Raw genomic sequence first — 64,775 nt, 5'->3', positions numbered from 1 at the left:
TAGAGATTGTTTTTCTTAACTTTTATTCTAGCATAAAACTGCTGTTATTGTCACTTTTCGGGGGTGTTTTAACAGGATAAAAAAAAACGTGTGTTAACAGGGAGATTCTCGCGCTCACGTGCTGTTATAACACCTTTTTTATATATGCGCGTTCTGTGGCAAAGTAGTACGGCCCCAAAACAGATAATTCAAAAGGAAATGACGTCAACGTGAAAAACAACGTAGACTTTACCGCGCATTTCATGAAAATTTAATGACGTTGAGGGACAATATATTCATTTACCTGGTTTTACGCGTTTTATGCTAGAATAGCGTTAGCGCATGTTTTTTCGTGTTTCGTGTATCGAAAAAAACATGCCTTATCCCTACATTATCACTAATTGCGATAACGTTTCGGTTCAGGGCTTTTATCAAGTCATATGCACAATTTGCAGATTACATATTGTGCAATTATTCTGGCTAACAAATACTTAACTTAAAAAAAACATGCGCCACTTATAGAAAGTTATAGGTTTCCACAAGAAATCTCCTTTTTAGAAATTAAGAAAAAATAATAAAGCGATCAAGGATGTATCTGAATTACTTATTGAAAAGAAATATATCTATTTATTTTAATAGTCTTGGATCTTCATTAAATATAATTATAATAATAAGACAATGAAAATAAACAGGAAAAAAATAAGATAAAGGAGACTTGTGTTTTTGTAATTTGATTAACCGGTATAAAATCTAGTACTTCAGCCGTACAACGGAAAGTTCGCAAGATTTGCTCTATACATACAACACACTGGATAACCGGCTATCTTGACGCCCGCTGGAAATGTAACGCAGCTGGAAATGTAACGCAGCTGTAAATAGGTAGGTAAAGTTTTTCATTTATTTCTATTAAAACGAAGCCAATTCTTGCAAATCAACTTGACAGTTTTATCAAGGAATGACCATTGCTTACATTTACAATTTCTGGGCCAAAAACGATCGTTATGTTTTGAGATATTCGCTAACAATTTCTTCACTTTGAAAAATCGAGCAAAAATCCAAAGTTTTGCGCAAATTGTTTTGTTTATGAACAACCTGTGAACAAATTTATCATCTGGTTGAACAGATGTGTCCTTTCGGAACACCTGTGTGAAGTTTCCGGGTTCTACGTTATTCCTGAAAAAGTATATTAGCCGTTAAATATGCATGGTCGAAAAAAAAAGACTGTCGAAAACGGCCGCCGTATTTGCAAAGGCAGTCGTTGAAGTCAGCTGTCGGCTATCGAGAATACAGCTGTATCAAAGTTAAAAAAAATGTCTTGTAGACATGTAATATGCCCCGTAGAGTCTCTTCTTTATGTATATTTTGGATCTGTTTTGTCTGTCTGTGTTTTTGCGACTTCTTTCGTCTTTAATTTGTGTAAAATGTGTATACTTGCAGTCCGTAAACAGTTTGAATATACTTATGTATGGTCCTTATTGCCTTGTCGAGTAATTCTGGTTGATTTCATTATCATTGTCCGTTTGGTTTAGGGTCTAAAAGTTGCTTAGTTCCTTTCGTCTGCCCCGTTCGTCCGCCGCAGTGTCTTGTCCGGAATCTGATTCTACATGCATGGACTGATTTTTAACAAAGACCTATAATACTTCTTTGTTTTTAAGTATTAATTTTTAAACTTCAAACATGTGTTACCAATGATACAAGTTTGCTGAGGCCCATTCATTAATGGCCACCTCCAATGTCAGTATAACAAAAAAAAATAACACAGACCTATATATAAGTATTTGTGTCAGACTGGCAATTTCTACATGCATAGACAAAATTTCAAATATATGGTATTAATTCCATTTTTTCCATAGGTTTATAAAGCAACATTTTGTTTTGTCTGGCGTATGACTTTATCATTCATCGAGAGATTTTGAAATATGTTACGCAAATGTTTACTACAGCCAAATTATCTTAGACATGCAAGACACAGGCACCAGTATCGGACCTGGGACAAATATGTTGTTTTCATCCTAAATGAGTTAAAAATAAAAAATATGTAGTGAAATATGAGCCCCCATCAAAATATACATAATGTCTACTGAAGGCCAGAATCTCGAGAATCGAGCCTGCGAGCAATGGGTTCACTTCCCGGGCCGTTGTGAAATAAATTCTCTAGACAATTAAACAAACTACCTTCAATATTTCACGTGTACATTTAGCTACAAAATGAGACCGACCCCAAGTCTCTAGCCCTTCCCGTTCATGAAATATCTATCAGAAAACGAGTGCCTATCTGTTGAAAGTTCCAGTAGATAGAAATGTGGCACAACGGAACGGTACGTTATCACGGACTAAAAGATGTTTGTCAGCCTAGCAAGGGTCAAATTCATTTGACATTAATAACAAGTATTACTAAATATGCAAATTATGGCCACTCACCACCGTCAGTATTATCTGCTACACGCGATATTTACTTTTTTATTTTTCCGTCGGTCTTTCAATTGTATTATCCGCCATTGAAACCGATACGATAATATCAGAGTAATTTTGTGCGAAACGATGCGGTTCTGTCGGAGGTGTGTCGCTATTGGCCAATCAGAAATTGCGTTTAAAAATACCTTACGAATTCTGTTCAATGGCGTAGCATTCAATTGAAAGACCGTGGAAAATTTGAAACGCCAATATCGCGTGTTTGAGATGCTACTGACGATTGTGAGTGGCCCTAGTTTATGTATTTATTTATACTATTTAGTATTTTTTATTTAATTTGACCCTTGCTTGGCTGACAAACATATTTTAGTCCGTGATTTCGTACCGTTTCGTTGTGCCACATTTCTGTCTACCTGGAACTTGCAGCAGAAAGGCACTCGTTTTCTGATAGATATTTCATGAATGGGTAGGGCTAGAGACTTGGGTCGGTCTCATTTTGTAGCTAAATGTACACGTGAAATGGTGATAGGTAGTTTGTTTAATTATCTAGAGAAATTATTTCACAACGGCCCGGGAAGTGAACCCATTGCTCGCAGGCTCGATTCTCGAGATTCTGGCCTTCAGTAGACATATGTTATTTTGAAGGGGGCTCATATTTCACTACATATTTTCATTTTTAACTCATTTAGGATGAAAACAAACATATTTTTGTCCCAGGTCCGATACTGCTGCCTGTGATGCAAGAGTCGTCGTCCTTCCTTGAAAATTAAGGTCGCAGTTTCGAGTCTGGTCTCCAAGCAACAATTCGTGTCCGGAGCATAACTTTGTTACTCAGTGTGGTATTTTGAATTAATTTTATATTATTAATTACACAGTGAAACTCAGGAAGGTCAAGGTTGCATTTTTGATTAATGTTTGTACTATAGTGTCGTATAGTAAAACTTTTATTTGCATGTGGTTTTATTTGATTGCAACTATGTTATTGCAGGGCAATTTAACTTGTTTCAATATGAGATTTTCCTACCTTTTTTTCAATAGAAAAATATGCTGGATGAAGTAGCTGATTTACAGTTGGTCTGCAATGATATAATGGGTTTATTTCTTTTTTTCACGTAATACATGATTTATAATTTCAAAATTCAATTCAATTCATTGTTATATTGTTTATGGATCATGCATGTACTTATTTATTAAGTTGCCAGTCGTTTCTCGATAATGTATATAGTTTACATTTGATTTCAGAATGATGTACATCTGTTACTATTGTTCAGCGGTGTATGAGGTGTACAGAGACATTATACACATATACTGTGTATGCGTAAAACTTTTATTTTTAAACAAAAGACATTATGTATGTGAAACAATATACAATACTTAGCGTTGTACAAAATAACAGTGTAAGACAGAAAGAGCAAATGCGTAAACTGCACAAAAGGGGATAACTCTTGTGACATAAATTCTGGGATCCGTTATCGTAAGATCGTAAACAAGCAAAGAACAGTTCCGATCTACCTTGTTATATGTTGATTAAAGCTACATGTGGCTGCCATGCTAAGAAATAACTAATTAACATTCATGTGAGATTTTGCAAAGTACTGCTTATTTAGATTTGAAACAATCGTTTTCAATCGTTTGCCTCTATACATCAACAACTTGCAGTTTTAGACCATGAATAAACTGGTATTTGTTGAAAGGGTATTTATGAATAAAACAAAATAGCAGATTTACATTAGGAGCAATTAAATAATTATGTATGAGCAAATAAAATTATACACCATCTAGCACCATCAAGGACTGACGGCCAGAAGCAATCATTTGCACTTGCAAAACCCGAGGTGAAATTACTTTCTGTAGTAGCCCGGAGGCACCTGTAGTGGTTTTCCCTCCACCATCAAAAGCTGGCAAAATTGCATATGTACTATATTGCTTCGGTGTAACTGCAAAAAAATATATGGTTGGCTTTCGCATGCTGGAAAAATGGCAAGAACGCGTGAACTACGTTTAAATTCAGCCCGGGTGTGAAGGAATATAGTCCTAAAGCCTCTTGAAATGAAAGTGCCAATTTTAAAAAATAATTACGTTTCCGTCAAATCACTGCCAGTAATACTTTTTACTTTACAAAAGTATTCAAAATCATCGGAGTTAATGGATAGTCTATAAATGCTAACATCTGAGTTCAACGACAGCACTAGCGGCCGTTTTCGACAGTCTTTTTTTTCCGACCATGCCTATTTAACGGCTAATATACTTTTTCAGGAATAACGTAGAACCCGGAAACTTCACACAGGTGTTCCGAAAGGACACATCTGTTCAACCAGATGATAAATTTGTTCACAGGTTGTTCATAAACAAAACAATTTGCGCAAAACTTTGGATTTTTGCTCGATTTTTCAAAGTGAAGAAATTGTTAGCGAATATCTCAAAACATAACGATCGTTTTTGGCCCAGAAATTGTAAATGTAAGCAATGGTCATTCCTTGATAAAACTGTCAAGTTGATTTGCAGAATTGGCTTCGTTTTTAATAGAAATAAATGAAAAACTTAACCTACCTATTTACAGCTGCGTTACATTTCCAGCTGTGTTACATTTCCAGCGGGCGTCAAGATAGCCGGTTATCCAGTGTGATACAAGAGTTGAAACAGTGTAACATTAAAATGCGTATTATTCTTTGATATAACAAGAATAAATAATATCATCGATATTTAACAACAACAGAATGTTAGTATGGTATGTTATTAACAACTATAATATTTAACCTCATAGTTATTACCATATCATCAGCATTTAATGAACACAATATATTTGAAATCTGAGTGGGAAAATGCACATATTATCCATAGGGATTTTATTTTGTTTAAACATACCACAATCAACACCAGCCTTATTACACAAACATTCATCAACAGTGTCTTATATTTTTAGTTTTATATTTTGATTATTGTTTAAGTTAAGTATTTATGTGTTTAATGTTTGATATGCATAATCATGTTTCTGACAAAATAAAAGGATTTTCGACAAAACAATTAAGAGCAACGTGCATATCTCTTTAAGAAGACGGCCTTCGTCTTTGTTTCATGAAATTCCATCAAGTAATTAGAAAGTAATCTTTAAAATTTTACCTGAGCTGAAGGGTTTTTTCATATAAATTTGCTCACTAACAAAGTATTTGGTCACGTGGTATCGCCAATTATAGTCAAACCTTTTACAAATGTCACCTAAAAATATAAGAAAAACTTTTTCTCTGACACTGTCCCGTTTCATTTGAAATTGTCAAGAAATCTAAATGCATGAAAAATACAAGGTTTTAGCTTGATATCAACAGTTTCTAGGTTTAATGGCTTTTTCAGTACCAGAAGACAAAGCGTCAGATTTTGTCAAAAAATAGCTGTCGCGAAAATAATTTTGAAGCAGTTACCTAATGCAGCCTTATTTTGCCCTGTTTTGACATTTTTACTCTGTTCTGCATACAAATTACACTTTTAAACTGTTAAATATGTTCACTTTTACCTCTGATGGCCATAAAATTAGCAATCATCAGACTAAAAATCTGCAGTTTTTGAAAAAAAATTTACGCTCAAAACAGTGAAAATGTGACATTTTTGGGGTTTATCCTCATTTTCAACAAAATTGCAATAAATTTGTCATTTTCTATCAAATTCTAATCAAAGTAGCCCATTTCCAACATCATCTGGCCAGATTTCAATTTTCACCAACGTCATCTTATAGGTTATAACACACTAAATAGTTGTTGTTCTTTATTCTATATAAAACTGACCTATTTCCACTGGCCGCAGCACACATCAGGACCAATTTTAAATGTCTGTAACCTACATTTTCTTGAAGAATATTGTTAGTGCTAAATAAAAATCAAAAGAAAAGTGGGGGTCATGTTTGATGCAAGAAAAATAATTTCAATCAAACACACAAACTGCAAAATCAGCTAAAAAATGAGATCCCAAATTGTACTGGTGGTGTGTGATCTAAGTTTCCGTGAACATTTATGTCATGTTGTTATTTCATTATGAAAATGCTACCTACATGTCAAGCATAGATCTGTCATGTGATTTTAGCAAAAACATTGCAAAGAAAATAAGGAAAATAGCTCTGCAGAGCAAACAAACCGAGGACTGTTTGTATCCGCCATTATGCGACTACCATTTTTTTCGCGCCATTTTTCTATTTAGTGTCTGTATGCCATAAGGCAAAAGACTGGCATTTGAACCTAGGTGACTTGCATTTTAAAGTATCCTTGCTCTTTTTTCTCAATGTAGGATTTTTAGCAATATTAGAACAATGGTCTTTCTTGAGAGGTGTCTGATTGCACAACATTGACCGTTTGTCCTTCCAAAATACCAATTGATCAGTATATGACTGTATAAAGTGTAAGTCAATATTCATTGCTGCGTATTCAGAAGCTTTTTTCCCTATGGGGAGCTGAAGAAACAACAACAACAGCAATACCCTCTAAGTAAATACACCGACTTATCGTCAAATGTAACCCTTGGGTTCCTTTCAAACTGGTTTCACGGCCTGGGTGGGAAAAAATGGTGTTGGTTGTTTCATTCATTGTATATTTTAGTTCTTCTCATCATTTAACTTGAAAGTTTCATATAGAGTCCACATTCCAAAATTAGACATTTATCAGAATAATGGTCTTGATAACATCCGGCTAAGTTTAAAACTCAGTCATTTCGGATGAACAACTATGTAAGTCTAAATTTTAAACCCCACAATCCTTTGTATTACAATACATTTCATTTCACATACCAAAACTTAGAAGTCATTTTCGCATATGGGTCATAATCAGTCAATAATTAGGTCACTAAGTACAACAATAAAAATCCTGCTCACTCTATAAAGACAATATTTTTTCTCCAACATTCATGAAACCCCATCAGAATGTCTGTTTGCTTATGGTCCACAACAAAGACACAAGTATTGTTATATCATCTCTTGTTCTGTCAGTACTACATACACTGCTTTGTTTGGCGCGAAATTTCCTTTTGCTGCATTTTGCAGAAAATTTCGTACTTGTCGGTAATATTATCCCCCTTATCCGTTGCCATTAAACTACACCTTTTTCTACCGAGATTGCCCACATCACAAACGGCTAAAGTCATAAAGTGTCCTATTTCCGCTGAAAGCATATAATTAAAGGTGCCCCCGATCGGTTAATTTCATCAAAATCTGAAAAATTCTGAAAAGGGTTTTTATGTTTCGTTTGACCTAACTAGAGAAATGTTTTCCAAATATTTTGCCAAATTGCTCACCAAAAACTGATTTTTTTTATTCGAACAAACGGCCACAAATTCGATGAGAGTTTTTTGATTTAACTTTGGGAAGATGCCCCAATCTGTAGATGATTAGTTCATTAATAAGCATCCAAGATGTGTAACTGGGTTAAAAACTTTATTTCTGACCGTATCTGCAGAGTCGGGGTTTATTGCCGATGAATAATTATGTATCTTATGCTCGTGGCGCGTCGAATGTATAACTAAACGTTCATTACTTAAAGTTCCGAGAAAAATACAGAAATTTTAAATTTTTCATCTGTAGGTTTAATAGGCATATTGCATAAGATTATTAGGATCAGTTTTCAACGTTGAAATATGACTTGACTATAGTTGATCACTTTTCAACGAGGGTCAAATTTTTACGCGTGGGTTGGTCATTAAATAACAGGAAGGGTCAATTTTCAACGTTGAAATATGACCTGACTATAGTTGATCACTTTTAAACGAGGGTCAAATTTTTACGCGTGGGTTGGTAATTAAATAACGGGAAGGGTCAATTTTCAACGTTGAAATATGACCTGACAATAGTTGATCACTTTTCAACGAGGGTCAAATTTTTACGCGTGGGTTGGTCATTAAATAACGGGAAGGGTCAATTTTCAACGTTGAAATATGACCTGACTTTAGTTGATCACTTTCAACGAGGGTCGAATTTTTACGCGTAGGTGGGTCATTAAATAACGGGAAGGGTCAATTTTCAACGTTGAAAATTGATCAGTAATCCGTTACCACCTAAACAGTTACCCTCATGCTGGATATTCCCATCTTTCCCCGCAACCAGTGAATGATTCTTATAACCCCTAGACCATTTCATAGAACGCAATCCCTTACAACAGTAAATGTATGGGTGAACATACAACGGCTATGGACGCAAAAAATACATAGACAATGTAAACCATTGAAACAACCGAGGACAAAACGTAAACATAAAAGAACAAAGTTGGACACGTGTTCAAACTGACAGTAAAGGTAAAAGTAAAATGAAGTTTAACGTTGTTATTCGGCGAAAGTGCCAATCTGGAATGGACGGAGCAACTTTTTTCAAGTAAAGCCCAGGTTGGCGTCATATTTACCTCCCTTAGTATCCGGTCTAGGCTGATACTGCTGGAAACAGTACCAATGTAAGTAAATCACCCAGCACTGAACACTAATCAGCCGCGACTGGGATTAATTACCACAATTATTTTGGAAATTTTATAGACTTTCTCCCGCCAGATGAACCCTTAACATGTAATGTATTAGAAAGAAAGGGCACAATATGTAAGAATCCAGAAAGAACATGTTAAAAAAAAAAACAACCTTAAAACGAAATCTTTCATAAGTGTATTTATTGATGTATGTATTTCGGTTATGTGTAGAAATACAAAACATGTTTACTTTGCAATGACAAGAATTGTGCATGTTGCCTGACTACATTTGTTAAATTATATTCATGACCTGACACAGTTCTGCAAATAGCTTAAAAACCAACTCTTCTCCATTTCTTGAAGATTTCAGTCGAAAAAAAAAAACACAGCAAAAACTAGAAACAAAAGACTTTATGAAGATATATAGTTAAAAGGTCATTATAATAATACCAAGTTTTAGGATGTTAGGATATTGCTTTGTGCTTGCGATATAATGAAAAACAAAACTTAAATAAAATGATACACCAACAATGTGTTTTTGCCAATCTAGAGGAGACAAAAGTAAAACAGCAAAATTATAGATCACGGAAACCTAATAACAAATTGCCAGCGTAACAGGTAACACATCCATAAATTCAGGGGCTAACAGGTCGAGTTATGTAAACTGACACTTAAAAAATTTAATTTCGAGAAAATCTGCAAGGTTTATGCTTGAATTATTTCATCCAAACTTCTATATATGCTTTGATATAATGTTGTACACGTAATTTTTAGATACAAATGTTTAAAACAAAGTTATATATTTTTCAGTATTTTTCACGTTTATTTATATTTTTATGTTGTAATGTCCCCCAAACCTAAACTCCTTGTACGTCACTTCTACTTTGAACGATCTGGTATACCGGTATATTTGTGCCACTTCAAAGAAATACTACTATACTAGGTAAACATAAACAAAACAAACAAATGAATAAATAAACAATACAAAAATAAACGAAATTCAATGATACAGACCAAATAATATAGTTCGTCATTGCCCTCTGTGCCTAACCTTCCGATGTGTTAGTCATATGTTCAGACAGATTTTATCATACTAGTACGATACGGGGACTCGAAATCATGACCGTTGGTTTCGTCATAAGACAGTGTAACCACTGGATCTCTGCCTTTACTCTAACGACCTAATAACCAACAGGATTCTATTTTAAAAAGCAGACATGGCTTTATACAAAGTGACGAACTATAGTGCAGTGTATTATATAACATAATGGAAAACCACAGCTAGCACGACTGCCATCCAAGTGATATCATACAGCTGTTTACATCCTGAAATAAAATAAAATGTACCAATGCATTGTATTCCGGCAGAATATTAACGTTTTACATAATTTAATACATAATTCAATTTACAGAATATAAGATTTTTTAAATTTTCTAGTGAAAATTTGTTACGATTATTGTAAGTATATTGATGCATAAAAAATAAACACAGCTTCAGAATATTCAATTTTCGAGCTTCAGAATATTCAATCTTCGATGAACTGCAAAGACTTAAAGTCCAAATCAAGGGATTTCTTTTTGTTAGTCATTGAAGGTGCAAATTACCTGATGTTGGTTCTTGTGTTCTCCCAGGAACATCTTAAATATAAAAGTAGTGTCTATGTTAATCATATGCTATTTACATGTCATCTTCTATAGAAAATGCGTATCTTTTTGATCAGCGATTTAATTTAAAGAAAAGAGCAGAATAGAAATCGAACTAAACTTGGCGTTTTAAAGGTATCCAATTATTTTTGGAGCTGGGCACTCAGTTTTACTATAGTCTGTACGTCCGCCCTTACAAATGTCCATCAATCTGAATTTTGTCGAGTACATCTCAAAAACGTTTAACCTAGACAGGATTCCTTGTTATTGTGCATATGAAGCCGTGAACCTGGGCGGAATTTCCCTCTGCCAGGGTAAGGGTCATTGACTTTCGCATGTATCTAAAGAACTATTTGACCTATAGTCATTAAAAATTATAGAAATACTATTTAGCATGTACATTTGTGTTACAGTCCTTGACTTAGTCAGAAATACGCATTTAGCACCTTGACGTTTGTGTCGCACGTTTCTCAGATAAAAGTTTGTTGAGTCATGAAATCATATAGGAATATTATTAACCCTTACCCTGCTAAATTTCTATAACGAACTTCCCCATCTTTCAAATTGGATAGTACCATTAACTGTTGAAAGGGGTGCTTACCAAATAAATACTGACTGAACGACGAACAGTGCAAGATCATCATACTGATACGGATGTACAGGTGATAATGATCTACACTATCAATTGTGCCAAGGATGATAAGGTTTAAGCATGTGAAGTTATACATCTGGGGTCTTGTCTGACAATTCAGTGTGTATGTGTGGGTGTGCGTGCGCGCGCGTGTGTGTGAGCGTCTTCTTCAGTCATAAAAACGACGGTGTCTATTTTAGCAGGGCGACAGTGACTACAATGACCAACTTTATAGTGCTGTCTCACTAGAAACACACGCCGTTGACACGCGACATGATACCCCACGCAGTCACATTATACTGACATAAGGCTGACCAGTCCTCGTACTATTATCTTAATGCTGAGTGTCAAGCAAGGAAGCAACTAGTACCATTTTTCACGTCTTTGGTATGACGCGGCCAGGGATCGAACCCACGACCTCCTGCAAGTGAAGCGGGCGCTCTACTACTAGGCTTCCGAGGCAGCTGTTGCGGATTTTAAGCAGCATGACCAATGTAATGGCCCCTGACTAAGTCACCAATATGCAAAAAGGGCCTAAATGTTTGTGAAGCATTTATCTCAAGACTGATTTGACCATTTGTCATTGACATTATTGGTACTTTATTTAACATGTTGATTTGCGCACCTAGGTTTGTTTGTGATTTCACTCAGCCAGACCAGAAGTATGGTTCTTTACATAGTGAAATATGCATAAAGGACAGGCCTGAAGCTTTTGTCACAGGTATCTCAAAATATTTAAACTAGATCCATGAAACTTGAAAGGTTTGTTACATAACATCTAAAGCTGTACAACTGGTGATTTGTTTGGAATCTCACTGACTTGAATATGTCTCTTGACTTAGTAAAACAATTGCAAACATGGGCTTAAAAGTTCGTGTCGCGTATATCTAAAACCTAAAACTTAAACTACACGTGTGACACAGCCCTCATTCCCTCCCCCGCCCCGCCACCACACACACACACACACACACACACACACACACACTTGTCACTGGTTTCATGACTAAGATTTTTATATACATTTTTTTACTAAGTCAAGGACCCTAACTTTGGCCTAGCTGAATGAAACTTGAAGGGAACACTAGGTGCGCAACTTCAATTGCTATAAAAGAATCCTCTCTATTGTTTTATGACACATGGCCAAGTACATTTTAAGATACATGGGATACATACTTTTATTTTTTACTAAGACATTTCCCTGGTCTTGTAAAGTGAAATAAAGAAACTTATGTGCACAAATTCACATATTATATAATATTCCTACATGGTTTCATGACTTTAAGTGAAATATTTCTTATGATACATGCAACACAAACTAAAGCACTTAATGTTTATGTTTCACTAAATTAAGGACCATAACTCTAGTGTGATTGAGAGAAATCCCAAACACAACACCACGTGTCTTCACATGTCATAAAACAATCCCCTAATGTTTTATGACTCTAAGTCAAATACTCTTTGAGAAACATGCGACACAAACTTGTATCTGATTTATTCATTTTTCATCAATGGCCATAACTCTGGTTTGACTGAAAGAAATCCTGATCAAAATCCCAAGTGCATAACTTCAAATGCTGAATCATATTTCTATGATGTTTCATGAACCTTGGTCAAATACTTTCTGAGATATATGCGACACTACTTTTATGCCTTTTTATGCATATTTTTGTCCAAGTCAAAGGCAATAACTTTGGTCTGGCTGAGATATCTTTAACAAAACTCAGGTGCACAACTTCACTTGCTAAATACAGTTCCTGTAATGTTTCATATACAAGGTCAAATATTTTTTAAGATACATGCGGCATAAACTTCTTTTATGCATATTTTTGACTAAGTCAAGGACCATAACTCAGGTCTGGCTGTATGAGATCCTAGCTGAAACCCCTGATACATAATTTCTTGTGCTGAATAACAATCCTTTGAGGTTTGATGTCTCTGGGTCAAATAATTTTTGAGATATGAACGACACAAATTCGGACAGACAAATTCCATAAATGCAAGCTCGAAGAAAGTATTTGACCTAGAGTCATGAAATCACTACATGTGCAGTTGTTCACCTGGAGATTTGTTTGTGATTTCATTCTGCGAGACTAGAGTAACGACTCTTACTGCATATGTAGTAAGGGCCTAAAAGTTTTTGTTAGACTTATCTCAAAAAGTATTTGATCTGGTGTCCTTACACTTTATTAGAATGTTATGCTCAGGGAGCATTTGAAAGCGTGCAGTTGAGGTTTTAACTGGGATTTATGATCATTTATCCCACTACAAAAACTTCAGTCTCCGACCCCATCCACTTCATAACCATACCCATACCGTTGATGACTCACACCTAAATTCAAGGCAGTATGCATGTACACTAAGCCTTGTATCGTCAACAAGTAGCACATAGCTCATTCTCATCCATCAGAGGTTCGTCAAAATCCCGAGACGAACCTCTGACTTATTTATATCGTTTATTTTGTGCGCAAGCGCACTCGTAATTATAACCGGGAGTAGTTTCAGCCAATCATTATTCGCCGCTATTGGTGGATGCCGAATCAAAACTTCAAACAACATGTAGGCAATGTACTTGCTAACGACAGATACAGGCGATAATCCATGATTGCGATTAATGAAGATTATTCCTGTAATTCGATATAAAGAAATTCTCCTTAAAGGTATACTAGACCCAAATTTCATATTTGAAAACATGAAAAAAGTACTACCAGTAGTTTATGTAAACATAAAATAAACAAATTTATGTGTATTAACACTGATGAATTTGGTTAATAATAGTACACACTGTATACATGTACAGCTGAAAGCAGTATAACTGTGTACTATCATAAAAAAACTGGAAGTTTTTTTACACACTCGGCTGTTACTACATGACATTTGATTATGAATGTAGCTCAATATAGACAATTTATTTATATACTTAGTGAAGTTGAATATATCTGATGAGGATTATTTGCATTTGAAGTAAATTTCTTAGTATGAAAATATTTCAATGAAAGATGAGCAGAATACATCTTTAATAAATAATAATACGATCTAAGGGACTTATATAAGGATCTGTTGGAGATCTCAGATGGAAATAATGTAGCTCTAGAATTAATAGAAAACTGTGGAAAATGCAGAATATGCTAAGACGGCAAGCCACTAATACGGCAATCCATTTTTTATTTAATCGTCCGGTGAGTCACACTTCTCAGTAAACAGTCATCCGATGCTCTCCGAAAGCAGATTGCTCTACTTCTTACATAACCACATCGATTTTCAAAAACTATAGATAAGAATAATTTTTTTGTAGTTTTTTTTATCAGTCCATCATCAGCTCTAAGCAAGACAAACACAACAGTCAATATGTCTACATATAGCCCCATAATAACGTTCAGGATAAGTGAAAAACAGATACATGTTGAAAGCTGCAGAAAATTCCCGCTCTTTTTCTCAGAAATGGCCGCCTTGCAAGCGTTATTTTAGTTTCAAGAAGGATTTGTTTCAGTGTCACATGCAGACAGCAGCAAGAATATATAGTCAACCTTGGATGGAAACTACTGTATGATGCAGACATTTGCAAAACAAGAGTGCCCATACCACGTGATTTTGACGTCACTTTTTGTCTCAAACGGCAAGCTAAATTGACAACAACTTCGTCGATTCGAAACTTTAAAGCAATGTAAGTTCTTTACTCTTAGGTCAAATTTGGCCAAATATAGAGCAAGCAAAGGCAAAAAATGGAATACTTCGCATACAAATAAATGGTTTTATAGACAGATGAACACTTTTAGCCTGAAAACAGGAAACCGATATCTGAACAGAAATTTAGCATGCTAAAACGGCAAGTAATTGTCCCTTTTGACATTATAACAGATAACTGGGGCATGAAGGGTATCGGGCGTATTGTAACCTATTTATAGGAATTCGATGAGATCCTTGTTAGAAATAATAAAGCAGGATCATCAAAAACTGTGGAAAATGCAAAATATGCTAAGGCGACAAGCCCGCTAATACGGCAAACCTTTTTTAAAAGACAAAATAACTGTCTGTTGAGTCCCACTTCTCATAAAGCTGTCGTCGGATGTCCACCAAGAAATAATCTCTCTACTTCTTAGCAAAACCACATCATATTTACATCGAAAGTGAAACAAGTTTCATGAACACGCTCGACAGCTCCTTTCTGAGTTTCTTACCAGTATTAGCGCCAATTTAGGAAAAAAAGAGCGACAGTGGCAGAAATTTCGCTTCTGGGGGATCGAACTGATGACCACTGGGTCCATATTACGGTGCTTTCACCCCAGAACATGTCACCTCTAAATTATAAATGTATTAAATGCTATAGACTTCACGATAAAATAATATTTAATCATTTCATTAAATCCTTATACTGTGGTACTTAAAAAACACAAAACTTTATCAAAGGACAAAATTAAAAACCTCGTTTTATTTGATAGTGACGGTAGCGGAAAATGCATCACCCCAGTTAGCACCGATTTAGACGGTATTATTAGTCATGTGTGATATAACCTCGTTAGATTTAAATAAACATACCACTGTTTCTTTTAAGGTCGTTTAGTACAAAAACTTTAAAAAAAAGGTTTAACAATCTTATTGGGCGGGTGCACTTCCTCACAGACACCAAAAAGGGACGTCCGTGACACTGAAAAATCTCCATTTGAGGATAACGTCTCACGCAATAGAAGGTATGCATGTTTTATTTTTGAAAGATTTATAAAGACATTAGCATCATCCAAACGTTAAAAGCGTATAGTTTTACATACATTATCATGTATATTGTCAGCAATAAATACCGTCTATTGTGTGCAATACCCACTTGCATTAAATTCATCCGTGTGATAAATGCTATAATTACGGGCGAAATAGTACCCTGAAGTTAAATAGAGAATATATTAGGCATAGAAGGAAATATATAGGGCGAAGCTATGTCAAGCATTATGTTTTTTTAACAGATCTACACATGGTCGTCATATAACAGCATGTTAATGTGTTTTCAGGGATCACGAAAGTGGCGGCAAAAAATCAAAAAGGCCGAGATGGAATCTGACAGAAACACTATAGCATGTGATGCGATGAATTTGAGATGAGTAAACGGCAGGAGAAACAAAAGCAACATATTGCCCACACACAGCGTTGGCAGTGACATAATGGAACTCGACTAAACTACGGTGGTCTTTTAAACTGGCAATGCAGAACACCTGTTCTTTAGAGATTCTGTCAAAATAGCATTGTTCATGTATTTCATAGGCCACCATAATTTTCTGGTTCTCGGAATATAGGAACGAACTTTCTGGACACCTTTATAATTCGTATTTGCATCAAAACTCTGTAACCGCTCTTTTTATTCGTTTTTATCAAATTTATCAATTACAAACTAAACTGATAAAGGCATGCGTTCTTCATGATTTGTGTCAATTAAATCAACACACATACAAGTCATTCATTGAACGTTAAGGCAGGAAGACTAGGTGGAAACTTGATATTGCAAAATCTATATAAATACAATGTTTAATTCGAAAATATGGACCATTCTAGAACTGTCTTCAGCATTTAAGAGACCAAATAATGGTTGGCATGCGGAATTCTTAAACTTCATAGATCATTTCTACAATAGCCTTATTACATTAATCATTTTAAATAGCACTGTGTGGTTATGTGGTAGTTTCAATGTTATACTTTTTGTATTAACCAATCTGTAAATATGTCCTGTATCCACGACTTTAATCTATTTAGGTTCAATTTAAACATCCTTAGCACGACTCGAAATTTGTCCAGTACAATTACAAAATTTCCGAACATTACAGGAATTCTAAAATAGCCTTATTGCATTGATCAAAAATAGTTTTGTGTGGTTATGTGGTAGTTTCAATGTTATACTTTTTGTATTATACTTGTCAATGACCAAATGTTTTCAAACTTAACACACATACTCGGTATCCTGAGATGACATCACACCATGGTCAAGTTACATGCTGTGAAACACCATTCGCACAAGCACAGATGGCCCAAGCACCAAGACTAACTTTACAATTCTCTAGTCCTTATGTTGTAAACATTATTAAATGTCCATACTTAAGTTAGAAATTTTGGGTAAGTTTTGCATGTAAGAATTTTCTAAAAATAATACACAGCACAATTCTTTTAAACTTCACACATGTTTTAAGCATTATGACGGGTGAAGTCTTAGATTATGTTAAATCTAGCTTCCATATATTTCTGTAAACCTCTGAACATCTTTCTGATTATTTCTGAATTGACGTCAGAGATTTTCTGAATGGCTGGAGCCTCAGGGCGTTGAATTCTTTATGTGAGAAAGCCGTCCAGCTGGCTTACTGAAGGTTGGTGCTTCTTCTCGTGATGAAATAATACTCAAAAGGACATCTCGGTTCTTCCTCCATCATTAAAGCTGGAATGTCACCAACTGACCTATAATTGTGCCCATGCGACGTAAACACAAATAAATAAATACAGACATAAATTTCTGAAGGGCTTAATATTTCTGCATCATTGTGTGAGATTTTCTAAATGTGACTGAACTGATGTCAGAATAATTCTGAATTCATGTCTGAACATTTCTGTACCCATGTGTTTTGACATTTTCTGAATTGATCTGAATATTTCTAAATCACGTCTGACTATTTCTTAAGTTTTGTCTGAACATTTCTGAATTTTGTCTGAACATTTCTGATTTTTTCTGAATCGTGTATGTCAGAACATTTCTGAAATTTTCTAAATTAAGATTTCAGAAATTAGCAAAAAAGGGATTTTCAGACAAATTCAGAAATGTTCAGCAATGATTCAGATAAAGATACAGAAATATTAAGGGTTTCTTCATGAGAGATAAGACAAGTTTATACTATCTTAGACAGGGTTTCCACAAAACGGAAAATAAGATTCCATGACTTTTTCTTGACCAAATAACAACTTTCCCTGACAAAACATTCGCGTTCTGAGACGCTAATCTGGTTATGTATTGATAAATGTTGGCCTCCATTTTCCTAATCAGCCAACCCGTACAATGTTTCTTGTCATAGTGATAACTACATGGTTTAAGGAAAGTTTGGTCCAATTTAAAAGACCGCTATATCATTCATATTCTTTAACAGACAATTAGAAAGGTCCAGCCTACTAAAATACTACTACGATCGATCAAGTTTTCGAATTTTTTACTGTGTCTGTTCAGACAAATCGTCTGTTGAAAGCCAGAAGGAGATATCCACATATGTACAAAGAATGCTGATAGCCCCTTCTGGCTTTTAACGGACGAAATGTACAACATTCTATGAAAATTTGTCCTTATTCATACATATTCATTATTGTTTTACAGAAAATAGTATTTTTACATAATTTATAGGGGTAGTCTACTTATAGACTTAAAAGCATACGAATGTTGTAATATATTTAGATGTGTATTGTTTCTTATTACATTGCAGTAGCTGAGTTTGCATTGTACAGATAATGATTAAATTAAAGATCTGACATAGACTCATTTGAAGCAGAGATGCCTGTTTCTTTCCAAAAGTTGAAAATTCAATACAATAAATAGTATTCAGCTTAAACGCCTCAACATAACAGTATTAAATGACTCAACATACCAGTATTAAATGCCTCAACATACCAGTATTAAATGCCTCAACATACCAGTATTAAATGCCTCAACATACCAGTATTAAATGCCTCAACATACCAGTATTAAATGCCTCAACATATCAGTATTAAATGACTCAACATACCAGTATTAAATGACTCAACATATCAGTATTAAGGGGGAATGGTACTTTGTCAAAATTTAAGATTTGCTGATTGTCTTATATACCAAAATAAACTTGAAGATATTTCCAATTGATATCATCATCTTTTAGAGCAATGAACATGCGTATGACGTTACCATGACGTCGCAAACATGACCCGTTTTCGCGCTTTTTACGTCCGTTAATGGTAGCACTAAAATAGTATAAAACTCGATACTACAAGCGTATTGTTGGCGTCAATGCATTAGATTATATATCAAACGACAGAATAAAGCAATTTCTTAGTGATCATTAACATGAACAGGTATTTTCTATCTGAATTTTCGAAGGAGGTTCGAAAACAGACATTTGGTTGTTTAAGAAAATTCAGGAAGAAAATCGATTCTGATCCATTTTGCAAAAAATTGGCCCGTGGAATTTTTGCCAAATTTTTGTATGTGAAAATTCATTATGTTGTTAATATCTATGCCAAAATAGAAAAAAGTTCACCGAAGCGTTTTTGTAGTAAAACCGTTTGAACTGACTACTGCAGCGTCGTTAAAAGACATGTAATCGTTATGTAACGTTGCATGTGTTTATTTTAAATGGCTTGTCATAATTCTACCTGGAAACCTATAAACAAGCAGTTATGAGACAAATGATTAAATATTTCAATCTAATCGTAAAAATATTACACATTCATAACATGCAGTATTCCAAAATATTTCTATTGAAAGTGCGTATCTTTTAAATTACTAGAAGTTCTTGATGTTCATTTCAATAGCCACTTCATGCACCTTTTCAAACTCAGCTGCTCTCTAAATAAGTCGCGATAAATACGGACAGTTCAGAAGGCTAAAAAAGTTAAGTTTTGGAAGAAAGGGAGTGTCGGGAGTGATAATAAAAACGGAGAAAAGCAAAATAGAAGAATCGTCGATTATGCATATTTTGGTAATGTATTTGACAAATGGTTGCAAAATATGCGGAAAAAAGACTTTACTGAAGCCGCCGCTTAGCTCAATAGGTAAGAGCGTTGGTCTACGGATCTCGGGGTCGCTGGTTCGATCCTCGGACGGGGCGTATGTTCTCCGTGGCTATTTGATGAACGACACTGTGTCTGATATCATTAGTCCTCCACCTCTGATTCATGTGGGGAAGTTGGCAGTTACTTGCGGAGAACAGGTTTGTACTGGTACAGAATCCAGGAAATGGTTAGGTTAACAGCCCGCCGTTATATGACTGAAAAACTGTTGAGAAAATGGCGTTAAACTCAAACAAAGACTTAACTGGAAAAAAAACCTATTTCCCGAAACTAAGTATGGTCTATATAGTGTACTACATTTTAAAATGTAAAATCTAAAATGCTACGGCATTTTACGGAACCCCTATTTAATAAACGTTGCAGCTGCATTAGGTAAGCATGGGGTAATTAAATACAAACATTTCCGCACAGTTCTATCGAATGTGAATTTCTTTTTAAATTGTATTAAATGATACAATTAAAGGCAGATTTATAGAAACGGTAATAAAGACTGTTAAAAAAGTTGATTAATTTCTGAATCAAGTTTTTACGCTCGTTTCAACAGTATGTCGGGTAGTTTCCTTAAACATTGTTCCTGGGAACGACCAGTACTAAACCCCTAACCTCCGACACAAACTACAAAGTGTTCTCACATAAAGAGCCATGTTCGGTAGCGGGGCTCGAACTTACAGTCCTCCATCAGTGAGATATCTCAGTGAATCAGACCACGTAGGCAGTCCTAAAAGTTTACAGTTTATATTATTATATACTTTATTTTTTCTTTTGCAAGCAGTACAACGGAATTTAAATTCGAATGTTACGTATGAATTTTAAGATTCCGCGTGTACTGTTTGCAAAGGTTACACGTCAAAACATTTACATAAATGGATACCGTTCTACCTGTTTTAACATATGTTATTTGAGCTGCGCCATGAAAAAACCAACATAGTGGCTTTGCGACTAGCTTTGGTCCAGACCAGCTTGCGCAGTCTTGTCAGGATCTATGTTGTTCGCTTTTAAAGCCTATTGCAATTTAGGAAACCGTTAGCGAACAGCATGGATCCTGACCAGACTGCAAAGCCACCGTATGTTGGTTTTCACAAGGCGCGGCTATTTCATTTAAATATTTCTGTTATTTGTTATTTGTTGCACAGGACGGGGAAAAAAGCTGAATAGAAACGACTAAATTATGAATTTTAAAACATGCCATCACGGACATGCCCCTTCCGTTTACATGACGACATAACGATATAGAATGATGAATGTTCGTCCATATGCCGTCGCGGCTTGTTTCACAATATTGTCTTTCCTAAAATTCAAAAAAAATATATTAAAGTTTGCAATGTTGGTCCAAATAGAAACTAGCAGTATAGACTAGAGAACGATCACTCAAAAAGATGCTAAATCCGTTCCCGATCCTGATTATGTACTGAGCTTTTATTTATACACGTATTTTAGAAAGAATAAGTTTGAATAGAATGGCTGTATATTAGGTCTTAATAAATTAAGAATGCTTATATTTTAATAAAAAAAACAGCCAATGAGCGGCAGTAAGCTTGTCTACTGCCTGACATAAACTGAAATACTGAAAGGCCGTAAAACAGGATTCTATCAATCAAAACAAACAATAATATGAATTCATTTGGAATTTCCATATAAGCCGACAATCTCGCATGTTATGCGCCCCTTTCCGAGGTCACCGTACCGTGCTACTGATAATTTCCTGACAAGTCAACACGATGCTGGTACAAATCTATACTTTAGGTTGTGTTTCTGTAATAAGAATGTATATAACAGCCGTACTAATCAGTATCTGTTTGTCTCCCTTGGCTATATTTTGCATGAAGACAAAAATGGGATAATCTCGTAAATATTAGTACTAAAGAAATATTATCAATAAATCTATCTATAAATTAAATTTGCCATCAAAATATTATGTTTTTTCAAAGCAACTTATTACATAAAATAAATACACATACAAAAATAATATATATGTAAATTTAACACACCCGTGTGAGTGATAATATCTATGACTGCTATATAAGTTTAATAATTTTCTAAAAGTTAGGGTGAAAAAGAGCTATATTTTTATTGAGTTTTTTGTCAATTATTTATGTTAATTTCGTTTTGAAAATATATTATTATTGACCTTGAGCCATTGGATAGCTATGGTATTCACTGGAAGAGTCAATATTGTCCTCCTCCGTTGAATATCACATCATATCCGATGGCTTAACTGTCAATAACTGTTTTATTATATGGGTTTCAAGTTATAAATAAGTAACAAATGTTGTTGCAACATATGTAATGTTTGAAAGTAACAATAACTGTGTGAAAACTTATCAAAGTTTACACGAAAACAATTAAATATGGTCAACTTCACAGATGCCAAAAAAATGGAGCAATTCTGTAAAAGCTATGGAGCCCGATATTCGTGCTCAATTGCATAAAGAGGCAAGCAATTCTGGACTGATGTACAAACAATATTTTTACTCTACATTTTAATTGTCCTGAATATTTTTTTTTAAAGAACAATTAACAATAGAAAATAATTTCCATTGCAAGCTTGTTTTTCCAGTGCAAAGTGAGTTTCAATAAATCTTGAAGAAAAAGGAGAAGCTGAATTAATACAGGCGCTAGAAAGCATAGTTTCCACATATGTATGGAGAGCACCATCTTTGCAGCCACTTGTGTAAAAATAAGGCTAATAATGTAAATATTCACGTGCTTACGTCATGTCTTAAGCGACGTTGTTTATTGCGTCACAATGCTCTAATTCAAACGGTTGAACTAGAAAAACGCTTCGGTGAACTTTTTCTATTTTGGCCAGCCATTAACAACATAACGAATTTTTACATACAAAAATTGGCAAAAAATTCCACGGGCCATTTTTTTTGCAAAATGGATCAGAATCGATTTTTCCCTGAATTTTCTTAAACAACCAAATGTCTGTTTTCGAACCTCCTTCGAAAATTCGGATAGAAAATACCTTTTCATGTTAATGATCACTAAGAAATTGCTTTATTCTGTCGTTTGATATATAATCTAATGCATTGACGCCAACAATACGTTTGTAGTATCGAGTTTTATACCATTTTAGTGCTACCATTAACGGACGTAAAAAGCGCGAAAACGGGTCATGTTTGCGACGTCATGGTAACGTCATACGCATGTTTATCGCTCTAAAAGATGATGATACAAATTTGAAATATCTTCAAGTTTATTTTGGTATATACGACTATTAGCAAATCTTAAATTTTGACAAAGTACCATTCCCCCTTAAAAAATTAAATGACTTAACAAGTGTAAATAAAAAATCTTAACTTACACGTTTTTGTCATGCTGATTTACTTTTACAGCTGTAGCAAACTTTACTTACACCCTTTATATGTAGAATGATTATGGTATTAGTGTTTTGATTTCTTTTTTAACTTTCCATTTTTAATTGCTTATCATTGATGCCAAATATGTCTTTATACCCACCCTAAGTATGTAATTTGTTTGCATCTGTTCTACCTCGCTTAATTTTTCTATACATGTTAGCTGAATTCTAAAAATTTACAGGGTAAAATTAAGATGCTGCAAAGAATCCTATTAAAATACCGTAAAAGTTGAAATTTCCTCGATGGTTTAATTTTCGTTATACTTGCAAGGCCATATATCTCACGAAAATTAATCCTCGCGTAAATATTAAACCATTAGTATAATTCAAATTCAAGTAGGATGCCATTTTGTATTATTTCGCGAATATAAAACCTCGCGAACATACTCAAAATTTTTAATTTGCGAATTTATGACCCAGTGAAAATATGTGCTTTTACACTAGTCTTTTACTTTTAACATAATCCATCACTAGTAACTATTCAAACTAATTAAACACTGAACTTCCAAAAACACTGATCATCTTTGGCACTTGAAAACTAGTTTAAGAGTTGACCAAAGACTAAGGTCTATCTAAATAATAAATAAATCAAAATCATACTCTACAGTCTAACACAGTATTAACAATCTTTGCACATTACAATCTGTAAGTAATAAAAATATACTGTAGATTCAGTAGTATTTACAATATTTTTATTTTTGTTATTTAGTCCGAACAGAGCGATATGCAGATTCAAAATACTTGCGAATAATAAGCTGCATTATATATCAAAGTAAACCTAAATCTAAACCGTAAATTCCTGACAATGAATATTAAATCACGAAATTTATAGGACGCCAAAATCATCCTTTTGAATCTTAAGTAATATGTAAACGCTATTGCCGCTATTACACTTACCACAAACTGGTTTTGTTCCAGTCCAGCTGCCGTCAGAAGCGCAGGTTCTCAACATATCTCCTGTCTTTACAGTTAAGCCATTCAAGCAAGAATACGTTGCAGTTGAACCTTTCGTGGTAGATGATAAATTTACAGTTCCATTTGCTGGAGAGTTCAGGGGCCCACAGTCTGAAATCGGCATGTGGACGGGTTAAATGAACTCAAAGTTAACTGCAATTCATCAGCTATTTCCGTCTTTCTATGAAAAGGCATCAGGTTATATACGACTGAAAGGGGAACAAAAGTCAGAAAGGATATTACACGAGTGTCTTTTCATATTGAATTTATTTAACGAGTTGATGAAATGAAAAAATGCAAGGCTCTGCCGAGCATTTCATCATTTTTTTCAACTGGTTTAATAATTCAAAGTGGAAAATCACAAATGTAATATTCTTTTTATCACATGTTAGCTTTTCCTGTCGAAATATCAAAAATTCTACTTTTTAGCTATTATAAACAAGTCAATTTGACCAACATCTCCGATATTGTAAACAACGTCGACGTCAAATCTTTATTACACCAGTGTATTATCAATTTTATGTAATGGCTTAATTACACTCTCGCGACGTCATACATGTGATAAATACCTATATCACATACTGGCGCAGTTCCATTCCAGGTTCCGCCGCCGAAGAACACATTCTTAATTAATTTCCAGAACTTATAGCAAAACCAGTCAAACAAGCATATATGTCGCGATGGACCTTTCCAGAGTAAACGTTGAGTTTACAGTTCCTTTTGCTGAAGACTCAAGGCGGTAGTAATTTGTGATTTTATCTGTTATCAATATGTGTACACGAACTCTTGATCCCACATGCAGCTTACAAATGTAAAAGCTCGAATAGTTTTATAATTTGTCATAGATCTGTTTTATGTGTTTTATCATCCATATAATTCAATGCAACCATAGTAAAATGGGCACGTATAACGTTTTAAGGGTTTTCTTCTGATTGCCTTTTACGTTACTTTCAATTCGGTGATATTTATGACACAATTTGCTGCAGTCTTGTTATAGAACATATTTTGATTAGATATATTGCTGCAAAAGGAGGACAAACTAATAAAGCTGTAAATACATTTTTTTCGGTACCTACCGAATTATCAATGTGTAATTGATCAAGAGTCGGCTATTGTTTCGTTTGGTTTACAGTACAATTTACAGTAGATTCCTTTTACCTTAAAAAGAAGTCAAAGCGAGAAGCGGCTATACAAAGGCTACATGTATTAAAACTCGTTCTATACATTTGCATAATACATTTCCACAAAAGTGCATACATTGTTGCATGAGGGGTGTTACACATTCCATGACCTCTCAAGAGTAGATTCAATCAAACCGAGTCTGCCATTATTCTGCTTGGTTGTATTCAATGCTTCCAAAGGATAAGCAAAGTATGCTACATTGATTTTTTTACAGTTATTTTCATTCGAAGGATTATCATATATATGTTATGTTTAAAGTTTTTATAGCATCCTTGATATGAAAAACGTAACTGTTCATTTGTTGAAAAGACACATGGTATCCGTAATTTGTCAAAGCAATATAAAGTTCAATTTCCTAGGCATCCGTTAGCAAAAGAAGAAAATGATATAGAATTTTGTAAGTTACTTGCGGAGAACAGCTTATTACTAGTACTGAACCTAAAACAAGAGGACCATGATGGTCCTGAATCGCTCACCTCTTCCCACAGCCCCCAGTTTTGAGTAGACGTCATTTTTACTATTATTTGACAAGTGAGCTAGTTTTGACTCATGTGATCCAGTTTTGAATTTGACCTAGATATTATCAAGATAAAAATTCTGACCAATTTTCATGAAGATCCATTGAAAAATATGGTCTCTAGAGGGTCAAAAGGGTTTTACTATTATTTGACCTATTGACCTAGTTTTCGAAGGTACGTACCCGTTTTGAACTTTTCCTAGATATCTCAAGGTGAACATTCTCACAATTTTTCATAAAGATCTCATGAAAAATATGGCCTCTAGAGGTCACAAGGTTTTTCTATTTTTATACCAAACTGGCCTAGTTTTTGACCGCATGTGACCCAGTTTCGAAACTGACCTAGATTTTAATCAAGGTGAACATTCAGATCAATTTTCATAAAGATCCATTGAAAATATGGCCTCTAGAGAGGTCAAAAGTTTTTTAATAATTTTAGATCTACTGACCTATTTTTTGACCGCAGTTGACCCATTTCAAACTTGATTTAGATATCATCAAGATAAACATTCAGACCAACTTTCATACAGATCCCATGAAAAGTATGGCCTCTAGAGAGGTCACAAGTTTTTTTATTATTTGACCTACTGACCTAGTTTTTTAGGGGCACTAACCCAGTTCAAAACTGACCTAGATTCATCAAGGTGAACATTCTGACCAAATTTTTTCATGGAGATCCATTAAAGGGGTATGGCCTCTAGAGAGGTCACAAGGTTTTTCTATTTCAAAAAACTACTGACCTAGTTTTGATCGCAGTTGACCCAGTTTCAAACTTGACCTATAAAATCATCAAGATGAACATTCAGACCAACTTTCATACAGATCCCATGAAAAATAGGGCCCTCTAGAGAGGTCACAACGTTTTTCATTATTTGACCTACTGACCTACTTTTTGATGGACGTGACCCACTTTCAAACTTGACCTAGATATCATCAATATGAACATTCTGACCAATTTTTATGGAGATCCATTCACAAGTATGGCCTCTAGAGAGGTCACAAGGTTTTTCTATTTTTAGACTTACTGACCTAGTTTTTGATCGCACATGACCCTATTTTGAACCTGACCTAGATATCATCAAGATGAATATTCAGACCAACTTTCATACAGATCCCATGAAAAATATGGCCTTTAGAGAGGTCACAAGGTTTTTATATTATTTGACCTACTACCTAGTTTTTGAAGGCACGTGACCCACTTTCGAACTTGACCTAGATATCATCAAGATAAAACATTCAGACAAACTTTCATACAGATCCCATGAAAATATGGCCTCTAGAGAGGTCACAAGGTTTTTTATTTATTTGACCTACTGACCTAGTTTTTGACGGCACGTGACCCACTTTCAAACTTGACCTAGATATCATCAAGGTGAACTTTCTGACCAATTTTCATGAAGATCTCATGAAATATATGGCCCTAGAGAGGTCACAAGGTTTTTCTTTTTTTTAGACCTACTGACCTAGTTTTTGACCGCACGTGACCCAGTTTCAAACTTGGCCTAGATATCATCAAGATGAACCTTCAGACCAACTTTCATACAGATCCCGTGAAAAATATGGCCTTTAGAGAGGTCACAAGGTTTTTCCTATTATTTGACCTACTGACCTTGTTTTTGACGGCACGTAACCCAGTTCAAACTTGGCCTAGAATCATCAAGGTGAACGTTCTGAACCAAATTTCATGAAGACTTGTGAAATATATGGCCTCTAGAGAGGTCACAAGGTTTTTCTATTTTTAGACCTACTGACCTATTTTTTGATGGCACGAACCCATTTCAAACTTGACCTAGATATCATCAAGGTGAACATTCTGACCAATTTTCATGAAGATCTTGTGAAATATATGGCCTCTAGAGAGGTCACAAGGTTTTTCTATTTTTAGACCTACTGACCTAGTTTTTGATGGCACGTGACCCAGTTTCGAACTTGACCTAGATATCATCAAGATGAACCTTCTGACCAACTTTCATAAAGATCCCACAAAAAATGTGATCTCTAGAGTGGTCACAAGCAAAAGTTTACGGACGCACGGACGCACGCACGGACGGACGGACGACGGACGACGGACGCTGCGTGATCACAAAAGCTCACCTTGTCACTATGTGACAGGTGAGCTAAAAACTGGCTAAGTTAGCTATTTGACTGCAATAAAGTTTAAAAAAAAAAAAACACGTTGGTTGGTGAGCTCAGAGAAACAAGAACTATTTATAGGACCTACCAGCCAAACACATTGGATCCACAGTCGACCAATTACCGTCCGCTTGGCATACTCGTTTCGAGTCTCCTCCAGAAAGAACATATCCTACATTGCAAGTGTACGTAGCCTCTGAGTTTTCAAAGGTCTCTTCGAAAGTTACGTTTCCGTTTGTAGGATTTTCAAGTGGCCCGCAATCTTAAATAGTAAATGATTTTATATTTATTTTAAGTTTGAAGCAAATCCATCAAGTAATAACAAAGATAAAGAGAACGTGCATCAAAACTTTAACCAAGATGCGGACGCGAGAAGACGCCGACATCCGGTCGAGAAGGATAGTCGACTTTGTATAGTCGAGCTTAAAACGCAACACTTCTCCCGCCCTATAGCACCTGCTTCAACCATATTCAATTTTAAAAACTAGGTGTTGAAATCGATGATCTCTTAGGACCAGAAAGTATAACACTTAATGTAATAATTAATTATTAATGTTGTCAAACGATATTATTACCTGCCGTGAAGAAGAGTATAATTTTCTGGAAGAAGGGAATTCTTGAAAAGCGCTGCACGCAAACAAAGAAACAGACTCTGTTAAGTCGGAACAGCTATAGGATGAAAATGCACCTTTCCAAACACACCCCACAGTGTTGAACCATTTACTGAAGAATTTTGTATGTATGAGATATTTCAGTACGATGGCTTCAGCAGAAGAACCAGTGCAAACATGTTCTGAATGTAGGACTCATATCGCCATAGGGGTATCAAGAACACCTATGAAATAAAACACAGCGACTACTGTTCACGTGTTGTTGCAAACGTTATTAAACTAGGCGCTTCCTACATAAGTATAGATACAGCGTTCTGTAGTTATTTGCCAATTTAAAAGTCTCGAGAAAATATGCCAGATATAAGCTATAACTTTTTCGCAATCTTTTCCACACAACACTTTCTCTATCTGTTTGCATTTAATTTTATGTTTAAATCCGCTAATAATTTGGCAGAAAATAGGGAGTTCAATCGAAAAAACAATTTCCTAATAGACAGCAGACACCAGCGTCATACCATAATACGTCCCTTCGGGCGTATAAAAAGGATAACAAGAGCTGCCCGTAAGACAATCAATGCTCGACTATTCGAATTGTAGCTCCAGAAGCAGGAATATTACCCTAAAGTTAAAAATAACTATAGAGTTTCAGTCTACTAACTGCATTAATTTTGGAGAAAGTTACTTGAATGCAAAACTTTAACCAGAAGTTTAAACTTCGAAAGGGGGCATGATTTGACCAAAATGCACTGTGTCAAAATTATGGGAGTTGAGGCTATCACCTAGTTTTACAACCCCGAAGACACAATGTGAAGGTTCAAGTCAATATTTGCATTAGTTTTGAAGATAGTGACTTGCATGCAAAACTTTAAACAGGTTTTTTAAAGTCCAAAAGGGTCATTTTTTGCCCAAAATACATGTCGGAGCTATGGGACTTGAACCAGTGTTGTTGGAAACTGACCTAGAAAAAGAAATAAATAAGTTTCAAAGCTGTATGCCTTTTAGTAATAGCTATATGTACTTGCACGCAAAACTGTAAAAAGAATTTTCTAAGTCCGAAAAAGGGGCAGAATTTGGCCAAAATGCAAACCAGAGTTATGGGAATTGATGCTATCACCTAGTTTTACAACTCCAAAGACACATGTGAAGTTTCAATTCAATATCTGCATTAGTTTTGGAGATAGTAACTTGCGTGCAAAACTTTAACCAGGAATTTGTAAGTGCAAAAGGGGCATAACGTGCACAAAATACATGTCAGAGCTGTGGGATTTGACCCAGTGAGATTAGAAATTGACATGGAAAAAGAAAAAAAAATGTTTCAAAGCTATAAGCCTTTAAGTAATAGCTATATGTACTTGCACACAAAGCTTTAACCAGGGTATTCTAATTCCAAAAGAATGTATAGTTTGGCCAAGTGCATATCAGAGTTACGGGACTTGATGCTATCACCTAGTTTATAACCCCGAAGACACATACATGTGTACTTTCAATTCCATATCTGCATTAGTTTTGGAATTAGTAACATGCATGCAAAACTTTAACCAGGATTTTCTAAGTCCATATGTGGGCATAATTTGCCCAAAATACATGTCAGAGTTATGGGACTTGACCCAGTGATGTTTGTAATTGACAAAGGAAAAGAAAAAATATGTTTAAAAGCTATATGCCTTTAAATGATAGCCACATGTACTTGCATGCAAATCTTTGACCAAGGTGTGACGCCGACGCCACCGACGCCAGGGTGAGTACAGTTATGGCGTTTTGAAGCAAATACGATTTCTAAAGTTTTCCAGAAAGTTCGTTCCTATTTTCCAATAACAAGAAAAATTTGATGGTCTTTCTAAAAGGTCTATTTTTTATAAAAAAAAAATACGTTAAATATAAACACTTGAAGATTTTGGCAAATATCACTTATATCAATCGAGAGGACACCTTGATACAATTATATTAATTATTATATCGGTGTTCTACAGACGTTTAAAATGCCTATCCGATATCACTGTTCAGCAGCTATTTTCAGCTGCTTTATATAAAATAACAAAATTGTTGTTTACTGTTTTCAAGTTGATAATGAATTGCTACATTTTATAATTTTGTAAATTAAAATATAGTATTTGACTTTTGTACATTACTTTCCTTATCTATGATAAATTTCAAGTATTTGCACAATTACATATTTTGTACAACAATATGTAAAAGGAAGTATTTACGTCCAGTAATACATAAAAGCCACGAAGCACGAGGATACAAGAAAATGTTAGCATGAAATACATGAAAAAAATGTTATTTTGACAACAAGTGTTTCTACATTGCCAATTAGAGAGATCACTATAGTTTAATCCGAGTTCCTTTATGTCATTGCAAACCATGTGTGCCGACAACATGTTGCTTCCATTTATCCCGCTGTTTACCAGTCTCAAATTCAACGCATAACATGCTACTGCGTTTCTGTCAGTTTCCATCTTGGACTCTTTGATCTTTGCCTTCACAAAGTGATCTTGTTCTGAACTGATCTAATCCGACGTTTTCCTGTTTCCCACAAATTTGAAGATATGGGGATTACGAGAAGAACCAAACTTCAAACTTTGTGGGATACCTGCCAACGTAGAGCATGTGCTGACGGCTCGCAACACAGCGCTGACAGAGGGCAGATACACATGGCGGCATGATCGGGTCCTGTTAGAGCTGGCAGCTACAAAAGATATTTGCCGCAGAATAAAAAAGGGGAAGCAGCCAGAAGCAGGAGTCCATCAGTGCTGTTAGTTGTGGGGCAGTCAACTCAACAAAAGCCCAGCCGAAGGTGACAGGCTTCATAGACACGGCCAGCAAGTGGGAAATGAAGGCGGACCTGAAGGAGAAGTTGCAATCTCCACCTGAGATTGTATCAAACATCACCGACCAGACACTGTCTTGTAATATAAAACAACAAGGCAGGTCGCGATTGTGGAGTTGCCTGTGCCAAGGGAAACAAGAATGAACGATGCCCATGCGAGGAAACTGTCCGAGTACCAGACACTTGTGGCTGAATGTAGGCAGAAAAGATGGAAAGCCAGACAATATGCCGTGGAGATGGATGCAGGGGATTTGCCGCCCAGTCATTATGGCAGGCACTTGGTAACCTGGGTATAAACGGCGCCAAGAGAAGAACCCTGATATCAACAGTAACAAAGAAGGCAGAATAGGCCTCAGACTGGTTATGGAGGAAGAGAGAAGAACAACAGAAGTGCTAGCTGGTTCAGGGCTGAGGCTGATCACTTTAGTCGGCGCACCCCTGGAGAGTGTTGTGGAAAGCGAATTTGGAAACATTCGATGAAGGAGACCTCCACCTGATCTGATGACTGAACCAGTTCGCAGTGTTTATCACTGTATGAATCTATACGCATCAAAAAACACCTGCACCCAACTTTTTTGGCAAAGGAATAATATTTTCTCAAAATTTAGACCCACAGAATGCACCAGAGGCCACCATTTCATACCTGTATTAAAACAATTTCCAGGGAGATAGCACCTGACCCCCATAAACGTAGGGGAGCACACCCTCCTATACGTCAAAGCTTTACTCAAAAACATATGCGAGGATAAATGCAGTTTTTTTATGGAACATAGTACTGGTCCCTTACAAGAAAAATGTTACAGGTAACTGCCCAGCTGCATATCACTGTAATTTTGCTTAAATGCAAAGATGAAAAACATTTTCCTAAGCAGCTACGACAAGCCCCAATGTTAATTTTTAACTAAACATATCCATGTTTACAGGTTTTTAAAAAAGTGACCGCTTCACTGAAAAAGTGGTAAAGGGTACTATCAGTCCAAAGTTTACAAGATACCTAGTTTGCAGGAAACGGCTTCTTAAGGGATATAAAATACAGCAATTTATAAGACTCCGGGGACGTATCTTTGCCCCCTGGATCCCTTACAAGGCTAAACGGCTCCTTGACCCATGGCAAATTTTCCTCTTTTTTTCACAAAACCCCTCGGGATAGAGGGAAGTCGTTTAAAAGTACAATTACAGTACAGATTTTGATAGAAATGTTAGAAAGCTAGGATTTCGACACTTTAACACAGATATCTAAATACTAAGTCTTTTTCAGCCAATTCAATTCAATTCAATTTTATTCAGGTTATAAGATCATAAGAATATTATATCATATTAAAGATATCATACATCACATAAACATATACGTATTCAATATAAAAGACAATTATTCTAAGAATATGATATTAATAACTAATCATATGCAAATTTGATCTTATAGCCTGGGATGGCCCATTAAAGTAAACTTAATCACTTATTTCCAATGGGGTCCCTAAAATTATATATCCTGTAAAAATAGACAAAAGTTAAAAATGAATTGTTATTATATAATAAGTAAGTAAATCGTCTTTTATATTCTCGTACGATGAATGGGAAAAAACAATCAGTAAAAATTCTAAATAAATAATGAATCTACAAACTAAAACTGAAACTGTATCTATAGTCCTATACATATAAATATCTCTAAAATTTACACTATAAAATACCATTTTGTCTCTGCCTCGCACATTTATGCAGATGTTTCTTTATTTCTTGTTTGAAACAGTTTTTGGATTTTATCTTTTTTATAGAATCAGGCAGATTATTCCAGTCATGTATAGCATTAACAAAGAATGTACTGTCTACAAAACTATGATTTTTTGGAATAATAAAATTTAGTTGGCTGAATCTTGTTTTGGTATGTAAAGATGACACCCTCTGAAAGTTATGATTGAGATATTCTGGGGATTTGCCATGGAATATATTGAAAACATGATTTAGACGGAGTTGTCGGACCCTATCCTCAACTCTTAACATATTGATCATCTCAAGAGTATCACAAGTCACCGATGACCTTGGTAGCAAATTGAGAATAAACCGAACGACCTTATTTTGAGTAACCTACAACTTATGTTGTAATGCCTTTGAAAGTCCAGAATACCAAGATGAACATGAATAGTCGAAATGACATTGAATCAGAGCATTAATTAACCAGTGTTTTCTTAGTTTGAATGCTGAAATTGTTACAATGACGATATAAGAACTTCACTCGACCATTGACCTTGTTCAAGATTGAACTAACTATTTGATCACCAGAGAGAGACTGGTCAAGTACCACACCCAGATATTTGACACTTTTTTTGAGAAGGAATAACACGACCTTTGCAGACTACCTTGAACGAATTGACCTTTTTAAGTTTTTTAACTGATCCAAATAACATATATTCTGTTTTGCCCAAGTGCAAAGATAACTTATTGTCAACAAGCCACGTCGAACAATTTTCCATGACCTTACCAAGTTTATCCGATATAACACTTGGATCTTTATGTGAAAACAATATGATACTGTCATCTGCATACAAGATGAGCTTGCAGTCAGATTCAGCACAAGAAGACATATCGTTGACATAGCATAAAAACAACAGGGGGCCAAGTATACTCCCCTGAGGCACACCACAAGTAACCTTTGCTGGAGCTGATTGAACCTTATTGATGTTGACCAACTGAGACCTATCAGTAAGATACGAACGAAACCATTCAATAGATTGAACTCCCATGTGTTTAAGTTTATCACATAGGATCCCATGATCTACAGTATCAAAAGCTTTTTGGAGATCCAGCATAACCATTCCAGGGTACAGTCCTTTTGCATTGATTTCCTTAATATGATCCTGCAAATGAATGAGACAAGTATCCGTCGAGTATGATGACCTGAAACCTGATTGAAACTGATAAAGTAAGGAATGTTGACCTAAGTACTCAGAAAACTGATTGTAGACACTGCGTTCTAAGATCTTAGACACCACACTGAGAATACTGACTGGCCGGTAATTACCAACTTCTAGAGGAGATGACTTTTTATAGATAGGAAAAACCCGTGCCGACTTCATGTCGTCAGGAACAGAACCTGAATCAATCGAGAGATTAATAATGAAAGTGAAAGGGAGTTTAAGAACGTCTGCGCCATCTCTAACAAATCTTGCAGGGATGTCATCCAGACCTGTACTTTTTGAAACATTGAGCATACAGAGTTCCTTATATACAAAGGTTTCAGAGACATTCTTTATCTTAAAAGAGGAATCTTTAACATTGTCGGCATAAAAAGATTTAAAATTTTCAGAAAAAGTGCTTAAAATATTTGAAGGACTAGGCAAGCGTTCTACTAAATTCGAAGCAATAGTAGTAAAAAGTGATTAAAATGGTCTGCAATTGTTGAAGAATCATGACATATTTCATTGTCAATATTAAGTACAATATTTGAGCTACCATTTGAATTTGACTTATATCCAAGTTTTTTAAGATGTCGCCACAGACCTTTTGAATCAGACTTATATTCTTCAACTTTACTAGCAAAATAATTGTGCTTAGCAGATCTAACAGAATATTGTACGATATTTCTATATTTGCAAAATTCTTTGTAGTAGTCAGACGTATTGTGCTTCCGAAAATTGTATAAAGCCTGATCTCTGAGCTTGATTGCATCAAGAATTTCTGCAGTCATCCAGGGTTCGGTTCTTTGCTTCAATCGCACCTCTTTTATTGGAGCACAAATGTTTAAAACATCATGAAAAATATTTTGAGGTTTTAGTAAAAGCTAACTTCTGTTAAATGATAAGAAAATAGAAACTAAAGCACCGCCGTCCCTAGCCCTATGTTTCTGACACCTTAGGCAGCATGTACATAGGGAGCTAATTGGTTAAGAACAACATACTATTACAAGAGAGCATAATATTACGTAATGCATTCTGTAAGCATGCAGTTAGACTGTGCATTTAGGATTTTTCATATATATATCTCTCTCTCTCTCTCTCTCTCTCTCTCTCTCTCTCTCTCTAAAAACTTTGCATTAAATTCCGTATATAAAGTCTGGCCTTTAATATAGAAAGATTATAATCTGCACCCTGTTTGATTTTATGTAAAATTTACCGATGTTCCTTTATAAATATCTGTTTCTGTTTTGTTTCCCTCCTCCTACGGTCATGTGTCCCCTTGACAGTTTGTAAACCGAAGAATAAAAAAAGGCATTAAGTATTATTTACCTGTTCTTGGAAGAACTGTTAAGGTTGCTTGCAAGGCCAGTTGCATATTAGCAATCTTGAAATGGGCAATCAAATCTGTCGAGCCATATTGGACAATACCCGGCATCATACTTGTCCAATTTCCTTGATCAACTGGTCCAACTATTTAAATAGAAAGTAGAACTTTCCAGAGACAAGTACAAATCGAGGGCTTAGAGCGAAACAGGTCTATCTGCTTCTATTTCTATAAACAGATAGACCAGTTTCGCTCTAAGACCTCGAAATGACGTATTTTATGTTTATAGAAATAATGAAACTCTAAACGAATGTTTTTCAAAATAAACTAGCAATAAACTTACTCATCAACGCAGTTTAAACAGTGAGTCAGCAGACAACATTCTATGAAACACTGTTTTATGTAATAACAATTTTGATACCCTTCTCAGTAAAAATGGCATCAGACCACTGATTAATTTCAAAACTATGTACCAACAGTATGTCAGTAATAAGCATACACTTTAAGAACCTTTTATAAATCCTGCACGATAACTCAGACGATAACACATTTGGTAATTATGATGTTTATTCATTAAAACGTTTCAATACAGAAAAAATTTTGTAGAACGTTACAGTATGCACTTAACTTCTATCATTAACAATCTTTTTGAGTTCAACAATGCATGAGAATCATAACAATCAAACAATAATATAAACATGCTGTCGTTTAAATTATCGTGAGGGAGTACTAATAAACTTTGATACTGTGGCAGGTGAGTCCAATAAGTCCAGGGGTGTTCAAAGATAATCCTTCATAGATCTATTGTGCAGCAAATATTGGATTTACCTGTATTGGAAAATAAACAGTGTCGACTGTATTGAGGTCAACTGCCACATTATCAAAGTTTATTAGTAGTATAGTGGACGCAACTTGACCCCGATGGTTGACCTTTGCTTTATTCGACGCCGCCCTGAAGGCGGTGTCGAGTATATGGGATACACTTTTATTTCGGACCCTGTAAAGATGGTAATGAATAGTTTCGGAGTGATAAACTGAACACAGTGAATAGTTTGTAAAAGGATCAACGATATTGCACAATACATTTTAGTGAATAAACAAAAAATGGCAAAAAGAAAACATAAAAAATGTATGTAATGCAACTTATTATGTGATTTAAAACAATGCTATCTGTCTTTCCTCTCCTTATTTGTAGAGCAGAACATATTTTTTTTTATTTACAATTTCGTCAAAAATGTTGATCCGATTTATTGATAAGGGAGGTTACTCTGTAAGTCAAGTTTTCTATTTCTATTCTTAGCATGACCTACTTACCTATCTCATTTTCTATAAATAGAACATACCGCAGATATACCATACTGTAAAGCGTGAATCACCTGGACAAGGGAGCGTTAGTGTATTTTACAACTTCGAAGAGAATATTAAAAAAAAAAAATATGGAAAATTACAATTGCCTGCATAAAAATTGCTTGGAAAAAAAATGTATTTACAAAGTAAATAAAGGAATCAATAAGTATAGATATGTTGAAATGAACGAAGGAAGTGCCGCTGTTAACTTATTTTTAACCTTTTTGTCTTATTTTCTTTGTTGATAGGTACAGTAATGTAATTTCAGAATGCGCACACTTTTGCAAATTCCTATTTCTATTTTTTTTTTTTTTTTTTTTTTTTCTTTTTTCTTTCTTTTTCTTTTTTGCTTATGTGTCATATAGATCTACTCATTGTTTACAGATACACACTGTCAACTAAGGTGTGCAATAGGCTAAAGAGCACTTGGCTGAATTTGTCAGTGACAAGTTAATACTTCTTTGAATGTGGTTAGATCGAAATATCAAAAGCCATGGGACCATAACTTATCAAAGGATCAGTGACTTTAAAATAGAATTCCTTGTTGAATTTATATGTTCATTGATCTTATATGACTAGTCAGTTGCTCTGGTTTTATTATATCTTGTTACTTGCTTCTTTTTTTTTCTTTTTTCTTTTTAATTTAATAGATAGTTTTTGTATTTGTCCATTCCTGACAAAAAAAATAATAAAATGAAAAAAAAAAACAAAAAACATTTTCATTGAAATATTTTCTATACTTTGGCAGTGGGTTATTATGCTTTCTAAATTTCTTGTATTAAATATTAGATTTGAACTAGACACTGACATACTCCTAGTAACCTTACAGTTCAACGAGGACTTCAAGTTTATCGTTCGTCCGGAAAAAAAAATGAATTCTATGATATTCAAAAGTATAGTAAGAAAGATTCATGCTTTGTGAATAGGGGCAATATAGAGATTATTTATGTTATATCATTCTTTTCTTGGACACAATTTTTGATTGTTTTTGTCAAGGGAAACAGTAAATTGCTGTGTATAATCTGCATTCTGAAATCTATAATGTAGGTGACTAAGGTCCATAAAACTTCATCAGTAAATAGAAAACACTCATTACATTACATGATAATAAAAATAATGGTTTCTGTGAACCACAACTTTGAAATAATTTCAACATTTCCTCATTTCCCAACAAACTGCATTTCTGTGAAACTTCATACACACGCTCCTGCATATAAGAACTTTTCACAGGAGATGACCTTAGTTAGTGAAATAATTACTTTAATTTTGTATGTAAAGGGACCACCTACTCGCAATGTTAATGTCATTGCAGGTAGAGGATTTGTATTGCATGGTAAAACTTTTCTATCATGTTTATTCTTCATGTTTTAAACAGTTTATAACATTTATATTGTTTTATGTGCTAATGTTGATAACTTGTAGCCAGTCAGACTAATAAAGTAATGATTAGGTGATTTCTCATATTGCAATAAATGTACTTTAGACACAACACTTGGCGGCGTCTTTGATGCTTGCATCAATGAATTGCCTTGTAATACATTATAAGGCACAACCTATTATTGAAAAGGAGTGTACGTTAAACACGAGCTGCACGAGAAAAAGGAAACATAAATTTGTGTAAATATAAATTAGTGTATTGGAAAGTTTTAACTGATCAAATGTAAGTATATATACTTTGATACTGCACTGTATAAAACTCATTCCATATAAATATACACGGCTACCCTAAGCACCCTTGATTTCCACAATGAAATAATCGATATGAATAATCAGCCTACTGGGTCAACCATCGCGGTCAAGTTGCGACTTCTATACAAAATTTAAGTATTACCAAGAATACTGTCAACATTGTATGACACATGTCCCTTGAAAATTGATTGAATAATTAATGAAGTCCACAACAGGGTCGTAGCACGAGAAAATTAAACTGACGTGGATATCATAACAATATGCACATGTCCATTTCATGTATGTAACCTTATGTATAGTAACCTGATCATTCAGGTCTGGAAATGTTGTGTGCCCTTCACGTATGTAATGTAATGCATGATTTATCGAGCTAAGCTGGGAACTGATTCACATCAAATTTAGTTAGAGCACAAGCGCTGTCGTTGTATATATCACTCCAGCATAATAACATAACAATGTCTATGACTTATACCACGCTTCATTTAAGCTGAATGGAAACTGTAAGAGAAATTGTTTACATTGTCACTATGTTGTGATGACTAGTAAAAAAGGGTCAAAAGACAAAAACTTCAATAAAAATAATTAGACATGAAACTCTCAATATTATTAAATGTGTATGTCCACATCTTCCTAATTAAGGGTGTAACGATATATCACAATTCACTGTATCGTGATACATTAGTAAAACGATATTTCAGCCTCATTTTCTTGGTAATTATCCCTGCAGATGTACATTTATGTTACCAGTTTAATGTATTTCATCTATCTAAGGGTGCAAATGGTTTCTGATGGTGATATTCGAAGACAGAACCACCAGAAATCTTGTTCTTTTTCCACGGGCGTTTCGTATCCTAATTTACTCGAGTCTAACTGTATACGCCAGATCGTTAGGTTCATTGATATGACGAATCACAGTTTTCATAGTGTTTAATGTATTTCTTATATTATGATATTGATAGTTTGAAATACAGGTGTATATTAGATAACCTAAAATTGAAACAGACGTTATTTTGATCAACAAACATAACAAACAATATGAATAATACCCGTAATATCATCATATATCATGTATGTTTTTAAGAAAACAGTTACTGAATTTTAGCAATAGTTGGAATGGAAAAAAAGGTAGATCTGTAAAAATATTTTTACTCCTTATTAAAATGATGCTTATTTGTAAAACCATTCCTGACCTTTTTAATTGCTAAGTATTATACACATTAGAAAACATAGCCTAGATTTTTTCAATGTCAGTTCAAAGAAATCCTGTTCCTTTAAACTTTCACATATTGGAATATTTTGACTTTCTTTCCAAACTTTCATAAAGTGTTACAAAGTTTGCCTGTTTCTGTTAGACTGTCAAGAACACATGATGTCAGGACATAGAGTGTAAACAGAAGTATTGAAGAAATTGAAATACATTGTATAGCTTTATCTTTTTCATTTTATCAAACCTGGCAATGAAAGGTTTTTGTTTGTCGATGAACAACTGCTATTGAACAAGACTAGATTTTTTATCTTTACCTTTTGAACAAAATATAGAAGTATATTGAACGTAAAGTTAATAAATTTTATTGTTGTGCACTGTTAAAGTTGTGACCACTCCATTTCTTGCCACACACAAGTGCATTACATAATGCCTGCATGTACTTCCCTGACATGAATGGGTTACATCAAGTCTTGAAACTGCAAAGCATTGCCCCCATCAGTCCTCTCAGTACTTTGATTATTCTAGTTGGATGGAAACTGTAGGCTAAATAGCGCACAAAGTAAATTTATTTATTTTCGTTTCATTTCCACATTGTCAATTTATATTATTGGTTTCTTTTCCATATAAGGAACATATACGTCTGATTAGTTATCGCCTTTGTACTTGCCGTTACGCACAAGCTTTTGCCATTCGAGGTCTAAATGGGCATAAAGACAGGGTTACCCTCCCACTCACCTGGTATCACCCTGGTATCTGTAGGTTACCAAAACCTTTCAGTGAAATATTAAATCATATTTGTCTCGACAATAAGTTTTTGTTCCAAAAGTATCTATATTTTACGTATACATTTGTTTGCGAATTTGCAGCCGTTATAAATTGTGTACTTATTTCTATAGATCCACGCTGGTCGCAAAGCCACTATGTTTGTTTTCTCATGGCGCGGCTCATATGTTTCTGTGCGTGTCTTTTGCAATGATTCCTTTCTAGTTTTAGCTCTAGCAGCTACTAAAAGGGGCCAAGTGTCTCCAATTGAAAAGTTTTGGTAAATAGCCTTACAAATACAATAATAATGCTACAAATCAAGTTTGATGAAGATCCATGAAGCAGTTCATGAGAGGAAGTCCAATGAAGGTATTTCTATTTTTAGCTCTAGTCCCTATTTAAAAAGGACCGACTGTCGCTATTTGTATACAGTGTGGGAGAAGACCTTATAATATTGCTACAGACCAAATTTGATGAAGATTTATCAAGCAGTTCATGAGAAGTGGTCATTTGAAAGCATTTTTATTTTTAGTTATAGTGGCTACTCAACATGGCAAATTGACACCACTTGAACAAAATCGGGAGAGGACCTTACAATAATGCCAAAAACCAACTGTAAAGAATATCCTTAAACCGACTCATGAGAAGAAGTCGTTTGAAGGTATTTTTAATAGTTATGCACGTGCAACTGTGTACTTTTGCATGTGCGCCCCAAATTTTGGTTATTTAGATAGCAATGTCCATTATGTTGAATGGATGTGATAAGTTCTGATGTAATTATATCGTATGTCAAGTTTCACTGAAAAATATTTATTTGTTTATCGTATGTCAAGATTCATTGAAAAATATTTATTTGTTTAAGGTTATATTCAGCTTTTAAAATCTGAATTTTCAAACTTGTCCTACTTCATCAGATTTTGCCATAGTAACGCCAACCAATACATTTCCACAACCAATCTCTAAAGTCAGTTCTTATTTTACTCAGTTGGTTTAGCGTAGTGAAAATGTTTGTCTGATGGGTAAACTAAGTGAGGCAGATATTTTGAAAGATTCCCCGTTTATAAGTTTCAGACATTAATACTGATGAATATTAACTTTCATATAAATTTTATCTCATTAAAAATCAAAAACTGATGTATATACCTATTACAGCCGAATGTGTGTAAGTTGATCCATCGTGTTTCAGCCACGGTCCACATAAATTTTGTAATCCTTTTGGACAAGAGTGTAAATTGACGTGCCATACACAACAATTTGTCTTTCTTGCGTTTATGGCTGTTGGACAAACCGTGTTTTCACACCATGTTTTTGCCAGTGGCGCTGTCCTGAAATTACACGCAATGTCATGAAAAGAATTCAGTCACAACACATTTTGTTTCCAGACCTTTTGTTTCATCTTGGAATGCAAGCAATATACTTGGAATCACGGTGAAAATCTGTAAAGGGTACCACGCAGCACAATTTATCGGATTATCTCAGACTACATTACAAAGTGCTTGTTTAACAGATACACTTTTGGTTCATATTTTACTTTTATGTACGTCTAAAAAACTCCGCCAATGTATACTTGTTACCTGTACAAGATATTTAGAAGTGTTTTGTTGTTTCTTTTGTGGGATGGGGGAGGGGTGATGGGGCTGAGATTCAGATCCACCAATCCCCTCTAATGCTCCCCTACCCATTTTTTTATTAACAAAAAGTACCCCCCCCCCCCCCCCCCCACCCCACCCCTCCAAACACACACACACACACACACACACACTACACCACCATTCGGTATAACAACACTCGCACAGGAATGAAGTTTTTTTTACATATTGCAACCAAAATATTTAATAGATCTACACCAACATGTAGATCATACCATTTTAAACGAATGAGACAATGTGCTTTAAGTCATTTCCTTTTCAAATGTAGCATTATTTTTTTTTAAATATTGTCTTCTTACAATTTGATTTTCCCCTAAGTTATGTAGTTACAGCAAGACCTCCCTTCCTAATGAGCCCTAACACCATCCCCATGATCCCCCAAAACTGAAAAAACACACACACACAACAACAGAACAGCAACAATGCTTACCCTGCACTCAATGCAGCCTTTCCGTCACCAGTGTCACCTTGTACAATTTTCTGAATTCTCCCAACGTTTTTTTAACTGTTAACAGTAACCATATATTAAAACTTACGTTAGGTCACCTGGTCCTACACCATCAAAATATCCCATGTATACTGCCCACTCATAGAAGATTGGCTTAACTTCTAGGTTGTATGTGACACTGAAATTTTCTTGAGCACGAACTTCATCTGGTGGTGGAATAACCCATTTCACATTAAAGGAATCTGAAAGAACATTTAAAGGTTTACAAATTACACTAATAAATAACTGAAGGACAAGCTGGAAATTATTAATATGGTTGTGACACTGACAGTAACAGAATCAATATATTTATGATACAGTATATACTAACAGATTTCAGGATAAATCTTTTAAACTATATTTTGCATTACTTTCACAAGCCAATTCAGTGTTCCCTTATTCACGCACACGTATGTGAAACACGTAAAAAAACACAGAAAAAAGTTTTTTTTGTACGTGTAATGTACAGATGCAGAATTTTGCTTGCACTGCATTATTTTTTCAGTACATTGACAAAAAATTGAGTGGGCCAATCACTCAGGTTTTCTACAAAAATGAACAAGTAATGACGTAATTTATGTGTGTCTAATTTAAAGCGTCGATAAATGAGTCCCGGGTACGCATGCTTACTCTTACACCACCGAAGTTATACATGAGTCATGGCCGTCAGATACCAGTGGTTAGCGATTTCTGCTTTCGTTCTAAATTGCGGTAGGTGGGAAAATACTTCCAACCACTTTACAGATCAGTGTTCGCCTTTCGCCTGAAAGTATACATGCAGTGAAGAATGTGTTTGCCAGCGACAAAGAATCAGTACGTTATTTCCTGCGTATTTAATCGGTGTTAATTGATTTTTGAATGAATTATTGGTCTGCGCAGTTTTTCACGAGTTTCGGTCCCATTTTAAAACTAATGACTAATGTATTAAATGGTAAAAAAATGAAGTTGAAAAGTAAATACATTTAGAGATCGTTGCTAGGAGATACAGAGTGGACACAAAATGGAAGGCTCAATCATCTGACCTCGAGGTGTGACTTTGGCCTTAAGCCGACAGGGCTGACTCATAACTTCTGAACATCGTCTTGATGAGATGATCATTTAAGCCAATTTTTATGAAAATCCTTGAACACGGTGTGTATGCATATCGGATCCCTCTCTGTGGTAAATGAGAAAACGGATCTCTCTCTGTTCGCACTCAGGACCTTCTTTGTGGCAAACAATGAATTCCAACGTCGAAATTTTCGTCCGGAACACAGGCTTCTGCATAAAAACGTATGAACCACGGGAAGACGTAGCTATATACCATTGTTTTTTATCATTACTTTTGTTTTATCAGATGACACAAGTCCAAACGAAGATGGAATGTAGACGGAGGGTACTGGCTCGGATGAACATCGTGCGATGTTTATGAAACTTAAATACGACTTTCCTTAAATATAGCAAGTATCTAATATTCTAGTACCTTAGATGTGAAGCCGTCGGTCCCATCTTATTTGTAAATACACTTTGTGTTTTTTATTATCATGTTTCCTTAAAAGCGCATTACTTTCGATTTCGTTAATGCACCTGGCATGGGAACCCCCTCGGACACACTGTATGGTAACTACACCGGTAGCCGTGTGTTTTGATCTGTCCAGTATGACCATCCCGAGTAAAAAATGTCAAAAATAGCACGTAACTTGATATTTTGTACGATTTAACACATCTTTGTACATAAAATTTTCAGTTTTCATTCTAAGGTGCAAGTTATTCGATATAAAAAAAAATCAGATCATGCCAGTTTAAGTTAGTAAGTGGTAAAAACGTGCAGATTATGGCATCAAGAAGCAAAAACGAAACTTTTAAATGATCTTATCAAAACTCTTGCAAGTGTACGTATCATCAGAAAAATCATTTAAGAAGAAAGAAGAAACATTTTCACATATCTTGTCATCGGTCTCTAAACTGAAAGTATAGTATGTTTGCGAAAAAGCACCATCCAAAGTCAATCACGTGTATCAAGTGTGTAACGGTTTGGATACAAGTAATCAAAAAACAGTTAACGGTTTGGAATTAGTATATGCACCGGTTTGGACACCAGCTTAATTCACATTCCTGCACGAAAGATCGGTATCAAAATTGATAAAACCACATCTATCTCCTTCATTCGTTTCTGGGATATCAGAGGTAACCTTTTGTATGGATTGCATAAAATCTAAGGAATGAAATAAACTAAAGGTCATAAAACTAAATATCTAAGCTAAAAGGAAGAACTGTATAAAAGATCACTGCACCTACTGTAATTATTTTTTGTCACCAGTGCATAAAATGTCTTATGTTTAATAACGAATTTATTTCCGGGAACATTTTCAAAATGAATCACTATAATATATCCAAATAGGTAGGATAGAGCGACTTTAACAAAAAGCAGCGTAAGTACGTTTGAGTGCCAGTTGGTTAGATATCAAATTCGTTCGATTTTGAAACCCTAGATTCCATCTACTGTATCGAGGGCAATTTGATTCATTTCTTTTTAAATAAATGCTCATTTGTTTATCCTATTTGTGAAATGCTTGTTTAGAAGAAGAACTAGTCCAGTAAAGCTAGAGAAAGGTTGGAACTAATTGCAAAAGTTTGGTTTTTGATGCTGCATGAAAGTACATACTTATGGCTACTTCCAGAAAAAAATCGCCGTCCAAAGGTGCTAAGAGATTTTCTCTACGGGCCGTTAAACTTTACGTAAACATTTTCCTTGTTACATAGAATTCGGAATTTTTAATGGCGCTAACTGTACACCTTGGTGACGTCATCGGGTACATGTCAACAAGTTACAGCCGCAATTCTTTTAAAACTCGATGCAACCTTTGGTTTGAATTGCCATTTTCCTAAAGAATTATCGAGATATGAACAAAGGTAAGTGGGTTTCTGACGTATTTATAAATCACTGACATGTGTGCAGCAGGATATCTAGCTCACTTTGTATTTTGTCCCGATTTCGCATTGCTATCGGCAAATGATACGAAGGTAAAGGACTTCGGACACTATCATATGCTTCTAGCATACATTTTGAATGCAAAATTCTCATTAAGTATTTAAACAATATCCAAATCGTTTCGAATCACATATAAACCAATGTGTAAGTTAACATATTATAACAGAAACTAGTTTGTATTCATTCTTATCAAGATGGTTTTTAGGTTGAAACCGCGAAGCGGTTGAAACCTATTATAACCGTATTCTGGATACTGCTAGAATTCAATAATGACAGTTTTCACTGAAGCAGATTAATCCGCACTACTTTTATTGATTATTTACGAGTATACCGACCGCTTATCTCTCTACATAATTTCTATGTAAAAGTTCCTGGTCAGGTTTAACAATCATTTCAATGCACATGATAAAAGAAAATATATCAAATTATACATCTTTGAAAAGCTTAGATCACAAGCTTTCTAATGGTGTATAACTTTAGAAAATCGAAAGAGAAACTACGACACACTTGCAGTTTAAAAATAGCAAATTCTATAGATTTTAGCGTAAAGTAACTTTAAACTTTATATCTTTCACACCGTTAAAGGTAGACTAGCCACTAGGCTGATAATAATATAAGATTCTTTCACCGGTTGTAGGTGCAGATGGGAATTTCCGGCCTCGAGGGTAACTGTTTAGGCAGTTACGAGGCTCCAGCCGAGTAACCGCGTAAACAGTTACCCGAGAGCCGGATATTCCCATCTGCACCTACAACCAGTGACAGAATCTTTTTCTTGCATACCATATTAAAGAAATCAAAACAGAAATAAAATCAATCGAACGGCTTTCTTTTTAGAACTTTTTCTTCTAGCTGCGTATTTAAACAAAGCGCGGGAATCCAACGTCCGTAAACAGGAAAGACGTCATGACGTTTCAAAGACAAAAAACAATGTTTAGTTCCGGTTTTGTTTTATCAGTTGCAGCGTAACGTTATGAATTTTTGATAAAATAACGTTTTTTGAATCGAGAAATATACTATAAGGAAACATGAGGAACTGTCAAGGTATCGGATTTTTATTCCGTTTTTATGAATTAAAATGTAAATTGCTACATATGTGTAGTTCGTAATACGTCATTTACAGCACGAGTGTCATCTTACATCCCGGGGTATAAGATGGATTTTTCCAGCACCGATAAAAATACCGGAAATCCCCGTCTGGTATTCAAGAAATACATTTCTACATTTTCCCCCTTTTTTGTCGAAATCAATTTCATAGAGACAAAAGCCAGTTTATTTTAGTGATTTTCACAGAGGAATGATGTTAAAATTATCATATGATATTGGACATAGGGTATAGACTGGCTCAGTTCACTATACATTCAATCGTCTGTAAAAAGATATATTATAGTCTAGGAGCTAGTCTATGTTAAAGGCACTGATCTCCAGATTTTGGCTTAAAATTGTCTTTCTTTCAAATTGAAGTTTTGTCATGTTACGAACATTAGAATATGCGTTTTTGTTCCTAAACTTTTTTTTAAAATGCCAAATCAAAGATCTAAATATAGATATTTATAATGGAGACAGTTAACCCCGAGCAAACGCTTTTCGATTTTCATTGTAAAAAGTAGTAAAAACAACTAATTCTCATGTTTAAGAAATAATATATCTCATTTAGTGATCTGTTGCTGAATAAATCATTGCTTGGAGTTCAGACGCGAAGGAATTATATCACGAGGGCGCAGCCTGGGTGATATAATAATACGCATCTGAACGACAAAACAATGATTTTATTCAAGAGCAAATCACTAAATGAGATATATTAATTCGATTCTAACACGTTACCAAGGACTTTAAAGTACATCCTTGACGGTATTCATTAAATATTTGCCCGTTTTCAATCGGTTTCTTTTCCAGCGCGCCGCTATACTGTTTGACGCTATGACGTAATAATTGTGACGTCAGAACAGTGAATTGTTGTAAAATAATTCACTGTTTTCAGCCTTCTTTGTAAAATAGGAAAATGAATAGGATCGTGTTAGTATTTTCTGTAACATATAGTCTGTCAGTAATTAAGTTTCAAAGCATTCTTAAGAAATATAGCATTTTATTTCCAGATATCTAAAAATTGTCTCTTTTTTGTTGTCGAACGATCTGAAGGCCAGTGCCTTTATCTGTTAAATCTGAATATCTAATATTTCTATTATCTATATTCTCTTTGTGAATATTTGTGTTTTTAATGAAACAGACACTCACAGTATTTCACATCGGTATCATTTTAGAAAAATTTTATTAAGCCGATATAGGGTTTTCTTGCATACCAGACGGGGAGGGTTGCCTTACCCAGCTCCTCAGTGTGTTTCAAGACACTTGATGGTTTTAGTCAGAGCAAAATTTAAAGTATATAATGTAACATGGATGCAAATGGTTTAAATGTTATACTGTTTCATGGAAGTGACTTGAACTGTTTCAGCGGAGTGGTTTGTGGGTTTCAACCTGTCTGTGCTGTCAGCGCTTTGATTTTTATCTAATCTAGGCCAAGGTGTATTTTTTTGAAAAAAATAAAATGTTTAATTTCCTTAAAAATATGATGTCATCACTTCACGGAAGTTTCAAATATATGAATTCCAACTGATAAAAGTGACAAAATCTTTTTATTTAAGGAAAAAATAACATTTAAAATTTAATATAAAAATCCTGCAACAAAATAAAAAAGAGAACGATATTTTTGCAAGCAACCTGTACTTGATTTAAACTTACTTTACTTTCTTATCTATACACTGTTCATAATGTAAAGTTAATGATGCATTACATGTGTCAATAGGAATGCTACAGATATACATGTATAAGTGACCGGTCAGTTTTATTACAGTGGGCACTTGGTTATTCAAGTACATGTACATGTCTGTATAGTTCTGTTATAAGTGATGGCAGATAAGTTTTTTTTCAACAGTATTTCAGTTATGTAACGGCGGGCAATTAACCTAACCAGTTTTCTTGACCTATGCATCACAGGCATATCAATGCCAAACATTATTTCTGTTGGATAGACTATAGTCAGGATCAGATTAACTGCTGTGCACATATTGCCTCTTTATTGTGGTGTTTAGGCCTAGTCCGCAACATAGAATAATTATCATTTTAGTTTTCACAAAATGATTACGAAGAACATGAAGTAATCATTTAGTATGTGTCTAAAAGAAATAATCATAAATGCATAGAAAAAGATGAAACAAATAAAGAAAAGAAAAATATATAAAAATTAAAACATAAATAAAAAATTAATAAAAATAACCGGAAAACAAATAACTTCTTCACCGCTAGTGGCGAGGATGGCAAGCAGTAGATTGCCCGGTGTGATGCTTGTATTTTACTGCACACATTTGCCAATCTACTGCAAAAAGAACAACCAGGATAAGTCAAATTCAATGAAAATTCAACCCAATGAATAATAATGATTTCACAGTATTTGCTTCTCTCACTACCATACATGTATGCATAACATACCTATTTACGCGCTTTGAAAACATTTGTATGTTATTTGAGTTACAAACAGATGTAAAAATATGTGACTATCAAATTATCTAAAATGAATATAAAAAGATTGGTTAGCTTACATTTGGGAACACCCTATAGTTGTATTTTTTTGTTTAAAAGTACTGTTCCACCCCATGCATCAACACAATAGTTACAGAAAATGTGTATAATTATTATCTTCATATGCTGGCCAAAAATGGTTCTGATGCACGGGCGGTGGGGGGGGGGGGGGGGGGGGGGGGGGGGGGGGGGGGGGGGGTGGAAACATAGTTGTATAAAGAAAGAAGATAGCTTATATAACAGGGTACGTAATTCTATTTAGAGCAAAAATCACCATTCTACGAAACAAGTATTGAAAATTTGACTTTACGAAATGATAATAAGTATGTACTTTGATGGTATTTGTAATTAAATATTTATTTCTGAGTGATTTATTTTTCACTCTTGGAGCAGGCAGATTCATATAGAAAGTGTCCGAAGTCCTTTTCTTTATTGGCTTCTTAAATACAGCTATTAGATGTCTTAAACCATTTTCTAAAAACGCATTAGTATTCTTTTTCAGTTCTGTGTTTTATCCTCTGTTTGCTTTCAACTAGCTTTTAGGCCTAGGTCAAGATTAAAAGATGTATTTCAGGTTTAACCAATTTGTATGTATAACCAAAGAAGTATAAAATATTTATTTTTGTAGCTCTTTGGTATAACTCAAGTACTATTTATTAACTGTGATTTGCTAATGTTGTAACTCTGTTGAATACCGGTAGGTACACCTTTATTATGTTATTAAATACACTTTTGTTATTTATGTCGGTCAATAGCTAACATAGCTAATGGTGTCTGTATATGTAGCACCGACTTTAAATAAAATTTGTATCTCGTATCTTGAAATCATGCAGCTCTCCTGTAAAATTGATTTTACATCAAGATTTTTCTTCAAAGTTATACTGAGCTATATTTTCCCTAAGCAATGGGGCACATACTCCTTCCCCTCTCTGTGAAAGGAGGAAGCCCCATGTGGTTCTGGGACGATCTGTGTATGAAAAGAATTGGAACCACTGCCTTACCCTTGCATGATCGTAAGGGGCGACTAATAGGGTCTTAACACTTGGTTTTGCTGTAACTCTGTGATTCCAGCAGGCATGCAAATTTTGATTCCATACCTCATGTTTTTATTTCGATGTAAATGAGATGTGAAACCAAAATTTGTAGTCCTGTTTGGCGCCATATAACCTATACTGTGCTGGTGCGCCGTAAAACCCAAATAAAAAAAAATCTACCAACCAAAGAAAAATTTTAATTGCTCCCTACCACTACAGGCATCGTCATCAAGTGGCGTCTGGTCAGTCTCAGATGCTGTAAGGGACCAACAGTGGAACTGAACAAAGTTTAATCCATGCCAAGCTTTCACAAATCCTAAACTGCAAAAAAACTGAAAGAAAAATGTAAAAAAGAATTAAAACAATAGTGGATTTACATTATTTTTAAATTCGGAATAGCATCTAGATTCTAAAGACGTGTCGCCATTCGATCTATGTTTCACCATGTATGTAGAGATAAGGGAGGTAATGCGAAGTGCGCCTTTTGTAAATTACCACGAATAATTAAAATCACATTTAAATCTGCACCTTTGCGAATCTTGTGCTTAATAAAACCTGGCATCGAAACAGCCAGTAAGACACATGTATCAATTTCCCCCTGCTGAAAAAAATGTCAATGACGTCGTAAAGGGACCTGAAATCTTACAAAAATCAGTAACCATAACTTTTTATCGGACCTTAATGGTTATTGTTTAAAAAAAACTAATATAACTGCAACCATTTTAAACATATTGTAAATTAAAAATCACTCCATATACTTTGCTCCAGTTCAAGTTTAGACAGGCATACAAGCTACAAGCTACAGAAATTTTAGACAAGAGGCTAAAATAGGCCTTAGTCGCTCGCCTGAAGAGGACTAACAATCTGACCTTGCTTCTAACTAGGTTTGGTGAAAATCCTTTTAGCAATTCATTCAAAAGTTATTTCAAGTCTTTTTCTATGCTTTACTGTGACGCACCTTTAGAAATAACTTCATGATAAGAAGTTGGTTTTTTTCCTCTAATTTTAGCTCTGGTGTCCAGCTGAACCATTACAATGATACTACAGACCAACATTGATGAAGATCCATCAAGAGAAGAAGTCATTTTAAGGTTTTCCTATTTCTAGCTCTAGCAACCCCTACGAGGGGCAAAGTGACCACGTTTGAACAAATTTGGGAAAGGAAATTACATAATGCTACAGTTCAAGTCTAATGAGGATCATCATCAGAAGTCATTTAAAGGCTTTTTTCTATTTTTACCTCTAGCATCCACTGAAAGTGCCAAACAATACCGGTATTATACCACTGAAAAAAATTTGGAGAGGGCCTTACAATGATGCTACAAATCAAGTTTGGTGTTCATAAGTGGCTCATTTATAAGATTAAGAAGTAGTCATTAAAATGGATTTTTTTTACGTTTAGCCCTAGCAACCCCTAAAATGGGCAAACTGCCGCCACCCCACTTTGAAAAAAAAATGAGAGAGGACCTTAAAATGACTCTAAATACCAAGTCTGATGAAATTCCATCTAACCATTCATTAGAAGAAGTATTTTAAAGTTATTTCTAATTTTAGCTCAAGCAGCCCCTAAAAGGGGCCAAGTGTCCCCAATTGTGGTGAAGGACCTTATATTAATGCTACAAATCAAGTTTGATGAAAATCCATCAAGGGGTTCATGAGAAGAAGTCTTTTGAAGGCATCTCTATTTTTAGTTCTAGTGGCCTTTATAAGACACATGTGTATAACTTTGGGAGAGGACCTTATAATGAGGCTAAAGACCAAGTCTGATGAAGATCCATCAAGTAGTTCATGAGTAAAAGTCCTTGAAAGGCATTTCTACTTTTATATCTAGTGGCCCCCTGAAAGGGGCCAAGTTCCCCCATTGAACAAATTGGGAGAGGACCTTATTATGATGCATAGCTACAGATCGAACCAAGTTTTATGAAGATCCTTCCAGCGGTTCATGAGAAGATGATAAGTCATTTAAAGATATTTCTAATTTTGGCTCTAGCGGCCTCTAAAAGTCGCCAAGTGTCCCATATGAATAAGCTTTGGAGAAGACCTTATAATGATGCTACAGAACAAGTTTGATGAAGATCCATCAAGCGGTTCATGAGATGAATTCATTTAAGGGCATTTCTTACTTTTAGTTCTAATGACCCCTAAATGGGGTCAAGTGCCCCAATCTGAACAAAATTGGGAGAGGACCTTATAAAGTTAGGCTCTGACTGGGATCTGAACCGCGACCCATCCGTTCCACAGCACAAAAGATATCTTTGGCTCAACACCCTAAACCACTGAGCCACTTATTAAATGAAATAGCACTTAGGGTATTGTCAAAAACTTAAAAGTCAGAATTATGGGACCTTGGACATGAACTTGCTTTATGATCCTTACAACCTGTTTTGAAGTTCATTAGTTTCACAGAAATTTTTTTGAAATATCAACACTTTTGCTATACATTGTTTTGTATTTTCAAAGTAAAAAGGAGATATAATTTTAGGGTTCGAATTTAAGGGGACGCATATTGCTACTTTCACACTTCATGCAGAAATGAGGACGGGTGGGATTTTAAGAAATTGATGGTTGGAAGATAAAAAACCTATTCCTAAATTGATAAAATATTCATGGGCACCTGTAATATTAAGTACTTTGTGGACAAGGCCTATAATGCCATTTTGAAAATGTAAATTTCCTATAATGCAAAACTGAGATCGTCGAAACAATACGATCGAGAGAAATGCACGGGGATCAAAAAGAAACTAATAATGTTGAAAGATGTCTCTCTAAGTAAATTATAAAGTATCAATGACACTCAAAAGCGTGTCCCAATACTGTACTAGAAGAAAATGCATAGAGATTTTCGGGACAAGTATTTGATACTGTACGTCGCTCATATTTATACAAAATACATATTCATCAATTTGAGTTTTGATCATTGACATTCCTGCTGTGTATTAGTGAGTTTTGAGAATGAATTTTGAAAGTTATTTTTCACGTATTCACATTGATTCGACCTCTCAACCAAATTTCATATCACATTTTAAAGATTTTTAAGAAAATATATTTTCAAAAGTTTTTTTAATGTGTTCAGATATTTAAGTGCATTGTATTTCGTGAATACCAAGTTGAAAATTAATAATGGAATCATTTCTATACCCGTATTACAAGCAACTCGACTTCTGTAACCATACTCGTTTAATGTATTAGGGGGAATATATATACTCTTTTAGTTTTTGAATGTGGCCTTCATTGACCAACATATCTTTTCATATGCACTACTTTGTAAACAAACTAAAAACTGTCTTTTAGCTTATGGTATGCAAAATGAAAATAAAGATAGTGAACTTATTTCACTTTTTTCTTTAAATTAGTATCTGTAGGATATTGATAAATGTTTGGACAAGGTAAAGTGCTATTATTTTCACATAAACATATTAATTTGTGACTGAAAGTTCACAGTGAGTCGTGTGTAAAAATCCAACAATAACTTTCTTATTTGAGTTTTTTTTTTCATCTTTATTTTAATTCGTGAGCATTCCTTTGTGTACTAATTACTCAGGTGTACACAAAGCTCTCATCTAAAAACATTCAGTCATCTTTTCGCCGCTCTGGTATCTACCCCTTCAATGTTAATGCAGTCCCAAAGGAGAAGCTCCTGCCAGCTGAAGTATTTCAGAGTTAGACTGAGACAGTAATTGACACTGACAGCCAAGAAACAGTGGAAGGTGGAATTATAGATGATCAGTTGAGAACTGAAGAGGACACTATTACAGACCTATTCGAAAAGAAGGAAAGTGATCTGAAGAAGGTCAAAAGTGAAAACAAAAGCAAACAAAGGAAAACAATGAGATAAAAAGTAGCTGGAAAGGAAATTACTGAGGACGTAGTTGCTAAGGTGAGTGATCATGAGAAGAACCAAAAGAGACCTAGCCAGAGTAAGCATGATAAAGTGAAAGGTATGAAAAAAAAAGATAAAGTAAATGTAGCAGTTTCAGTACCAGTGCCCCCACAAAAACAAAGACATATACCAAACAGGAAATACCACGTTCCAAAAACAAAGCATCCGCAAAACGAAACCCACAGCACGCAGACGTGCACACCACAAACACACACACGCACACAAAGCAAACACACGAGGACAAAACGAACAAATAAAGGAACACAGTGGGGCACCGCCTTGGAACGGTCAGTGGCAAAAACACCACTGGGGAGCTTAAACCGGTTTGTGGTGCGCACCCAACCTCTCTCTTACCCCCACTATGTTCCAAAAACACAGGACAGTGTAAATAAAAGTATCTAACACACGTAATAGAAACAAAAAGGCATGGCATGTAAAACACAAAAATGCTCCTGTATAAATATATAAAACCAAACCTTAAGAACCAAAAACGTAAGTACTCAATGCCTTTACAGAAGACAGAGCAACAAGAGAAACACCCTTAAGGGCCCGTCGAAACAGGCCAGAAGACAAATATCAAAACAGTTCAGTCCTGGTGGGATTTAAAAAATGCTTGTCATAGAGTCCTGGTCCTTCACATATTAATTTGATTCCGGATACAGACACAGATGAATCAGATGAAATGATTGATGAAGAAGAATTATGCTGCCAGTATAAGAGATACACTCCGAGGAAGTTTCCAGGAGTAGGCCTATCTCTATCATTTTTGTCAAGTGGGGACGTTGCGATAATGTAATCAGGGGCAAAACATGGAACCACTGGGTGCATTTGTCTTACTGCACACCAATCCGGGTTCTGAGAAGAAGTGATTCTTTCCTTTGTCTATGTTGTGACAAGGAAGAATAAAAAGATATATACTCGTCATTACTCGAACTCCATATTATCGGCTCATTCATATTATCGCTGTAATCGCATTTCCGGGTATTTCCCAACAATTGCGGCCTCTATCGGTGAGTACCATATGCAAATTTATGACCGGAAGTTCACGCTTGAACAAGCCGCAATATTTTTCAAGAAATGTCACGTTTACTGGTAAGTTTATTTTATTTATTTGCAATAACTACTTTCATCTGAAGATTTTCAACTTATATCAACAATAATATCCCATTTCCAATGTTAGTTTTTATAATAATCAGCCCTGAATCAATTGAGGAAAATTTGGTCGTTTGCTATGACGTCATTCGCTCGATTTTTGTTTCAACTATGGAACGCCGTTCTCGTCCTCGTTCATAAATTACGCTATTTGCTATTTTTGTGAAAAAAATAATAAAACAGTTGTCAATAAACAAGAAAAGACTTCAAAACATTGAAAATTATAGAATGCTGACAAACTAATTTAATTTCAAAGCATTACAACAAGAAATACAAATTAGTTACTACTTTTTTTTAAATTTCAGAGTCACAAAACTAGTAAGAGACAGTTACCATTCAGTCAGTCTAGACCTATTAAATTTCGAAGACAATATGACCCTGCAAATTTACATCGTGCAGTCGAAGCAATGCAATCAGGCATGTCTGCATATCGTGCATCAAAGTTTTACAATGTTCCTCAATCAACATTAAAAGATAGACGACTTGGAAATGTTACAGCGGAAAATCCTGGACCATCCAGAATTTTTACACACAAAGAGGAGGAACAGCTTGTTGATCACATCAAGTATATGGCCAGTATAGGATATGGCTATACGAAAGCTAATATTCAGTACCTTGCTGCTTGCAGCAGACTTAGCTGTTTCCTTAGACAAGAAAAGTACCAGTGAAAAACCTTTGAGTGATTCGTGGTTCTATGGATTCATGGAAAGGTCGGCAGATCTGAAACTGGCAAATCCACAGAAGCTGTCCATTCTCAGAGCCAAAAGTGCATCAAGGGAAGTGTTAGACAATTACTTTAAGGAACTGTTGGGTATCTTGGAAGAGAACAATCTACTTGACAAACCAGAGAAAATATATAATATTGATGAAACTGGTATCAATACTGAACATGCACCTCCAAAAGTTGTCTGTGGTAGCAACAGTCAGCCACAAGCAGTGACATCTACTAGATCTGCAACTGTTACTATTATTGGAGGGGGTAATGCTGTAGGGAATCATATCCCTCCCTATTTTGTATTACCAGGGAAGCAGTGGAATGATCAGTTTTTGGATGGAGCTCCACCTGGATCAGCTGGAAAGATGTCAGAGAGTGGGTGGTCCATTTTTCATACTTACCTCACCCAGCATTTTGCGAAGCACGTGAATCTCTCTGAAGAATATAAAACTCTTGTTCTGTTTAATGGACATAAATCCCATATATCACTGACACTTGTTGACTGGGCAAAAAGATAAAAGGTAATATTATTTGTACTGCCACCTCACACCAGCCATGTTACACAGCCTTTAGATATTAGAGATTTTGGTCCTCTGAAATCAATTTATAGCAGAGAATGTCCGGTCTACTTACATTAAAACCCTGGTCAAAATATTACCAAATATGAGGTTGCTAAACTTGTCTGTAACCATACATGAGAGCACTATCACAAGAAAACTTGATCTCATCTTTCAAGAAAGCAGGCATTTACCCATTCTCAAATAGTACTATAGATAGTAAAGTAGCGCCAAGTAGTAATAACCAAGAAGTCAGCACAAACCCAGAAGTCAGCACGAACCCAGAAGTCAACAGGAACAGCATACATGTAACATCACAACAATCAAATGCAGAAAAGTCGAATGATTTTTTTCAGGGCACGGACAATAACCTCAGTTGTTAAAAAGAAAAAAAGAAGTTTGTTCCTCCTTTTCTGGCAGGTAACATGTCCAAGAAGGAAAATGTAGATATATCGTCTAAATCTAAATCCAGTACGGACAAACCTGTTACTGATAAACTTTCATCGGTCTCCAAGGAAACTAAAAGCAAGAAACTTACTGCCAATTTCAGAATAGCTCGCCGTTTCAGTGTTTGCATCATACGCTTGTACTCACTGACTGATATCGATTTTCTTATCGTGAGTGGCTAATTTTGTAACCGTCATTTACATTAACTCCGCCCAAGTCGCGGGTCAAGTTATGTGGGTTTTTCCCATTAATTTGTCTTAACAACACATAAATTGTCAGTCCTACAATGTATTTATGGTTTTAAAACTTGATGATATTACAGTTTAAGCCGTATCTCAGAATCAGTTTCAAATCAAACATTTTTACAATCTGTGACTGATTACGTAAAACTGTCCCGATTAGTGTCGCATTATCTAAAAGTACTTATTTTTTCTGTCACCGATGATAAAAATCATTAATTCATTATAGCCTCACGACAAAATGCAAATTAAGTCAGCGCATAAAGTTTATACATGTAAAATTACACATGTGTTTTTACCACTTGGTCAAAGATCTAAGTTTACAATAGTAAATCATAGCCCGATTGGCATCACTTTTCATGTCAGAAAAGTAAAATATTTAATTTAAACATAAACACCCTGTTTAAATACGTTACTCAAGCTATAAAGGCAATAAACAGTTCTGTGAGTTTGAGATTCCACCAAATATTGGCTTGAATTAACTGAAATATAGCCGTGATACATGGGAAGAACCTCTGCAAGAAACGTCCAAATTTCTCAGATAAAGAGATATGACCGGTAGCAAGGCTCGAACCCATGCCCTCCCCACCCACCGAACTGACCAAATCAGAGATTACAGTGATTTCAAGTTAGCGACTAACCACTTGACTACGGGGATAGTCATATGATGAATGGATACTACAATTCCTAGTTTAGAAATCACACGGGCACATTATTGCAATAAAGCAGAAGTCAGCATTGACTTAGGGCGACGAGTTAGACTAACAGCTTATTTTTACATCTATTTTTTCCGTTTGACTAAAATGTTCATGACATCACATACTACACGGTTTCTGTATGCAGTAATAATTTGACGGATTTCTATGAAAAATGTATAATTTTTGATATGGAAGACTTTTCCAACGAAATTTCAATCGATGACAATCCTTTGTTTTAATATTTTACACATCACGCGTATATATACAGAACTTACGTGTCTCAAAAGTGGACTCGTTTGAGAGAAAATATCGGTAAAAGTATTTTATCTTTAATTTCATTTAAAACTGTGATGGTAGAATTTGAATTGTAAAAGGCGATCTTGCATAGACTTTATTCACCGTTAAATTGCCTGTCACAAATACTAGAACTTAACGACCGTACCATTTGACAATATGCAGTTAATCAGAGTCACATGTGCTTTTGAAAGTTTAAAATCATAACTATAGTTTTCCTATCATATCTTGTCCAACTTCTACAATTCTGGGCGTCGAACTTTGAAAAATCGAAATACATGTAGCATTTAGACACCAGACCCAGATAGACGCATAATTATACTAGTAGTGATCTCATCACATTGTATTTTACCGACAGTCGGATTACATCTCACCATATGTAGCTTTTTACCATGTAGGAAAAGAAATCTGTGTTTGTTAAAAACATAATTGAGCCGCACCATGAGAAAACCAAAAAAGTGCGTTTGCGACCAGCATGAATCCAGATCAACCTGCGCATCGGTGCACTCTGCTCATGATTCTTACTGTTCGCTAATAGTTACTCTAATTGCAATTGGCGTTGAAAGCGAACAGCATAGATCCTGACCAGACTACAGACGCACTATGTTGGTTTTCTCATGTCGCGGCTCATATTTTTTTGTATTAGTAAATGTTTCCGTTGTCATTTAAACAATGAGATTTAATAATGAAAGATTCTTTATGACATTTAATTTGACGGATTGTATATATTTCAATATAAATTAACGGATATCTAAGCTTGTGAAATGTAAATATTTATTACTACGTCGTTTGTTTCTGGGTGTGACTGATGAGCCCCGTTAGGCTAGGTTTCGTAATTGTATATTCGAACAGACTTTTGATTTGCTGGGCCTTTTTTGTGTTTTCATCGTTCTCAACAACATGTATTAAAAAAGAACATATTATATTTTTCCAAAATACCTTGCACAAATATGAACTTCCGCTTTAACATGACACTGTTGTCTTACGTTCAAATTAATTCGATACTGAAAATTTATCATCTAAACTAATATTATGAGACCTTGGGAAACACTCAAGGGTCCCCGGGACCTCCCTCAACAGTCACTCACTCTTGAGAATTGGCTCGACTGTCACTCACCTTTATGAATACAAATGGAATCTTTCCTAAGTAAAGACGTGACCGTTAGGCAATTTATTTGAGTGTACTCAATGAGTGGTGTTGGAGTATTGTATGTATCCTTGATAAGCCCAGGGGTGTTGAAAGATATCCGTCATAAAATTACCTTGGGGCTATATTGCAACCTGTATTTGAAAGTAAACGGTGTCGATTGTAAAGAGGTCAACCGCTGCATTATCAAAGTTTATTAATAGTCATTAAATTTACAAATGATTGAAGTGATCGTTTACAAGATCAAGGCAAACAAATGATGAATTGTTTATGTTGGACTATATAAGGAGAGTTGTCATTCTACAATTTCGATACTTGAACTGTGCTTATCATTATGTAATAAATTTGGAATGAACATTGAAAATGTTGACACATGATTAGATTGAAAGACACATGGATCTAGTTTTTAACAGACTGAAAACTTTTTACACAAAACTTTGTTTTTAACGATATAGTGACATTGCTACAGGTATAATTGTAAAGAAATATTGTTAAAGTATAATACACAATACGAGACTGTACCTACTCAATACATCACAGTGTTTGTTGTTACTTCTCCGAATGATTTGGTTGGAAAGAATCGAACTAAGAAATAATAAGTTTTGTTGTATTTCGTTTAGTACATCAGTATCAATCATCAGACAGTTCAAATCTTTAATCTAAATAATTTTATGTGTATATGCTGCGGACGTGTCATGCACATGTATGTACGCATTATGCAGGATTATCTTGAAATAAATTCCCGCAATATTTTACTTTTGTACCTAACCCTTTACATCGCTTTTTTTGTACATTTTAAACCACTGCGATGGATAGAAATACACTTTTTGGCGGAGCAAACTACACGCGTGATCCTCTCACGAGAGCTACGTCATTTATTACATGCGTTTGATGTAAACGCCCATTCGGCGAGCTTTTCTGAAATTGGCAGTATTACTTAACCTGTGGTATCAAAGAAAACTCCAATTAAAAGCAGTAAATCCTCTGGAAAGAAATCTACTAAAATCGTACTACTAAACCCAGTGTGGTTTCAAATAGTCCACAGCCAGGTCCTTTTAAAGCAATGTGTTGGTCTAGTAATTGTTAACTGGGCCCAGTGCGACAGCTGCGGCCATTGGACACATCTTACGTTTTGCTCAGACGTAAGTGTGGTTAGGCGTCATATTGAATTCCTGTGTCCACACTGCCAGTAACTATGCTAAAACAAACACTAATGTTTTCGTTCTTCGTTACCGTTCATATCAGTTGTTTAAAAGTTAGGAATTGTTTTAATTATAGACTGTTTTCTTAGACTTTAACTAGAAAACTTTAACTTTTATGTGACAATTTTTAACATGTGGCACACTTGCAGACATTTAACTGGAATAGACAATTTCTTACTAACTTTTTCTGGAGTATTTGGATATTTGGGGCATTGTATGTGTGACAGGTCATTTTTATAGGTAAGTTAATAATTTTCGTATTTTTGACTGATATACTGGCCCATAGTTCCATTGCGTCGCTAATAAAGTGCTTTCCCTTGAATGAAGTCTGAGTCACCCGGATGAATTACTGGTCTGTTTTGTTTGACCTACTTTGTAAAACTGTTATTATTTGGCTGTAAAACATGTTTCAAAGGTTGTTGCATGTGTAGTAATTTGTAGATTTGACAGATTAATGACTAAAGAAAACTTCTGGTTGGTTTAGAACAAGTGCGCCGATAATAGGGCGTTCCGGGCTATACACAATAAACTTGTTTAAAACTATTTAAAGGTAAAGGTAAAGGTAAAGGTAAATTTAATTTACCGTCGCTTTGTGAAACAATTAACATAAGCTCTGTACATAGAGCTTTTGAGCGACCCTATTTAAGAACAGTTAAAACCAATTACCTTACCCCCAGCAATTTGCTGGTACCCATTTACAGCTGGGTCGACTGAGGCAATCGTGATAAAGTGCCTTGCGGCTTTCCCAAGGACACACCGGAAAGAGAGTAGCCAGGATTCGAACCAGGAGCCTTCATCTCCGTAGGAAAGCGTTTTAGCCCTCTCGACCAATGCGTCCACAATGTACATACATAAAACTGTTAAAGTTTACATAATAATTATTTAGTGTTTAAAAGTTTATTTAATGTTCTTTGAAGATTAAAAACTATTTTGATAAAATGGACCATAAAACCACATGATTAATTTTGAGTGCCTAATATTGAAGTTCAACATGATTTACTTCCCCTGTGTGACGTCACCGGAATTATGTACCGTAACAAAATGGCGGAAGTTTTGACAGTTGAGTTTGTTATAAAATTGTAACATTCCTGATACAATCGCAATGTTGAGGAAAATTAATGCAATATATTGGAAAAAGATTTATTTATTCAGGTAGGTGAACATTATTTGTTTACTGTATATATTTTCTGCATTTTTTACTCTTATTTCTTATCCCCACGGAAAGAGGACCCTAGACCCTAGATCTATACATAGAGCTCTGAATTCGGCTACCCCTATCGGGCCTCAGTCAGAGCTCTATTCCCTTCCATTCAAAAATATGCAATATAAGGTTTCAGCTAATGTATGTTCTATATACGCATTTTGCCAAAAATTTGTTTACTTCGCTAACTGATTGCCACTTTTTCTACATTTCTATGAAGTCTACTCTTTCCGCAATGTTCGGATGATTACTTTTAGTTGTGTTTTTCCGTATCAGTCGCGCATCCAAATCGATAGCGAGGTCAGAGCTATTTATAGATTGTCGTATCGTATCTGTCAACAGCCAAACATGTACATGCAAAAAGTATTGATAAATTCATTTTACTGCAGGAAATATTCTTTTTTTGTGGTTTCTATTAATAAAAAACTATCTTAACTTCAATACTGATCCCAATTTGTTAACTGGAATGCCTTTGAAAGAATAAAAACCTGAGGTAAATTGCAAGCTTCGATTGCTTTTTTGCCGTAGTGGCATCCCGAACTGGTCTAATTTTAGACAAGGTCGACTGCTTGAACTTGTCAAATCTCAGCCAATACACAATCAAATACGATGAAATTTGGCCAAACAGAGGCTAAGGGGTTCTTTAAGGGTAACATATATTTTATTTGCGGAAAAAATACCGCATTTTGATAAAATACATCTTCGAAGTTGGTGCTTTTTCAGAGCGTTGTACCATGGTAATTACTCATTGCTTCAGAATGATTCAAGTAGAATATTAAAAAACAATGTTCTACCTTCAATTCCAGTGCATATCAATGACGGTATAATGCGCCCCAAACCGTCCCATTTCTCCTTAAAGAACCCCACATTCTGCGGTACGCGCGAAAAATTTGTCTCCCAGACAGAGTTGTCGTTCTTGACGCACCTGCGAAACCGCGACAGCGGCAAAATCCGATGAATCCAAAGTTACTTTCGTTTCCGTTTTCGGATCGCCGTGTTGTTTGCAAAACAACTGCTTTATTGCTATACTTGGTAAGAATATTGTATTGCATTCACCTCTTAGTTATTGTGTCACAATATTTTGTGCGAAAATGACCCCTTCAATGGCGAGGCTGGTCTAGTGATGACCAGCGGTGAGGACAGAAAACCGCTGCCCCAGCTGCCCTGCCAGGCTGCCTGGAATTTTCAATTTTCTTTATAAATCATGAGCCTGGTCAGGTCAGAAACATTGAGACATAACAATGACAATACGCCATCCCCACTCACAATTTCTCAGTCAGAGCTGATGAGGTTACCAGGCTCTGCACATAAATTTTATACAATAAAAATAAAGCTCTATTTCAGTATTTGAAAAAGTCTTGGTTTTTATTCTCTTCCAATCCAGGGATGTAGACAGGGCAATGTGGAAGATAGAGTGTCTTGCCTAGGGACGTTTTGGCGTGGCATTTGGTTGGGTTCAAACTCACAACCTCTCGGTCGCTACTGTGCTTAGTGCTATTCGAGTTCTGACATTTTTGCTGTGGATGAAGGATCATTCTTTGACAGCTATATCAAAAATGTTTTAAATTAAATCAACTTTTCATGTCCACGTTTTTATTAAGCACAGGCAAAGAAGTAGACTTTGTGTATGGACCTTCGGCATGGGATCTTAGATCTATTATATATATTTAAGGCCTTGATGATGTCTGGTAGTGAAGAAGATGTGATAATAGACAGTCAACAGGATCTCTTTGTGTCACCGGAAAAGTCAGCACACTCTAAGACGGAACTTTCAAGTTCAGTACCATTCAGCCAGAAATCCACTCAGCCACCATCACCGATAATCATCAGTTCTGAGAGCGAGAGTGATACTGAGGACTATCCGGTACATTATTAAAATGCATCTACAATTTATATTAGTATAAGGCATATCTCATAACTTGATAAGTTTATTATAATTTTTTTATGGTGCAACATGTAATAAGTATATACTGCTAACTGTCAAGACCTCTGTTGTGGTATTTTTAATGATTTTCTTACCTGCTTTTGTTGCAGTTTAGAATCGATATGTACCAATTCAGCTATGTTTGAGCATTAGTATTCTGACCTTTAAGTACAGTCACTGTTGTGACATGAATAATTTAACGTCACATTCTTTGCACAGACTAAAACAGTCATATTTTTTCAAGCTCCAGAATTGTGTGTTACCATGAAATGTTTTATTATTGTTTAGCATAGTCCTGTCTTTAAGAAGAGGAGAGCTGCTACAGGTGTCAACCGGGGTGTTTACAGTGACGAGACAGTCAACCAGGGTGTTAACAGTTACAGTGACAGTGACGAGGCAGTCAACCAGGGTGTTAACAGTTACAGTGACAGTGACGAGGCAGTAGATTATCCAAACAAACTGGTAAGCAAATGGTAATTGATTGGACTCTTGAATGATTTTAATCTCCTTATATATGACCTTATGTATTCAAGTCATTAGATAGTGGTTTGTGTGCTTTATTAGATTAGTTTGCTTATAAAATGTAACCATCTTAAAGCCTTTCTGAAATACCTGCTTATTTCATGCTGAAAAAATCAGGTGTAATTGCCTGTTCTTGTTTAAATTCTGTTTGGATGTTGCAGACGTGATTTTACATTAAATATGAATGTATTTAGCATGAAATAAATTGGTGAACTAGATGTAACTTGTAGCTCTATCCTAACATCTTAACAACTTAGGCATGCTGCATGAATTACCTTGACTAGCACATGTATACTTTAAAAAAGAAAAAGTTTGAATAAACATTTTTTTTTCATTAGCTCAACAGATATTTTTGTTTAGTATATAAAATTTTATCTTAATAAATTTCTTTTGTGACAGTCGAAATACTTAAGTC

The 64,775-nt window shown here is 35.1% G+C and overlaps 2 protein-coding genes across 2 annotated transcripts in view; one reads left to right on the top strand and one right to left on the bottom strand.

The window, feature by feature from the left end:
* Positions 1-9,003: 9,003 nt before the first annotated feature.
* LOC123550506 (uncharacterized) lies at positions 9,004-55,218 on the bottom strand. The gene is made up of 9 exons (XM_053546797.1): positions 55,100-55,218; positions 50,594-50,703; positions 42,854-43,007; positions 41,812-41,993; positions 35,669-35,809; positions 28,096-28,269; positions 24,119-24,286; positions 10,419-10,451; positions 9,004-10,139 (listed from the first exon to the last, which is right to left on the bottom strand). Exons 1-9 carry the CDS (start codon positions 55,216-55,218, stop codon positions 10,069-10,071), a joined length of 1,152 nt encoding a protein of 383 aa, XP_053402772.1. The 3' UTR covers positions 9,004-10,068.
* Positions 55,219-62,211: 6,993 nt separating this feature from the next.
* LOC123550507 (uncharacterized) overlaps positions 62,212-64,775 on the top strand; it is a 7,479-nt gene continuing 4,915 nt past the window's right edge. The window contains exons 1-2 of the mRNA XM_045338940.2: positions 62,212-63,778; positions 64,127-64,300. Of these exons, the coding sequence (XP_045194875.2) occupies positions 63,542-63,778; positions 64,127-64,300 (411 nt within the window). The 5' untranslated portion in view covers positions 62,212-63,541. The remainder of the gene's footprint in view (positions 63,779-64,126; positions 64,301-64,775) is intronic.

The sequence above is a fragment of the Mercenaria mercenaria genome, chromosome 6 (assembly GCF_021730395.1).
Source record: "Mercenaria mercenaria strain notata chromosome 6, MADL_Memer_1, whole genome shotgun sequence".
Taxonomy (NCBI): domain Eukaryota; kingdom Metazoa; phylum Mollusca; class Bivalvia; order Venerida; family Veneridae; genus Mercenaria; species Mercenaria mercenaria.
The sequence above is the reverse complement of the archived record's forward strand: the minus strand, read 5'-3'. Positions and strand labels throughout refer to the sequence as shown.

Excerpts from the sequence above, each read along its gene's own strand:
- LOC123550506 (XM_053546797.1), bottom strand. The coding sequence starts at position 55,218 with ATGAATGAGCCGATAATATGGAGTTCGAGTAATGACGAGTATATATCT. Across the intron at positions 41,994-42,853 it reads GTAGGACCAGGTGACCTAAC|GACAGCGCCACTGGCAAAAA; the intron begins GTAAGTTTTAAT and ends GTGTAATTTCAG. Across the intron at positions 10,452-24,118 it reads TGGAACAAAACCAGTTTGTG|ATGTTCCTGGGAGAACACAA; the intron begins GTAAGTGTAATA and ends TTTATATTTAAG.